Raw genomic sequence first — 72,089 nt, 5'->3', positions numbered from 1 at the left:
TTTGGTGACGTGCTCAAGATATCAGACAGCGACATTCAAGTTCAAAATATTCTAGTTTGATACGAGCTAGAAAATGCCTCGTAAGAGAAACAACTGCGAGTACGAGTGTGATGTTTGTGGTGAAATATTTTCACTGAAATCCGTGTTAAAGAGGCACAATAAAACACATGTTGAAGAAAAGCCATTTGAATGCGATATTTGCGGCAGGAAATACAAACTGCGTGCAAATTTAGATGTTCATTATCGGAAGCACACTGGAGAAAAGCCATACGAGTGTAGTGTTTGCAGCACCAAGTTCGCTTCGTATCCCGAGTTCTATTACCATAAGCGGATTCACACTGGAGAAAACCCATATGAGTGTGATGTTTGCGGTAAAAAGTTCTCGTACATTACGAAGTTAAACTCGCACAAGATAATACACACAGAAGAGAAACCACATCAATGCGGCGTGTGCGGGAATAGATTCTCGCGAAAGGAAGTCTTAGCTCATCACAATAGGATCCATACAGGTGAGAAACCATTTGAGTGTGATATCTGCGGAAAAAAGTTTACCTTTCGTCAGAATCTTAAGAGGCACAAAAGAATAATGCACACTAGAGAAAAGACACACGAATGCGTTATATGCAGCGCAAAGTTTTCGGATGCTGGTTACCTAAATTCTCATAAGATGATTCACACCGGAGAAAAGCCCTACCAGTGCGATATTTGCGAGAAAAAGTTTTCACTAAAGCACTTGCTGACGAGGCACAATAAAGTACATACTGGAGAGAAGCCATTTGAGTGTGAAGTTTGCTGCAGAAGATTCGCTCGCCGCTGCACATTATCTGTCCACAGCCGCATCCACAGTGGAGAAAAGCCGTACGAATGCTGTTTTTGCGGTAGGAAGTTTGTGCAAATGGGTGACAGGAACATTCACAGGAGAGCCCATACTGGCGAAAAACCATACGAGTGCATTTCATGCGGGAAAAAGTTTACGTCTGCGTCTTGTTTGAATATGCATCAGAAAATTCATTCAAGAGAAAAACATGAGGGAATCGACGCAGTAGAAATGTCACAGGAATGTGATGTTTGCATCGAGTGCTGTCAGTTGAACTTTCCGTTAAACGCGCACAAAATAATCCACTCCGAGAAAAAGTCTTTCGAGAAGAGTTCGCAAGAAGATACTCAAGACAACACTAACATCAATAAAAAGTGTAGGTATTGCAGTAAGAAGATTCCGAGTAAGTCTAAGATACTTAGCAAAAAAAGAGGCCGCGCTGGAGAAAAGCCGCAAGGGTGTGAACTTTGTGGTAGGAGGTTTATGCGCTCGTGTAGTTTGACACTTCATAAAAAAATCCACTCTGAAAAAAAGCAACTGGAGTGCGTGTTTTGCAATAAGAAGTTCTTGCTAAAGTCCAGTTTTAACAGTCATATGAGAGTTCATAGTGAGGAGAGACCGTATGAGTGTGAGGTTTGTGGTAAACGTTTCAAGCATAAGGAGAGTTTAATCCCCCATAAAAGGCGCCATACTGGAGAGAAGCCATATGAGTGTGAATTTTGCGGCAAAAGGTTTCCGGATGCGTCTAATTTAATTCACCACAAAGTAGTCCACACCAAAGAAAAGCCATATGGGTGCGACTTATGCGATAAGAAGTTCCGGACAAGTATTTTATTACGCTCGCACAGAAGAGTTCACACTGGAGAAAAACCACATGAATGTGATTTATGTGGCAAACGATTTGGATTTTCGTGCGAATTGAAAGTTCACAAAATAAGGCACGCGGGGGAGAAGCCGTTTGAATGTGACTTTTGTGGCAAAAGATTCTCAGACCCGTCCAATTTAATTAGCCACAAAGTAGTCCACACCAAAGAAAAACCATATGAGTGTGATTTATGTCATAAGAAGTTTTTGAGAAAGTTTGCATTGAGCTCGCACAAAAGAGTTCACACTGGAGAAAAACCATATGGCTGTGATGTGTGTGGCAAAAGATTTGGGTTTTTGTACAGTTTGAAAATTCACAAAAAGGTTCACACTGGAGAAAAGCCGTATGAGTGCGATACTTGTGATAAAATATTTTCACAAAAGATTGGTTTAGAAAATCACAAAAGAGTGCATACTGGAGAAAGACCATACGAATGTGAGTTTTGTGGTGTAAAGTTTGCAGAACAGTCTGGTTTAAAGCGTCACAAAAAAGTGCACACTCGGGAAAAACCACATGAATGTGATTCTTGTGGCAAAACTTTTGCGGAAAAACAACATCTACTCAGACACAGATTGGTCCACACTGGTGAAAAGCCATACGAGTGTGAATCTTGCGGCAAAATGTTTCGCACAAAATCTACTTTGAACGGTCATAAAAAAGTTCATACAGGAGAAAAACCACATGAGTGTGTGATTTGCTCTAAAATATTTGGGCGCGTGTCTGACCTGAACAGTCACCAAAAGGTTCATGCTCCAGTAAAGCCGTATGAGTGTGAGATTTGTCGAAAGACATTCTCAGATAGCCGTGGATTAAGAATACACAGTAGAGTCCACACCGGAGAAAAGCCGTATAGGTGCGAGTTATGCAACAAAGGGTTTTCATTTCATTGCGTTTTGAAAATTCATAAAAGAATTCACACGGGAGAACGGCCGCACGAATGTGAGGTTTGCGGTAAAGCGTTTTACGATTTGTCAGCAATAGTTAGGCATAGAAGACTCCACACTGGAGAAAAACCCTATGAGTGTGACCATTGCGGTAAGAAATTCGCATGCAAATCTGGTTTAAACAGTCACAGGAAGTTGCACACCGGAGAAAAACCACTCGAGTGCGAGTTCTGCGGCAAAAAGTTTCGTCATAGCTCCTCATTAAAATTCCACAAAACCAGTCACAGTGAAGTGAACTCATATGAATGTGAAGTTTGCGGTAAAACACTTCCTAGCAAATTTCGTTTGAGCAATCACGAAAGAATCCATACTAAAGGATATTGATATGAGTGTGATATTTTCAAAGAAAATTTTTCGGAAAGCTCCAGTTTCAAGGAGCACAAAAAACTCCACCCGAGAGAAATGCCATATGCGTGTGAAAATTGCGGGAGATCTTTTGAAGTTAGCTCCAGTTTGAAAACACACGTGATGATACATTCTTTAGGTGATGTCCATGAATGAATTGATTCTTACAATAAAAGATTCTCCGAACAACGCATTTCTACGTTAACATGTGAAACCGACAACCATTCGAGCTGAAATCGAACTTCTCGAGAATGTCCTCTTCTCACAATGAAACTTAATTTTCAGAAGCTCGTGAATGAAGTACTACTATACGTCCTTGTGAACAGCTTGCTTGTTACGTACTCTCCCTCTGGTGCCGCGGACGTCATAGCGTTGTAGGAGAATGTTCAGTATTCATACTAACTCCAAATTTGGTAGGTCGTCTTCTTTTACGTTATGGTACTAAGGAAACAGTATTCGGGGTTTCCTCCATAGTGGGAGAGCAGAGGTATGGTATACGCCAGAGGTCATCATCAAAAGAAGACCACTCTTTTTGGCAATTTCGGCGTACCGATACATGACAATTATTAACATGAATTTTTTCTACTCATGAATTATATTATGATAACTACAACTATAAATAAGAATATTAATCTCCCAAATTTGTCTTGGTGAACGTTATTTTTTATCGTGGACTTCATTTTAATCAACTGCAATTAGCAGTAATGCTTAATTTCCCGCCATTGTGATTTTTCATTAATTTCAGCAATATTTGGCAACTTTGTTCGGTTTTGGCGATGACTGGCAATGTCCCGTATTTAGAATGCCAATTTCCCGTATTTCTATCGAGGAAATATGGCCAGCCTAACTTTGTCGGAAAAAATCGGAACGAGCCGAGATAAAAAAAATTTCCCGACTGTAAAAATTATGGGAATGTCCCGTAAAATTCCGTTCAGATGGTCACCCATGTTTTGAACCAAAATTAAAATGCTCTGGGATTGAAAAAAAAAACCCTTCTAAATGACGTCATATGGTCACGTGAAGGAGAAACTGGTACGGGTTTTCTTTGTTCTGACACACCTGCCTTGGCACAAAGCTGCTTTTCACTAACACCTGTGGTTTTGTTGGGATGTCTTTCATTCCGGCCAGTGGACGGTTTGTATCTGGACAGTAGTTCTTTGTACGAGCGATATTTTCTTCTAACATGTCTACTTTTTTTAAAAGAAAAATCCATTGTTGGAAATGAACAGTTTATTTGTCGATTTAAGCGCTAATTTGCATTCAAAGGAGTAAAAAAATTCAAAATCGTCTTAAAGTAAGTGTTTTTTTTTTATTTTCCTCTTCATTGAATGGCCATCTTTCTTCCTCAGGAATATTGTAGACAGGGGTGACTCGAGCTTACCTGCCACCCGGGTGCGAAGCCTCAAATGTCTCCCTTAATGGCGACCCTGGCAAGAGGCTGACAGGGCTTCAGTGAAGGGGACCATGAGATCGGTCCGTGGTACATTTAGAGAAGATTCCCCTTAAATGGTGTGTTGTACAGTTTTAGAGCACTTTAGTGGCCCGCAGTGCAGTTCTACGTCACTCAAGTTACCCGCAGCATATTTACGGATCATCTGAGAGAAGAAAACACATTATTTAAGTGAATGAATGGATTTCTGAATAACTTTAAAGAAACAATTTGCATTTAAAAGCTAATACCTTTTGCAAGATTCGGGCAAGAGACATTTCCGACAATTCTATAATGTAGAAAAGCAATTTCCCATTGACTTAACATTGCATGAATGAGCTCGGAAAAACATCTGTCAAAAATCGAATATTCCTTCCAAATATTTCAAAAAATGTCCTGGTAATGGAGGATATTGGAGGCTTCTGCTCCACAAAACAAATAATATTTAGAGAATAATTATTCCAGTAAAGAAATCATCAATAAACAGTTGTTTTGCGTTGCTTTATCATTAGAAGATGCCACGAGATGAATCTGATGACGTCACTGAAACTTTGAAAGTGAAAATTAAAAATCCGGTTTTACGGCCCTTCTGACGAATGACGTCACTTATCTCTTCAATGATTCGTTCCTCGTTCTTTCGCCCCTCCTACAACTGATGACGTTGCACGTTCTACGTCTCTCATTCGTTCGATGATGACGTCATGAAGTCCTCACGCTGCAGCTCAAGACTCAATGCTACCCTTTTGAATCGGGGCACTTCATTGATTTGAAAACGTGTCACGGGACACATAATCAAGTAATCTGTGAAGATGCTGTAGATCAGTCAAGTGATCAGCAACTCGTCCCTTTTCAGAAATTTTAACACAGTTTGTAATTTTGCCAACATTCTCAGTGATATCCCGTATTTTTCTTTATAAAGATGATACGTTTTTAAATATGACCACTTATCGATAACGGCCATAAAGTGAGTGACCATAATTTCAGAATCAATGAGATATAATTTCAGAATCAATGAGATATAATTTCAGAATCAATGAGATATAATTTCAGAATCAATGAGATATAATTTCAGAATCAATGAGATATAATTTCAGAATCAATGAGATATAATTTCAGAATCAATGAAAGAAATAATTCCAGCATTAATAAAAGAAATAATTCCAGCATTAACAAAAAAAATAATTCCAGCATTAATAAAAAAAATAATTTCAGAATCAATGAAAGAAATAATTTCAGAATCAATGAAAGAAATAATTTCAGAATCAATGAAAGAAATAATTTCAGAATCAATGAAAGAAATAATTTCAGAATCAATGAGATATAATTTCAGAATCAATGAAAGAAATAATTTCAGCATTAATGAAAGAAACAAATCCCGAATTAATGGAAGCAATTATTCCAGAAGTAATGAAAGAAATAATAATTGATAAAGGAAATAATTTCCGGAATTAATGAAAGAAAATAATTTCAAGAATTAATGAAAGAAAATTCAAGAAATAATGAGGGAAAATTCAAGAAATAATGAGGGAAAATTCCAGAATTAATGGAGGGCAATCCAGAATTGATGAAGGAAAATTCAATTGGTAAAAGAAATGATTCCACATTAATGAAAGAAATGATTCCACATTAATGAAAGAAATGATTCCACATTAATGAAAGAAATAATTCCACATTAATGAAAGAAATGATTCCACATTAATGAAAGAAATGATTCCACATTAATGAAAGAAATGATTCCAGTATTAATGAAATAAATTATTTAATCTTTTTTCTCCTTTAGATGAGAGTTCCCTATCCTTTTTTAAATCTTTAAAACGCAATATTTAGAGACCGAACTGTACATTTCTATGGGCAAACGAGCTTTGTTTTCACCTTGTCACGTAGTTTCCTTGCATTTGATGGCGCTGCAGTCGAGGCGGCTGCATGCTTGCTCCCTTCGGTAATATATGCTCGATGCAAGCCTCAGAATCTCTGTCGTCTGCTTCTCTGCAGGTCACTTGTTTTGGAAGTCTCCTTGCGTCCTGAACAAATAACTGAACTGGAAGTTTGAACTGCCAGTTCTGTTTGTGAGCTTGGCTTGTAGGGAACCGGACAAACCGTCTGTCGTCTGCTCATTAAGAGGTTCTTTGTTTTGGGCGTCTCCTTATGCTCAAATAAAATAACCGAACTTCCAGTTTAAATTTCCAGTTCAGTTTATGAACTTTGTTTGTAAGGAACTGAGTGGAATAAGGAATATAGTTTTTTTTAACCTTAAACTTCATCATCACCACGTGAGTAACTTTTAAATTTGACATTAGATGGCAGCACATTACTATAGAGTGGAGTGTGGGGAAAATTCACTTTTTACGATCTTACCTGGCGTCTGCAGGTGTAGAGAGAGTTTTTAACTTTGTTTTGGATGTCTTCTTGGGTCTTGAAAAAATTACTGAACTGGAAGTTTGATCTTTCAGGTCAGTTCATAAGGAGCAAAGCTGAATGGAGAATTTAGTTTTTCATACCTGAGCTTCGTAAGGCACTTCTGATTTTGAAAGTACCAACAACATTTTTAAAAATGAATGTCTTAAAGTATTGTAGAGCAGTGGTTCTCAACATTTTCAAGCCCGCGGCCCGGTTTCATTCATTTTTGTGAGTCGAAGGCCCGATCAAACACACGACCAACGGAAAACGAATGAGGAGAAATGAAACTGCTAATCACTCGCGGCCCGGTATGAATGATATCAGGGCCCGGCACTCTGGGCCGCGGCCCGGCGGTTGAGAAACACTGGTGTAGAGTATTAAATTAATTTTTTAATTCCCTTAAAATTGTTAGTGCCATTGTGAATTCGCTGCAAATGCTACAAGGCAGAAAAACATACAAAAAACCTTGGGCTACCTCCTAATGATGCTACCCTTTCAAATCGGGCCGCTTCTACGATTTGAGAACATGTCGCGGGCCACTTAATCAAGTGATCTTTAAAGATGCTGTACAAGGGTGTAGCGGGGGGTGGGCGGGGTCTGCCCCCCCCCCGAAATGTGAGAAAATGACCGAAAAAAGGGAAAAAGATGGCCAAATCCATTGTTCTGTCACTTTGCCCCTCCCCCCCGAAATGAAAGTGGTTCCCCCCCCCCCGAACGAAGTTTCTGGCTACGCCCCTGATGCTGTAGATCACTTAAAGTGACCCAAGGCAAGTCTGCTGGTCACTTACTAGGAAAGGGCCGAGAAGTATTTTAGTGGTCTGGAATGTGCCTGGAGCCACTTGAGTGATTTTTAAATGTGACGTAGTTTGCTTGAGTGATCTCAAACTGTGTTGCGGACATCTTAAGTGATCTGGAACTGTGCAGGAATCTTCTTATGACCACCCTCTCAAACAGCTTTCCTAGGGAGCTGAGGAGAGATATTGGGCGCCAATTCGTTGCTATGTTTAGATTCTGGTCTGACTTTGGGATTAGAATTACAACTGCAAATTTCCAGATTCTTGGATAGTGCTTATTGCGAAGTAATTCGTTAAATAGCTCTGTCAGCATTCTGATGATGTCAGGTGGGAGCTCTTTAATGGCTCTATTGGTTATGTTGTCGAAACCTGGCGCCTTATTTTTGTGCTGCTTTTTGATGAGGCTTTCGACTTCCTGGACGTCGGTCGGGTGTAACGCCGTGCCGCCCTCGAATGAGGTCGAGGCGAAGTACCTATCGACTCCTCTATCTATTTTGTTTATGTAGTTTGCTGGAGTGTTTGTGTTCGGGCTGAACTGAAGCTCCAGTGAATCTGCGAATATCTCGGCCCTATCCTCGTCCGAGGCCGCCATCCCGTTTTGGCTCTTGAAATTGTTTCTGAATTCTATGAAATTATTTCTGAATTTTCATTAGCCCTGAAAATGTTTCTGAACTGTCATTGGTTTCTCCCGCTAATTTTGAAACTTTTTCTGAATTTTCATTGTTCCTGAAGTTTTTAATTGAATTCTGAAATTGTTTCTGAATTTTCATTGTTTCTTTCACTAATTTCGAAATTGTTTCTATATTTTCGTTTATATCGCTGATTCGGTAATTGTTTCTGAATTTTCATTGTTCGGTAATTGTTTCTGAATTTTATCGTTCCTGAAATTGTATATCTTTCATTAACTCTAAAATTGTTCCTTTATTATTTTTTCTGAAATTGTTCCTTTATTATTTTTTCTGAAATTGTTCCTTTATTCTATTTCTACTGAAATTGTTTCTTTCACTAATTCTGAATTTCTTTCTGAATTTTCGTTGCCCCTGAAATTGCGTCTTTCGTCATTTCTCAAATTATTTGTGAATTTTCATTATTTCTGACGTGATGCTGTATCAAAGACGTACATAAACTAAATAAAAGCATACTGAAAAATATCTGACATTGAAACCTTGAATGGTGGTAGGAGTGCCCTCGCTGAGTGTAGGATCAGCTGATAGCCTCCTCATCATAATGGATGCGGGACACGCAATGATTCAGAAAGTCGTTGTCGTTTGGACATCATCTGCGTTCAACCAATAATTTGCGATTCCGTCAATGATAACGGCCATAAAGTGAGTGACCATAATTTCAGAATCCATGAGTTCAGAATCAATGAGATATAATTTCAGAATCAATGAGATATAATTTCAGAATCAATGAGATATAATTTCAGAATCAATGAGATATAATTTCAGAATCAATGAGATATAATTTCAGAATCAATGAGATATAATTTCAGAATCAATGAGATATAATTCCAGCATTAATAAAAAAATAATTTCATCATTAATGAAAGAAATAATTTCCTCATTAATGAAAGAAATAATTTCAGAATCAATAAAAGAAATAATTTCAGAATCAATGAAAGAAATAATTTCAGAATCAATGAAAGAAATAATTTCAGAATCAATGAAAGAAATAATTTCAGAATCAATGAAAGAAATAATTTCAGAATCAATGAAAGAAATAATTTCAGAATCAATGAAAGAAATAATTTCAGCATTAATGAAAGAAATAATTTCAGCATTAATGAAAGAAACAAATCCAGAATTAATGAAAGAAACAAATCCAGAATTAATGGAAGCAATTATTCCAGAAGTAATGAAAGAAATAATAATTAATAAAGGAAATAATTTCCGGAATTAATGAAGGAAAATAATTTCAAGAATTAACGAAAGAAAATTCAAGAAATAATGAGGGAAAATTCCAGAATTAATGGAGGGAAATCCAGAATTGATGAAGGAAAATTCAATTGGTAAAAGAAATTATTTCACATTAATGAAAGAAATGATTCCAGTATTAATGAAATAAATTGTTTAATCTTTTTTCACCTTTAGATGAGAGTTCCCTATCCTTTTTTAAATCTTTAAAACGCAATATTTAGAGACCGAACTGTACATTTCTATGGGCAAACGAGCTTTGTTTTCACCTTGTCACGTAGTTTCCTTGCATTTGATGGCGCTGCAGTCGAGGCGGCTGCATGCTTGCTCCCTTCGGTAATATATGCTCGATGCAAGCCTCAGAATCTCTGTCGTCTGCTTCTCTGCAGGTCACTTGTTTTGGAAGTCTCCTTGCGTCCTGAACAAATAACTGAACTGGAAGTTTGAACTGCGAGTTCTGTTTGTGAGCTTGGCTTGTAGGGAACCGAACAAACCGTCTGTCGTCTGCTCATTAAGAGGCACTTTTTACTTTGAACTTCATCATCACCACGTGAGTAACTTTTAAATTTGACATTAGATGGCAGCACATTACTATAGAGTGGCGTGTGGGGAAAATTCACTTTTTAAGATCTTACCTGGCGTCTGCAGGTGTAGAGAGAGTTTTTAACTTTGTTTCGGATGTCTTCTTGGGTCTTGAAAAAATTACTGAACTGGAAGTTTGATCTTTCAGGTCAGTTCATAAGGAGCAAAGCTGAATGGAGAATTTAGTTTTTCATACCCGAGCTTCGTAAGGCACTTCTGATTTTGAAAGTACCAACAACATTTTTAAAAATGAATGTCTTAAAGTATTGTAGAGCAGTGGTTCTCAACATTTTCAAGCCCGCGGCCCGGTTTCATTCATTTTTGTGAGTCGAAGGCTCGATCAAACACACGACCAACGGAAAACGAATGAGGAGAAATGAAACGGCTAATCACTCGCGGCCCGGTATGAATGATATCAGGGCCCGGTACTCTGGGCCGCGGCCCTGCGGTTGAGAAACACTGGTGTAGAGTATTAAATTAATTTTTTAATTCCCTTAAAATTGTTAGTGCCATTGTGAATTCACTGCAAATGCTACAAGGCAAAAAAACATACAAAAAACCTTGGGCTACCTCCTAATGATGCTACCCTTTCAAATCGGGCCGCTTCTACGATTTGAGAACATGTCGCGGGCCACTTAATCAAGTGATCTTTATAGATGCTGTACAAGGGTGTAGCGGGGGGTGGGCGGGGTCTGGTTCCCCCCCCCCGAAATGTGAGAAAATGACCGATAAAAGGGAAAAAGATGGCCAAATCCATCCACTTTGGCCCCCCCCCCCGAACGAAGTTTCTGGCTACGCCCCTGATGCTGTAGATCACTTAAAGTGACCCAAGGCAAGTCTGCTGGTCACTTACTAGGAAAGGGCCGAGAAGTATTTTAGTGGTCTGGAATGTGCCTAGAGCAACTTGAGTGATTTTTAAATGTGACGTAGTTTGCTTGAGTGATCTCAAGCTGTGTTGCGGACATCTTAAGTGATCTGGAACTGTGCAGCGGGGTGGTCGGGAAATGTTGTAGGAATGTGTGATGTAGAACTGCATTTTTTGCAATCTGCATCCGTGAAGGGATCCGGAGATTTCGTCTTCGACATTTCACCCCGTTGCGTTTCGACCCCGAAAATTTCGCACCTGACATTTCGCCGGGAGTAACCGTATGAGTGAATGACCGTGTGAGTGACCATATGACTAGGTCAGTGATTATATAAGCAGGTGAGTGATCAAGTGAATGTGAAATTGACTGTATGAGTGAGTGAGTGACTGTATTTGTGAAGGTGTAATTGACTGTGTGAGTGAGTGACCATATGAATGACCAAGGAAATGATTATATTAATGTTTAAGCGAGTGGCCGTGCATATATCCAAGTGATTGACCGTATGAGTGACCAAATGAGAGACCCAGTGATTGTCGGTATAAGTGACCAAGTGGGAGGCCACACGACTAACCGAGCGCGTGAACAAGTGAGCGACTGCATGAGTATGTAAAAGTAAATGATTACTTGTGTGTGAATGAGTGAATGACCATGCGATCGATCATGTGAGTGACACTATGAGTAATCAAGTGCGTGACCAAATGAGTGAGTGATTGACCAGATGAGTGATCAAGTGAGTGAACCAGTGATTGACCATGAAAGTGAACCATGAGTGACCGAGTGATCTACCATATGAGTAACAAAGTGAACGACGATATGAGTGGCAGAGTAACTGAATGTATGAGTGACCAATGAATGATCGAGTGATTGATCGTATGAGTGTCCAAGTGAGTGACCGAATGATTGACGGTATAAGTGATAAAATAGGAAGGCCACATGAATAACCGAGTGCGTGATCGAAAAGAAAGGACCAAAAAAGGCTTAGCGTGTAAAGTTGGCCTCCCTGCAGAATTTCCCTACCATGAAGAGAGCGGCTCGGGGAAACGACCAACTCGCTCAAAAGAGCTTGGGCTCCGGGCGGGACCCCTTCTGTGGCAGCCTGGCCCTTGTATATAATCATTTTTTATCCTTCACTTGTATATTTTTGTAATCTGGATACCCGGAAATAGTCCGGGTTTTAAATTTTTTTATACCTAGAATATGCTTATTTATACAACATGCAGGACCGTTGTTTATTTAAATATACTATTATATTTTATGTTTCACATCGCTTCAAAACGATATTTTCTTAGAATTTTTTTAAAAATCGTCGGAAAAAAAAGGAAATATTCTGCATAAAAGATCGCCGTAAACCTCCGATGCTCATAAACCATAATACGATAATTACGACTATCAAATAGGAATATTCATCTCCCATATGACCCATGATACACATGCTACTAAATTCGCAATTCTAATAATTTTCACGAATTTGAATGACTAATTAATTAACTAATTATGATTTCAATTAGCATCAGGATGGTGATGATCAATAAATGACGAGAATTCAAAATGTACGAGTGACCTAAGTGATAGTGATTGAATAATTTACCGTATGAGTGACCAAGTGAGTGATTGACCATATGAGTGACAGAGTAACTGAATGTACGAGTGACCTAAGTGATAGTGATTGTATAATTTATCGTATGAGTGACCAAGTGAGTGCATGAGTGGCCGAGTGATTCACCATATGAGTGGCGAAACGATTGACCGTATGACTGACCGAGTGACTGACCATATGAGTGGATCAAGTAAATGAGTGAGTGGTTGACGGTATGAGTGACCAAGTAAGTGATCAAGCGAATGACCAAGTGATTGACCGTATGAGTGAACAAGTAAGTAACTGAGAGCGAGTGAGTGATGACATATTTACAGATCACATGAGTGACCTGGACAAAGTTCCAGAACACTTAGAATACAATTAAAAGACATATTACTCAAATTCCGTCCCGGAATATTATCAAATTTGGAATCCGATTTCACAGAGATGTTGGTATTACTCAAAATCCCCCCCCCCACCACAAACTACATTTATTTAATGCAGCCCTTCATTTCCCCACCACTCCGTAAGTTTTTGGAATTTCAGCAATGATCGGTGACTTTGCAAAGTTATGACGTAATCACCAATTTTGTGACAGTTGGCATTGGAAATCTTGTGCCGTATTTCCGACAAAATTATAATAGAAAATGGCATGCGTATTTCTTATCACTTATAACTTTCACCGTTAGGCGTCCTATCGCTTATCGCGTTTCACCAGAAATAGGGTGACCATACGTCCCGTATTTCCCGGGACAGTCCCGGTATTTTCTGTTTTTTTGGTCGTCCCGACTTTTTGGCAAAAGTGTCCCGGTTTTTCCCGTATTTTACACGAAGCCTACATGAATATTTACTCTTTATTGAAGTCAAAGACTGACATTATTTTTCAACTCATAAATTATTTTATGATAATTACAACTATAAATAAGAATATTAATCTCCCACATTCGTCTTGGTGAACGTTTTTCTTCGTAGAATTCATTTTAATCCACTTCAATTTGCAGTAATGGTTCATTTCCCACCATTTTGATTTTTCTGCAATATCAACAATATTTGGCAACTTTGTTTGATTTTGGCGTCATTTTTGGCGATAATTGGCGGTGTCCTGTATTTTCCCGTATTTGGAATCTTAATGTCCCGTATTTCTCTCGAGGAAATATGGTCAGCCTAACCAGAAAGAGTCATCTTCCCTACAGGAAATAGCCTTAGATGCTGAAAATCCTGGATAATAAAGTCAAGTCAAGTCAACCACAAAAAGGGCCGGAGCTGTCACACTGCAACTTGTTGCAGTTGCAGTGTTTCAACGTTAAAGTTTATTTATATATATTTATATTATATATATATATATATATATACATACATATATATATATATATAAAATATTTTATTCACACTTTTTTTTAATATAATGAATCACAGATGGCGCTGTATTAGGACAATATCAACATAACCAGTCGGTACTGTAGCTTGTTTCGATAATTTTACATATACATATATTTATTAATTATTTATATATATATATATATATATATATATATATATATAATATTATATATAATTACATAGATATATGTTACGGTAAAACGCCCGAAAGCGCTTGTAAACAAATACATTTCGCACTTTCACCACGCACTTTGGTAAATGCTGTGAGTTTTCTGATTTTTTATAAATTTTTAAACCTTAACATTCTTTAATCACAACGATCCCGATGCTAATTAAAATCATAATTAGTTAATTAATTAGCCATTGAAATTCGTGAAAATTAGTAAAATTGTGAATTTCCTGATACTTATAAACTTGCCATCCTGATGCTAATTGAAATCATAATGGATTAACTAATTAGTCATTCAAATTCGTGGAAATTAGCGAGGCGATTTATTCAACTTTCATAAATTCGAAAGATTGTCCCCATTAATTAATCCCATCGTTCCTAATGCTAATTACGATCCTAATTAGTTAATTAATTAGTCATTGAAGTTCGTGGAAATTAGTAGAATTGCGAATTTAGTAGCATGTGTATCATGGGCCATATGTGAGATGAATATTCCTATTTGATAGTCGTAATTATCATATTATGGTTTATGAGTTGGGAACAGATAGTTTTAATACTTGATTTCAAAATGAAGAACAAAAGTTGAATGAGATTTCGTAGGAAAAAAAGGGACATAAAGTCACAGGATGGCCAAAATGACGGGAAAATACGGGATGTTCCGAGAAATACAAGACGTATGGTCATCCTTAATATATCAGCATAGTAGTAATAATTGGAAAATTAATTTTAAAATTGCAATAAATGTATTTAAAGCCACTTATGACAACCGTGTGGAAATGCCATTGAAAATATAAATCAGCGTGTTTTTCATCTTTTCAGGAAAAGTATAATGTTTGAAACAATTCGACGGGAACCACCAAATTTCACAGCATGTTATCAGTAGGGTGACCACATGTCCCGTATTTTACGGGACATTCTCGTGCTTTCACGTAAATTTGACTGTCCCGACTTAATTTATGCAATTTTAATGTTTATTACAACGAAGCTAATTTGAATTTAAAATGTTTACTGAAATCGTAAATGAAGGTGATTTTTTCATAAATCATAAAATATTTTGATAATTACGTGACTATAATTATTAAATTCTCATCTCGCGTGTTTGCCACACGCTCAGCATTTTTTCGGTTAATTACAGTTCAATTCACCGCGATTTCAATATTTTCTAACGAAATATGGTCATCATGCCGTGATTTGAATAGGCGATGACAATAACCAACACAAACACATGTCGTGACAGTGATTAGTTAAAAAACGGGACGTCTGGTCACCTTTCATAAAACTAGCAAAAAAACTTGTGTTTTGCACTGGATGATACGTTTTTAAATATGACCACTTATCGAAAATGCTATATATTGGTACAGTGGAAACTCTCTTAACGGACACGGCACATTTACAGATCATTTATGTGGTACGCAGTGCATTTACAGGTCACTAAAATAACCCGAAGCACATTTACTGATCACTAAAACGACCCGAAGCACATATACAGATCACTGAAATGACCTGTAGCGTATTTGTGCATTTATCCCACTTCTTATTAGTTATAATTAGCGAGACTTACTTTTAGATCAAAAAGCCATTTTTGGAGATATCATGTTTTGACCAAACACCACAGAATTTTTGCCATTACTATCATAATGTCACTTAAGTGATCTGAAAATGTGCTGCGCTGCTTGAGTGATCTCGAACTGATCTTCAAATGTCCGGTGAGTCACTCGAATGATCTGAATCCACGGATCACTTGAGTGATTTTTAAATGTGACGTGTGATTAATTTTATAATCGTTACTGATTGAGCAAATACCTGTGAAAATACATAAATTTAATAAATGTGCATTTTTTCACAAATAAATTGCCCTATCTATCCTGATGTCAACAAAAATAATCCATGTTTCTAAGCGGAATATTCACAGAGATTTGCAAATTCAAGAAAAACTGAGGTAATTTGGGAAAGAACAGCCTTAAAAAGGACTCGGTGAGTTTGTAAAGTTGCTTCGGGAGTGGGGGTTTGTCACGTGGCTTAAGCAATTCAGATTGTTCTAGTGCCCGTCATTCTCAGGAACAAGTCCAAACAGTTTCATACGAGGCTTTCATTGTTGATGGAATTTCGTTGTTCGCCAACAGAAAGAAATAAAATCGTGAAATTCTGTCGAAAAACCATTGTTGTTCTCTATTATTAGTTATAATTGTTGTCGGTGATTTAACATCACTATATAAACAGTGCGAATCATCGTATCATTAAAGAAAAAAAAAGGAAGAGAGATTCGACCACGAAAATCTCAAATGAAGCTTTTTGGTTATTTTCTTAACCGGGATTCAGCAACGCCATGATGAGATGTCTCTGGTATGGTGTTGTTGTAGGAGGATGAGGGTAATTTGATTGGTAAAGTACAGGAGCGGGTCGGCGTGGAGCGATATAAGAGCTGTGATACTGCCTCAATACAGTCTGAGTAAATTGACCCTGGAATAGCAACAGGGTCGCTTGCTAAGCTACAAAAAAAGTATATTTACTGGGGAAGAGATATGTGCCTGCAGTATTTTTTTCTGTGTTCTCGCAGCAAAACACAGATTAAGACGCGGGACGCCGTGTTACAGTGTTTATCTTAGCTACGGATCCTGGTGTAGATGTTTTTTCTGTTCAGTGACGGCCTTTTTCAAAATTAGCGTTTGAATGAAAGAACAGTACATTTCTTTCTGAGTCGTGAGACTAGCCTTAAAATAGAATTTTTATGGTTCTGGGATGAGGCGGTGGGTCAGAACCGGTAAAGCGCACTGGTGAAACCAAGGCATGACCTCGTCCGGTTTTTACTAATTGCCTCAGAATGGGGTAAAGGCGAAAGAACTATGGACCGATTTCTGGATAGATTTAGATGAATTTGCGGGACGCCGCGATCATCGAATTGGATTTCAGAAAGGAGCTTGATGAATGGCATGACGATGCAATCATCAAGGGTCAAAACCTTCGCTCGGTTCTCTTACGGAATCCTAGGTTGTTCGCCAAGTGTGTATAGGCCTGAAAAGTTTGAGTGCACACTTGGCGGACACTACATTATAAGAAAGGATCCTCCATTAGATATTATTCTTGAATTTTATCAACATTATAGAACAACAGATAAGCTTTCGGCAAATGTAGAATTCCAAAATTGTGGATGTGTGGGATGGGATTTTCGTTTTCAGTGGCGCAATAATGAGGTCGAAATGAGATTTCGTGCTTTCCAGTGGTGATGGTTCCGATACGGAAAACAAAAATGACGATCATGAGCTGCGTTTTTACGAATGAGTCTCAAGAGCTTACGTCAGTTCTTCGCAACTCACTTGCGCTATTTGTAATTCATCCTTGATCAAGAAAGCAGCGGATGTACTATCTGCTCATGCTTCTTCTCGTCCCATCCGTATTTTAAGCATGGGTTCATAAGCATGACATTAAGGAGACGTTCATTTTCTCAGAGCAAATTTTCAACCAATTTTAACCCCCCCCCCCCCCTTGTCACAAAATTTCGTCAGCATTGCTCCCTATCTCCTAACGCATATTGGTGGGACCAGAAACGTATGCAGGAGGGGGGCATAGGTGGTCATGCTTTTCGTCAGAGAAGGAAATAGTGCATAATTATAGTGACTCATGATAATTCTCTTTCAGTTGTGGATATGGCATTTTGCCTGAAGTAATCTGTTAAACGAGCTTAGAGTCCCGATTTTGACTTAAATTTCTACACATATAGCTACACACACTATTCATCACACACACTTTTACACAACAAAATAGGCCAAGTACTTCTTGTGCCCACTGCTAAGACCGGTAGAACGGCCATCAAAAATTGTGCCGCGGGACCGGCGAATCAAGTTCCATTCAGCTCAGCTGTGCATTGACGAGCTCCCGAATGTGGGAATTAACAACCATGTGGATTTCTGTCAGTTCACGTGGAAGACAGGTGATAAGAGGTAGCGCACGATGCATTTTCTCAGGGATTCCTTTCAAGGTGTCATGAAGATTTTCTTTCGATTCTGAATTGAGACATATAAAACACTTTATATGTTGAAATTATAAAAGTTACTGAATTAATTCTCTGTCCTAAGCAATAACGATTGGAAACTGACTAATATTCCTTTCATATACAGTCGGCCTCGCTTAACCAGTTATCAACATTCCTGCACACAATATCCGATTAATTTATACAAAAATTGACACGTTTTTAAGACAAATAAAATTTAATTGGTCGAATGGTCGACGCGTTTGTATAAATTAAAACCAGGTAAAGTTCTAATTTTTGTGATAAAATATCCGATTAAGTGAGGTATCTGAATTGTCATTTTACAACGTGAGTATAGTTTACAAGGGATGAAGTATCAATATTAATGAAGGTTCTCTAATAAATCCGACATTAAAAATGAAATGAAAATTATATATATTCAATTACAATGATCACACCAGGATCCCGATGTCGTTGACCTAAAAAAGCCGTAAAAAATAACCCGAAAAAATGCCTTCAAAACTAGGAGCAAATGCGACAAAAAATGGTATTAAAATAATAAAACACATTTCTTTAGAAACTAAACCAGCCATTATATTGTGTGCAGGTGAAAAAAATAATCTTCCAGTTCCGATTGAAAATCCCATTCATTCATACAAACAATTCGTAATTTACGAGTAGATTATGAAATCTAAAAACAAAATAGAAATTTCTGAGAAGACAAGATAAAATTCTCTCAACATCAACAGATGTTATTGGGGATATTTAGAGTAGGGGTGAATCTGGTCTACGAACAGTATTGATTTCTCTTCGATTTCGAAACTTCTAGACGTTCCCTTAAAAACATAAAAAAAAATCTGCTAACAAAAAGTCCGCTTTTTTTCTCCCATCATTTTTTCGAATTTTATGATCGCAAATTGGTCTATTCCAGTTTTAGCACACGGACTTGGCTGCATCGATAGCGTCAATGAATATAATGCAAATTCCTCTCCCTCAACATCCCATACAGGGCCGTAACTAGGCCCCCACAACTTCAAAAAAAATTCGATAATAATTTTATTACTATCAGAATCAAAAATCCCATACATAAGAATTACTTGAATTCACTTATATTTATTGTTTGGTTAATTGCGGCGTAATTTTTACTAAATTTATCCGAAGTTGACTCCAAACTTTGTTTGTCATCCATAAAGGAGTTTAAGCGATGAAAAAGCTTTTTTTGCTTAAAAAAACTTTAACCTACTTTTATAATTGCGAAAGAAATTTAAAAGCGAAAAAAATCTTTAAAATGCCTTAAAATTGAAAAATGCAAATGTGTCATCAACATCCGGACTCTGGTGATCACAATACTTTAGATTTTTACTTTTCTATAGGAAAGTTAGCTCTCTGTATTGACTCGAAAGAGAACAGAAATTAAATAATTAACCTCTTTACGATCTTGGGCGTAATATTATGTCTAAAAACAGCAGTATAATAAATTCAAACAAGTTCTTTGCGTTTTCTTTCCTCTCACCATTTTCAACACCACCTCTCTTCATCATTGCGAAGCTTTATAGTAACCCTATCTCTACGGTATAGTTATTCTTTCTTAACCTAGTTTCTTTCAATACTCTTGTTAACGATTTCTTTCGACACATAATCTATCTTTCTACTATACATATAAGATCGAAAGAGAACACGTAAGGCGAGAGTCACAGAGAACTTTTAAAAAACACTCTGGTGTACCTTATCTATTATACTTTTTTTTTAATAAATATATTTTTCCCCCCTTCTTTCTTTTTCTAACGTTTGATTGGTTTAGCACAAGGTTATCAGACGTCGATTCGTCAAATAGAGATAACCCTAATTTCAAGCCCAAAGCTTGTACGTGAAGCGGTTAAATGCTCGTATTTAACTTGAATACTTGTGGAGACCAATGCCTACTTTCCAATTTTTTGCTTTTTAATCTTGACTTTGTAACATTTTCCAAAATAATTACCAATTACTTTAATTAAGTAAAGTTAATTATTTTATACTGATTAAAAATATAATTAATTTGACATTTACACTAACCACAAAGAAAAAGCTAAATTATCATCAAAATTTTTTTAAACTTCCCAAATATACTACCAGTTATCATAAATAAAAATTGCGTAATTTTGTCATGAATTGGAGGAACTGTCAGAAATGCGTTAAATTTTTCATTTGTACACGATACATGTTGACCTGGGAGGCAGTAACCTGACAGCAAATAAAATGTTGTTTGAGCGAAACCATTCCTGTGCGCCTGATGTTGCCAAGATGCAAGTCCAGAAATATGTCGCTGCATGCAAGAAGAGGGCTTGCGAAGAACTCACTCCAATGCAGGAAATGTATAAAAAAAAAAACTTTTTCATCGGCAAGAGATTTTGGAATGGATTTTGTAACATGTTCTAAAATAACTCTATAATGGCCGAGTTGGTGAATGCCCGTAACCGTCTCAAGTTGGCCCAGCTAGGGGGTATGGGCAATACCTTCTAAAGCAGAAGGTGCTTGCTCTAGAAGGTGTTGGTATGGGTATGTTTTGGTGGGCTTTTGTCACCAACTGAGAAGATGAAAGCTCTTGTCAGAGACGGGAACGGAAAAGACAACTGCAACGCCCTATCAATGGGATTTTAAAAGCTGATGTACTAGAATGTTCCTTGAGAATGGACTGATTATATCCAAGTAAAGTTATTGTCTTCCTTACTGACACAGTAGACCTTCTCACACAATAGACCTGCATGGATCACACCTCCTTGCACTCACAATGATGTATACCAGTCTTTTTATTTATAGAAAGATAAGGGTACTCAATGCATTTTACAAAGAGATAATACTGTGAGGAAATGGGTGTGTTTTCAGTAGACAAATTATCTCCCGAAAATCCATTGAAATGAAAGGGTGAACGTCAATGCAAAGGGTGGAATGGATAGAAACTAATAGAGAAAAGGTGGGGAGAGGGAAAGTGGCCGAAATTTGGACGAGTTCACTTCGAACACAAAAAACTTGGTATTTTCACGAACCTCCCAGGTTTTCTATCTAGGCATTAAAGAGTTAAAACTCTCAAATCTTCCATATATGTACTGGCATATACTATTCTGTTCTAATGATTCCCCCCACCGTCATCAGAACAGAATACTACAATTCTTTCTAAGGAACCATCGTCTGAGATAGTTTTCCTTGTACTTTTCGGGTAAAATAATATTTTCCCGGTTTTTTGAAGCTGCAAATCCTAATTCATCATGCCGTTGCCAGTACATGAAAAATTTGAGTTTTTTAAGTTTTGGAACACGTCTGTTACGAAATCTCTCGCCATTATGAAAGTTTCTTTATAAATTTCCTGCAGTACTTTGCGAGCCCTCTTTTTGCATGCAGCGACATATTTCTGGACTTGCGTCTTGGCAACATCAGGCATAAAGGAATGGTTTCGTTCAAACACTTTATCTTCCGGAGTCGTGAATAAAATACCATTGCAGTTAGCATCTCGACAAATCCAGTGTTTGCAGTTGTCATTCAATATAATTTTCAATGTATATGATCGTCCTTCATAAATCAATGCTGGAGGACCACGTTTGGTTTTTATAAACTCTACGTCATTCATAACTTTCAAAATTAAATATATTATTTCCGAGTTATGCAAGATTCACCAATACGGTATATCTCGCTTATGGAGTCACTGTGTACTGTAATGCAATCACTCTGGTACCATAATTTTTTTTTCACTTTGGTTTGGTAGCCAATGGGCATACAATACTACAAAGTACAATAGCTATAACGAACAACGGGTACTTGGTATGTTATCGCAAAGAGAAAAACCCCCCTACCCCCGTCAAGGTATAATCACGATGACAAAGAGGGGATAAGAGCGGATAAAATTACGTTATCAACTCGGATGAAACGGCACTATTTTGCAAAAAGGATCAAACGGGAAAGGACGAATCGGGACATCACCTGCGGCAAAAATAATGCTCAAGAAGAATAACTGTTGTAAATTTGTAAATTTTTCAAAAATTTGTCTTCACAAGTTATAGCAAAAGAACCAGGAGTTTTGTGAGGAGGATGGAGGGAGGGCAAACATTATTTTTCCGACTCGACTGTGTGCTACCAGATTCAATGATTTCATAACAGTATTTTTGTACTTTTTCAAAAATTTTCGTCCATGGCCTTTGCCCTCCCACTTCCATTTCCGGCTATAGTTTTAATACGTCTTTGTGAGCCTATGATTAATATTAAAAAAAATTAATAATCGTATTTCGGAATGAGATTTCTATCGACGACTTCAGAATTATGATAAATATTTTTATTGTTGTGTCACAATCGAATATTTCCCACTTTTGAAACTGTTTTTCATTAGATCACGTTAATTGCATCCTTCCATATATGATTCCTTGCATGATAACTTTGGTAATCGGATCATATATATATGAATACGTTTTGTACATCAATTTAGAAGAAACGAAAATATATATTTACATAATTCATTTTTTATGAAAGCCTAATCTCTCGATTCCAAAACAGACCTTGTTTTGTATACGCTTTAAACCAAAGTTACGCCCACTTTAGTGTTGCGGTTTTACATTAGGAAATCTACTATTGGGTGCAATTAAACTCTTTTAATCGACACTACAACAATTCTTTCCTTTTTATACCAATAAAAACTAAGTACTTTTTATGAAGGATGGTCTTTTTGACAATTTATTTGAGTTTTGAACATGATTTCTAAAAATCTGTTTATTTTTCCATTAGGAAATTGTAATATAATATCCTATTTATTCATTCATTCATCATCCAACAACAGAAAATATCCAGTGTTGGAGAGGGTAAAAAAAATTCATTGAACAAAAAAGTAATAAAATAAAGCTTAAAAAAAATTCATAAAGTACACGAATAAAAATATACAGTAGCTTACGCCCACAGGTGGACTGAAAAAATAAAACATTTAATCGACGAATAAAGTTGATATATAGGCCTATATACAGTATATAGTAAAATTGAATATAAAATCGAAAATTAAATATATAAGATGGAATATAAAATACATAAAATTAATAATAAAAATACAAAAATCCCATAGCTTAAAAATGTGATTTCTAAAACTTCAATGGCGAATAATTTCATAAATTTTGAATTCTCGTCATTTATTGATCATCACCATCCTGATGCTAATTGAAAACTTTAGACAATAAACAAAAATTTCTCGGGAATTCCAAGCAATCAAGACCTCAATTAACAAACGCACTTTAATGGTCTCTACTATTGGACCCCGATATAACGAAGTTAAATTTAATGAATTTTTAAGAGACACGTGTGCGAAAATGTTATTCGCAAACTCAGATGAAATCGGGGAAGTACTTACGGGATTAAGTCAAACATACTAGATTCGTTTGGGAATTTTTTTTCATATTCATCAAATTCATCAATTGCACCAGGGTATTTTGCATAATGACCGATTTTTATCACGTTTACCGGAACATCATTTTGAAACTCTTGCCTCTCTATGCAGTTTTTCTGAAAATTCTTCAATTTTATGTATTTATATAAATTATTATCAGAACAGTCCGAAATAGGTAAATACAAATGCACGTATGCGTAAAATCCCGAGCTCTTATTATAACGGAGGAGTTATATATCTCAAGTCAGTTCCCAAAAACGACATTCCTAATAATTCAGTTTTCGTATTAATAGTGAGAAATGTAATATTTCCCTTTAGATCAGATTGCGTGTATGATCTCGGAAAAAAACGTTGTCAAAAACAAACTAGTATTGTGTTTAAAGATTTACAAGAAATATAAATGGCAATAGACGATATCAGAGGTTTTTGCTCAGAAAAATTCATAATGTTGACGGAAAAATTACTCTGGTGAACAATTCACGAAAAAAACATTAATTTTTACATTACTTTCTCATCAGAAGAGGTCATATGAAGCATCTGGTGACGTCGCCTAACATCTCGAAATCACACATCAGATCAGATCAGAATGAAATTTTTCTCCCCGCCCCGTAGAGATCACGTATGAAGATACAGACAAGGGAGTTTATGTTTAATTTGTTTGTATATTTGTGAATGCATGTCTGCATAGAGAGATAAAATTTTGTGAAATTCAGGTAACTGTCTGATACTGATCTTTTCAACACGATTTTGCAGGTAAAATGCTCCACAACCTTCACAGTTAGTATTTTTAACAGTTTTAGGGATAAATTGCCAACATCGCCAGCTCTGCAAAATTTCTCAGCACCTCCTAGAGATAGAAGGCATCTGCACTGTTTGCCATGAACGTCATTCAGACTACCTAGAAAGTTTGCCACGTTTTGAAAGACACAGCATTCTATTTCGTTTCTTCTTATTTTGGCGTAGAATCTTCCTGATTCGCTCACAAATACCACATAGTGCTTGCATGTGGGGCATAGAAATCGCCAATTCTGAGCCCGATCATTTCCTTTCCTCACGATGATGATACTGGCACGAGCAGGGAATTCTTATTCCCTGAATATTCTGAGAGAAAATGAATTACTTACTGACGTCACAAGCAGACTGCGGAGGCCTTTCGACCCGGTTTCTTGTTGGATTGATTTTGTCGCCATTTAGCAGGTTGGGGAAACTAATGGGAAATACAGCGCCAACATTGAGAGCGCGGTAAAATATGTCCAATTTCGACCCGCTACCAAAAAAAAAAAAGATGAGATAATCTCACATCCGACGCTTAAGGCCCCTTTACACGTACAATCTTCCCCGCACGCCCGGAGCGGGCGTTCTTGCGCGTAGGGGTACGTCCATAGTGCACCGCTTCTCGCTTTATTGCTTAAACCGCGGCAGTTGTAGAAGGCGAGATGATCCCGCGCGATTCTAGCTGGTGGTGGTTATAGTGCACCGCTCGCGGGAGCGTCTGCCTGCATGGGCAGTTGGCATCATGGAGCTATCACGTGGGGATCTATTGTGTGTGTTTTTGTTGACAACAAAAAATATTTATCATGCAATTTAAATATGAAAGAATGACGAATGTACATGAAATGAATAGGACTCGCCTTGAAGTTGCAATGGGTTTAGTGTAATCGCTAATTATAGTAAATTAATTAATTGATGATAAATCTGCGATTTCGCTTTTAGTGCCACAACAAATTTTCGATTAGAAAAACGAAAATTAATCGTTCCAAAATTCCGTTTGATTTAGTTTTATCGTTAATTAGTTTATTAACGATAAAACTAAATCATGATCGATAATTAGTAACGAGAAAACGAAATCCAACGGTATTTTGATTAATTAACGATATCGTTTTCATTATGTCAACTAATTAACGATTAGTATTAACAATAATTAGGCGTCTTAAAAACTCCGTTGGATTTAGTATGATAATTAATGATCGTTAATTAATTAACGATTAATTAACGATTTCGCTTATTATTATGTCATAACTAATTAACGATTAGTATTAGCAACAATTATCCATCACAAAAACTCCTTTGGATTCAGTATAATCGTTAATTAACCTTAATTAATGATTAACCAACGATATTGCTTTTATTATGTCATCTAGTTAACGATTAGTATTAACAATAATTAATCGTCACAAAAACTCCAATTGGATTCACTATAATTGGTAATTTTCTTTAATTACTTAATGATTAACGATTTCACTTTTATTATGTCATAATTAATCAACGATTAGTAATAACGATAATTGATCGTTACAAAAACTCCGTCGATTTACTATTCCATTATAAAACGAACACTTAGAGGAAAGTATCCGTTTAAAACTGCAAGCGGTGAGCCGGTCAAGCGAGAAAAAGAAATAATAATTCATTCTGGTTAAAGCGGGTAAAAGCAGTTTGAGCCGGTAAAAGCAGGTAGGCGGGCGCACTATGGCCGACCCAATGAGTTTTCACGATCTTTTTTCAGCCGCGATAAAGCGAGAAGCGGTTCACTATGGACGTACCCTAGGATTGGAAGGTGGTTAAAGCCCCTTCACTCATGCAATCTTCCCCGCAAGCCCGGAGCGGGCGTTCTTGCGCGCAGGATTGGAAGGTGGTTAAAGCCCCTTCACTCATGCAATCTTCCCCGCACGCCCGGAGCGGGACGTTCTTGCGAGCAGGATTGGAAGGTGGTTAGGAACGCGGCGTTCAAGAGCGTGCTGTTAAAAAGAGACACATTCTTGCGCGCGCTCTTTCTTGCACGAAAGAAGACCCCGTTCAGAACTGTGAGTGTAAAGGGCAGCAGGACCAAATCGCGTGTCCCCCCGCCTACCATTCTGTACCATGATTTCTTCATATTCCAATTAGTGACTGCAAACGGATGTTTTTCTTGATTGACCAGCTTCATCCCATTTCGGTTCCCAAACAAGTTTAAAAAAATCGTATTGTAATCGAATTCATCCGTTCGTTTATATCCACTTAACACTGTTTTTATCTCCCCAGATGGTCAACCATAGCCCAAAGACTCTCACCTAAGCCCCGACCGGCGCCAATAAATGTATTTTTGTTGCAGAAGATTCCTTCTCATATATATATATATATATCACTCTTATGTCATGTTCTATCAGGGTCGTAGACAGAATTCTGTGCCGGGAGGTCACAACTGTTCATCAAGAACAAGGGAACCAAAGCGATAGCACAATAGAATTGACCGTTATCCTGTATATATCAGTCGCTTCGTCCTGAAACGTTCCTGACACAGGGGTAAAGCACAAACGGCGACATGACCACAAAAAATGATTGCTACCGCAGCAGGGAGTACAAACCGATGTGTTAGCGCACCAACCCCTCTGTGAGTATAAAAAATCCGCCGTTCGGAATCGATAAACTGTAGGTACGGTCTAATTAGCTCTCGTGTGCAGAAAATGTCCGTGGTGCGATAAAAATGATCAAATATATTACTCAGGAAAAAGTGTATCCCCCAAGTTCCCACTAGGGTTTCTCTCCTCGGTTCCCGTGCCTGAAATTCGACCGGGAATATCCTGGAATCGCGAAAGAAAAATTAGATTGAAGCAGATCACATTTCTAAGCTGAATTCGACACAGCCTACTTAAACGATTGAGGTTTATTTTTCCCAAGCAACCAAAAACAAAACCAGCGAAAACTCATTTCAATAAAAGAAAACTTGACGTTTCAGTGAAGTAGAATCCATAGTTCTTCATTCAATGTGTCACTATGAAATTCTTTGAGGAAATATATCTTAAGCAATAGTCCTTTTTTTTTTCTTCTCAGCATAGGAGAGTTTCATGTATGCCCCCCCCCCCACATCCTTTAGCCGGGCCCCTATGCTGCCATCTTTGTTGGGCCCCAGCTAAATATTTTACAAGCTCCAGTATAGTGAATTTATAGTGTGAAAAAACAAATACATTAAAATATTTCCTGGGCCCCTCTCAACCCTACTCCTGTGGAGAGACCTTGTTTTCATCATTCCAATAGTGCAACTTTGTGATTATTATCTATGAGACAAAAAAATAGTTGCAATCGTGTACGGCAATAAAAAATCCCATTCTATATGCAGCTGGATTACGGACAAAGTTGAGTTGAAAGAAAATTGCAACACACCATAGTTTCATGGTAAGTATTGATATGCCCCCCCCCCTCCTGGAGCAGGGCCGGGATCTTTCGTTCCATCCCCCCCCCCCGCAACCAGACTTTTCAAGGTCTCCTTCTATGGTGAATTTCTAGTATGAAAACAAAAAAAATTGTTAATCGTTTCGGGCCCCAGGGCTGGGGTTTCGGCCATACTTTTGTGTGGGGGGGGCATTGGTGATGCTGTACCATAGAAACGAGTTTTTTTCCCTCGAGTGGGAAATATAAGAATATATAGATCCTATATTCTTCAACAAAACAACCAGGGATCTTTGATTACACGCATTCATTCACTGTATGCTTATCAGCAGTTCGCTTTTCACTAAAATTGCACGTGTTCTGGGTGTACAGTGTACAATTTTTTTTTTCGTATATAAATGTTTGGTTTCAATGCTGGCGGGAGTTACTAACACAATATTCGTTTGCAATTTACATCTCGAGTTCCATGGTGCCCCGCGGACTTCTCATTGAACACTGCTGTTTTTTTTTTTTCCACACTTTCAAAGGGGCGCAAATCACTGGGAGGATGAATAGTGAATACAAGAAATGGCGAAAAATAATATGACAACGGCATTCGGCTGTGGATGTCTTGTTAGCCAAATCCTGTTTTGTCATCCCCAGGGTTAATGTGCTATCGCCAGATGTTTTTGGATGTGTGTGCAAGCGCTTTTCATCAATTGATGGGTTCCGGGGAAGGGAGTCAAAATTTAAATAATCGATTAATATTGATATCGATGACATTTGTAGGGTGAAAGTGTTACATGATGATGTTGTGCGGTTACAAATACAACGCTTCAACAGTCGAAATGCCCAACGAGGTGGCTGAGAAAAAGATGCCCGTATCCAATATGCATGGAAATAAAAAGTGTTTATTCTCAGCCTATTGTGTCGACGAGGAGTTGTTGTTGCAAATATTCATCACGGCGTGGTATTGCAACATTCGGTTCGGGTAAAGAAAAAAAAATTGTGATTTTTCAGACCCACAACAGTGTACATGTTGTTACTTTCTTTGCAATTACGTTTGTTCTATCTCTCCTCAATACACACCTCATCGACCTGATTTTGGTACATTTGCGTGCGTCAATCGATTGAATTCAATGAATAGGTAATAAAGATTTCCGAATGATAATGGTGCTTTGTTTCGGAAAGAATTAAGAAATTTTGCTGTTTTTTGGTGAAAATTGCCGAGTGGAGAAATCGTTTAGGCACCTGTTGAAAATGAATATAATCGTCACAGAAACGATTGTCATTAGTCTATAAATTGCGTTACTGAACATTGATTCTTCAGTAATTCGCCAACCGTGTCGCTCTTCCATCAATTCATAGTCTCTTGCTTTAAAGTCATTACTTTCTAAGAGAAAAAGTCTTACTTACTTCACTTAAGAATCAAGGCGTATTCCACCGCAGAAATGGCATCAGGACACTTAAAGCTCGCAGTTTTATTGCAAGTTTTGCTGCGCTTTATTTCCACATCACAAGCGAAAAATGTAAATTTTTATTTATTTTTCTCTTTTGTTTCTTGTATTTTATATATTTATTTTTGCTCACTAACTTGCTCATTCACTGCTTCTGTGCTCACTTACGCACTTATTTCCTTTATCGCTTCTCCTATTTTCCCTTGCTCATTTATTTGTTCCATCGCCATTCCTAATCTCTCTAGCTGATTTATTTACTCAATCGCCATTTCTACGCTCACTTGCTCACTGATTTGTCATTGAATCATGCCTATGCTCACTAACTTGCTGATTCAGTGTTGGTCACTTGCTCATTGATTTGCTCATTCAAATGAGACATCAAGTGGCCAAAGCAAAGAGCAGGTGAGCACATTGAGGAAAAAATTGCAGGAGTAGTGAATGAGCAAGTGAGCATAGGAATGAGTGAATGAGAAAATTGGTGAGTAAGTGAGCATAATAGTGCCAATTGAGTAAGTAAGTGCGAATGGGAGTGAGTAATTGAGGAAATCAGTTTGCAGGGAGTGCTCACTGACTCACTCATGATCTAGCTATAGTCGTTGAATTGCATGTTGGTAAATTGCGTGGAGGTGAGAGACTGGAACCTGAACTGATGGGTGTAAATATAGCCCATACTATTACGGGTCGGATGCACCGGCGTGCGTCGGAAGAAATACACACACACACAGTTCCGTTTAAATAATATCATTCATCTGTAGTATAATGGTTCGTGCACTCGCAAGGGCAGGCTAAGAGACGGTGGTTCGATTCCCTGCAGAGGTAAATGAAGAAATTTACCTCGAAAATTCATCTCCGGTAGGTATACAATTATTGATTAATACCTTGTATGAGAAATGACGTCGTTTCTCTGAGTAGAATATGTTTGTGCTCGTTGTCTATTCTCGTCAAGTGTTATGTTGATGGTAAATCCGTTAATTTTCTTAGATTCAAGAAGCTCCGCAGGTACCTTCGCTGGGTTTATCAATTAGGGAACCACGCATCTCGAGATACGAACACGTTCAGGAACTACGTAAGATCATGATTTCTTATGTAACACTTTTAATAGAGTGATATTGAGGGGAGTCATTCAAGTATTACGTTATCATCGAGGGCGAGGGGTTTTTCGGATTTGCTGACTTTTGATAATGGGGGGGGGAGGTAGGGGGGTTTTGAGGTTGCTTACGTCATCAACCACCACTTTTTGAAGATATGAAATATTCTAAGCTGCTAACGAAATTTTTCTGACGGGGGAGGGTCTGTGGTTTGCTGACTTTTGCTGACAAGTGGGGTGGGGGGTCAAAAATGGCTGAAAATCTGCTTACGTAATATTTGAATGGCCCCTAATCAAATTTTTGTGTTAAGTGATATTCCAGTTTTGGTTTTCGTTCACTCACATGTGAACGCGTCTTTATGAAACACTGCATGAATTCATTTCGTTGCTATTGCAGGACCATTTTGCCATTGTTCCCTCGCAGAACCACAACAAATCGTCGGTGGAAAAGTCGCTCCTCAAGGGATGTTCCCTTTTGCTGTGAGTTTGTACTGTATTCTAAGTTTCTTTAACAATAATCCAGGAATCAAAATATCTGTCAGTTATTATTCATTCAATTGATATTTTGGGTCATGTGTGACATGAAAAATCTAAAAGGTGACGTATTTCATCGTCGATATCAGTGCAAGCTATAAATTGTCGAGCTATAACTTCCATATAATTTGACGAGCATTATTTTGAATTTTGTAACTGCGATAAAATTTATCAGAGTGAATAACTACGCAAATTTCATTATCACAAGGTCTACGTTCAATCGGATACAGTCGAAGGGACAGCATCGAAAAATCACGCTGGAGGTAATGATTGTACTGGGACATTACTCACGGACAGACACGTGTTGACGGCTGCTCACTGTGTATTTTCGTAAGTATATAAATTAAATACAAGCGTGATTCAATATCAGACATGTGAGCTGAAAGTTCTGAACCTCCACCCTTGATCAAATCGAATAAATCAGCATTTCTGGAACCATGGACTATCTCAAGGTCCGTGACGATCGCAGACAGTAGTCAATACTAGACTATGTCACTACAGTAGACTATGACAGTAGTCATACTCTTTGACTCTTTTGTCGCAGGTATTACAATAGCTAATAACAATGATCTTCAATCTATGACCCGTGGGTTAAATGTGGCTCTCGGGACTTTTTGAAGTGGCCCGCAGACAATTTTCAGAAAATAGTTACTTCACAGAGAAAAACGAATAAATTAAAACTAAAAAATACTTTAAATAGCACTGGCCAATGAAATCTGTACTGCTGTATATAGAACTGTGAGATGCTTACCAGGTTCAGTACTAACGGTGTGCGCATCGAAAGGGTCGTCGTAATGAATTCGTGAGACCCGAGGCCACACTTAGGACTATGATTTCCTAATATTTCAATAGGCAAAATTCAGCATCCTGAATTCTGGCATGATTAGAGAAAACTGAAATGCTGAAAAACACCCTGATGAATGAAATAATTTTACAATAATTAAGTAAAATAATTTCATAATTGATGATGAAAAATGTAAATTAACGAAAAGAAGTTACAGAATGGCTGTAAGATACGTATAATTGCAGAACTACTGAGATGAATGATTGCAGTATTTGTGAAAAAATAATAATTTCATACTCTTGATGAAAATTTAAAATTGATTCGAAAATAATTTCAGAATTATCCGAACAAATTCCAGAATTAAGAAAAGAAACGATTAATAAAACATGTAGAAATGGTGAAAGAAGCTGTTCCAAAATAAATAAAAGTCAAAATTTAGTGAAAGAAATAATTTGAGTGAATAAAAGTGTTCAATAACTTGGAGAAGTCTGTTTAATAAACGGTAAAATCCCGGTATCACTTGGTAGCCCGCGGACAGCGTTGAAAACTTTAATTGGCCCGCTTTGTCCGTAAGAATGAATTGTGCTTGAAATGAACTCTTTGTGCTTATCGGTTGCTAATAAAAAAAATTGACTTTCATATACGAAGGTTCACCGTATCCCATCGAGTGCTGCAATAAATGTTGCAAATTACGATCCCAAATACCAATTGCAGCGGGAAAATGTTTTTTTTTTGGAAAAAAAAATTATGCCAAAAGTGCTAAAGCGCAGGGAAAAAAGGGCTAAAAAACGCATTTTAAGGAATAAAAAAGTTCGTCATCACGAGGCGGCCATGTTTCATTGAAAGAAATTGTGAAAACAGATAGGGGATCTTTAAAAAAACATTGCCAACTGTCACCAAATTGGTGATTACGTCATAACTTGGAAAAGTCACCAATCATTGCTAAAATTGCAAAAATTACGAAGCGATGGGGGAAATGAAGGACTACATTAAATTGCCGTTAATCGAAATGTAGTTCAGGGGGAAAATGTTGAACAATGCCAATATGTGCGATGAGTATGTACTCTTTTAAATTATAACCATAACTATATCATAAAAAATGTATAAGTTATGAAAATCATCTGCATTCACTATTTTAGTAAAGACTACAAATTCCAACGCGGTTCGTTGAAGAACTGGGGAATAATATAAAGAAAGCCAAAAGCGGCCCAATATAAGTGAAAATGTCACTTATAGTCACTATACTCATGTTGTAAATCATTGATCCGTCGAATTTTTTAGACCGCTTTGGCACAGAAATTTCGAGAAACGCTGGAAGAAATAGTGAAACCTCTGTGCGGCGGCTAGTGATTTATGACTGAAAAGTGTGATGCGTCCAAAAACGCGCGTGCACCTACAAAAAAGAATGTGTGATCGGAGGAAGAAAAAGAAAGTGTTTTCGCGTCCAGTTAACACGTGAGTTACGATGATGTCTCATTTCTCATCTTAAGTTAATTTCCAATTCTAATAATTGACTACAGGTGGATAATAGTAATTTATAATTTAGTATAATTCTGTGAGTTGACACATAAAAGAAAATATGTTTTTCAACCACCATTTCTGTTATCTTTAAAACGCTTGAGTTAGGTAACCAAAGGTGACCGCCACGTTTTTACGAGCCTTAAGGCTGAAACACAATACACTGACGTGACGTGACTCGGCGTAATTTCAGAGATGTTGTAAATTCTGATTCGTGCAAATTTTGTGACGTGGGAATTTCACGTCATATAAATTCAACGTCACAGAATTTTCGCGAATTAGCGTTCACAACTTTTCTGACGTGACGTGATAATAGCGTCACGTCAGTGTAGTGTGTTTCAGCTTTTAAGGTAGTGCCTACAGACTACTCTGTCGTGACGTGGGACTACGTCTCATTAGAGTAGTGTGTGTAGCCACCTTTACATTTTACATCTACTATACGTAATGCTGAGCTTAGATATTTTGCAGCTCACAAGAAAATGGTTCATGGGTTAAGTCTTAAAAAAGTTTTGAAAAAATTATCACTGATCCAACTCATATAGATATGCATAAAAATATTCGAAGGAATTGTAATGGGTCACTTGAAAAATAATCTAAATATTTGAGAACGCCTATACATCCAGGCCCAGAATGAACTTTGAAATCCCGCAACCCTAGAGCAACGTCAATCAAACAAACATTACGGGATCAAGTAAAGCACAGAAAGAGGCAAAAAAGTAATAACTACCTCCTATATATATATAATTTATGTTTTTCTATAATTTTTTGGGGCCCCGTGGGTCCCATGTACACCATGCACCCTTTCCTCCCCGCCAGTGCAAAAAGTATTTGTTTTCTGCACATTCATTTTCCTATTACACAGATTATAAAAGTCAGCCTCATATTATAAGCACCGGCATTTTTCCTTTCGAGTATCGAAGCATTTTTAAAGCGCACAGGGCAGTTAGTTAACCATGGCATACAGTAATAGTGCATATGGTCATTTCGTGAGCGCGATCATGTAAGCGCGCAGCTTACGATGAGCATTGCATGTCTTTATATGTGGAATGTCCGCAGCGTCTGATTTCTGCAGCTTCAGATTCGATCACCGAGACGAACGTTTTGACCCAGGTCACATGATGGCAGTCTGAATGTCGTCGTAGTCTCATCGCGTCCGAACAAAAACTTAATGAAAATGTACAAAAAATTCAGAAAGAAACAAAGAAATAGAATTGAATGTTGTGTATGATGAAAATGTTCAATACACAACTAATCTTCCAAATTACTTCCTATTCAAAGAAATTACAATACAACCAGACTTGAAATTATACGATGACGCTATATTCGAGACTCTCATCCTGATGGTCTTAATGAGACTGCAAACGTCAGACAATGTGTACCTCTATCAGTGCGTTCAATTCTTATATAAAATTCTGCACCTCTATCTCAGTATATATATGATCTAATTGTACAATTTCATTCAAACGCAATGTCAGTGACGAAGGAGAACATTGTATCACTTTGACTATCGGCGAAGTAAATATATTGGACGAAGTCAAGAGGCTAACAAGTTGTCCAGCAAAATACGTTATCCATCCGGATTTTAATAGAACAACAGCTAATAACGACCTCGCACTGATCGAGCTTGACACACCCGTCGACTTTGGATACTATCGGTCCCGTGCAATCCCCGTCACAACGGCCAAGTTACCAACAAAAAACTTTGCGCTGCAACCTGGAACATGGCTAACTGCAGTTGGTTGGGGTCGCCGATTCACAAACGGTAAAACTTTTTCTTTAATGACCGTAATTTCAGATGCTTTCATAATGTATCCAAATATATATTAATGAGATTTATAGTTTAATGAGATAAATACTCTCATCGAAATTCATATGAATTAATTTTGGCTGAAATTTATCAAGATACTTTTGTTTGCGACTGATTTCTTTTTCAATTGATTGATTTAAAAACACACTTTTTATTTTATGTGGCTTTCTTTGAGTTTAATCCTTTTTTCGGGATGTCTGGCATTTATTTTTTCAGATTCAAAACCGCTAGACATTTTACGATACGTTCACCTTCCAGTGATTCCACCCGAACGGTGCGATGAATTGTTTGGGGCAGAGGAAAACAGAACGATAAGATTTTGCGCCGGAGAAATCCTGAACTATGGTACTTGCTCTGTGAGTATTTATGATTTTCATATGACTACATTAATTGTGTTTTTGAAAATGACAAATACCTCTCGACTTGACGACACGCGTTTTCAAGAATCGGCAGTGTACTTTCAGTATGTGTGTGTGAATTCTTGAAACTACTACTTTAAACGCTGAGAGGGAAACCCTCATCTCTTACCCACAATGCTTTTCGTGTGATTTATTTAGCGACGTCATTATAATCCATGTTTCCACTGGTAAGTTGTATCAGTGTTTACCGCACGAGAACTGTATGAGAGGGTTTCCCGATACGACGGCGATGCGAGTCCGCTTCAATTTTGGAATTTATCATTATTTTCTCATCACGCGGGGTGATAACGATGTTTCGTTTCAAATCATTTTTTACCCCATAAATTGTCGAAAGTAATTTTTTACCCCGTATAAATTGAGAGAAAAATTATATGCGCACATAGTTTTTCTGTTTCTCGTCAACAGTATTCGGTATTACGTCAAATTACTGTATGTGCCCCGGCGCGAATGCTCTTTGCGTGATTATCAAGTAAAATTATGTTATAGCCGCATCACAAGCGATGGGGAAATGCTTCAGACAAACTTGTATATTGTTACGGACTATCGACGATAGATGGCGCAATTTCTTCTGATGGCTCTGAAAATGTCGAATTCAGTTGGTACCGGTTTCCGTCTAGCACATAGGCATGCGATTGGCGGAGAATTGGCGGGAACATTCTAGAAAGCCCCGCCTCTCCAGACAGTGGTCCAACCCCTCCGTACCGTAGTGTTAACTAGCTTGTGCTAGTTAAAATAGAAATATAGAATAGAGGGAATATTTAAAATTATTATTTTCAGATATATTTAAATTGATAGTTTGGAGTATTTTAAATTTGATTTTTGGATTTAACTATTTAGAACTGTAGGTCAGGCACCGATAGCAGGCGACAGTAACCGATCTACTATAAGTACAGCAAACAAATAATTGAACAATAGGAACGTAAATAAGAATGGTTGTTTATGGATGGTAGACATGTTTCTTGAGGGTTCAAAGTAAGCGGCGTCATGCCGATGGAAGAAGCTTTGTCCAAGCGGTGGGAACATAGTCCCAATTAAATGAAATACAATCACAGGCCGATGTAAGTAGATGGGGCAATCGCCATTCATTAGGGAATCTTTTAGTTACCGTCACAAAGCATCTGGTCGGTTGTACTTCAGGGGTGCCCTAGGCAAAAGGGATCGTCCGAGGAGTGTTTTCTTGGAGAGAAAGCGGGGAATCGAAGAAAATAAAGGGGACCAACGCGAATGAATAGACAAATTTCAAGATTGAGAATAGATGACGGCCATTTAAGTAGAAGTAGAATCCCTTTATTTAGGGGGTGCAATTAAAGTATAACATAACTAAAATGCCGGGTGTTAGTCATGGGAAGCTTCGATGTAGGTTAAAGGTTAGGCCATGGCCGTTGGGGTTCTCGGGGTCCTGAAGGGAGAGTTGCTTGGACAAAGAAATTAGGGATGGATCGGCAGTGGCCAATCTTATGAATAAACCTTCAAGAAACGAATAGAAACTTAGAGATGATGGGTAAAATATCAAATCAAATTAAATGGGTGGAGTTTTCCAAGGGACGGGGGACGTCCGAAATGAAATCTTAAAGGGATGAGAAAATCTGGATACGGGGGAATTGAGAATTGGAGAGTTAGAAATGCAGTAACGAAACTAGACTGAAAAAGAGATGACTTGTGAAGACGAGAGTTGTAATCAGAGGAATCGTTTCTTGGCTGCGATGAGTGTCTAAGGGGCTAAAGCGAAAGACTGGAGAAGGGTCTCACCTGGTGAGTGATGCATGGATTATATTCTCTCTCCCATATGTGACATATAGTGTAGGTACTAGTAATTAATTGTTTTGGGGGCGAACTGAGGTGTAATGGAAAATCACGGGTCATATAATGTTCAGGGCCAAGAGCTTAATTGTTTTGGGGGCCAACCGAAGATTTTGTTAAGTATTTTTGAATGAAGTTGTATTAATATTTTTAATAATGATGGTAATATGACAATACAATTTGCATTAATTCAATTACTATAGTGTAAATAAACTAATTAACTTCCAGCATCTCGTGTATGACTACTTTGTGTAAACTTTGCCTGGGTTATATACTTTTTAAACAATACACAACGCAATTTGAAATCAGGGAACGGTATTCGCTTACGTACTTACGAGAACGGCCTCAAACCCGAACGGGCTAACATTTGGTGCCTTTAAGACCAGGATTCGATACAAATTACGAATCTTTAGATATTAACTTCAAAATTGGGAATTTTTTTGGTGTAAAAATATTCTGTATCAAAATGGATCATCAAGTAAACATGGTAGGAGAAGGCCATCCTGTAAGGTTGAATACAATAGCAGGGTATTTAGGGTTGCTGAATTCATTTTCGGGTTCTGAGCCATCGTATCCGGCAGAGTTTTTTTTATCTCAATTGGAAGAAATTTCAAAATTAGCAGATTGGAATGATGCGGAGAAATTGATTGTTCTAAAATCGAAATTGAAGGGTAAAGCTGCAGAATTCTTGGCCAACAGTCCGGAGTTGAGGAGCCAAGCTAATTATAAAGAATTTAAAGAAGAATTCATAAATTATTTCAGAAATGAATATCCATTAACGTATCACCTCCAACAGTTTACAAACTGTAAACAAAAGTTGAATGAGTCCGTAAAAGAATTTGCGAGTAGATTAAAAAATGTAGCTTTCGGATTCCTCCAAGGTGCAAATTTTGAGAGCCCCGATGTTGAAAATTTGGCCGATAGGACGCGTTTGTCCCAATTTTTGGCAGGGTTAAAGCCCAACATTCAAAAACATGTCCTAAATCAGAACCCGCAAGACTTGGCTACTGCTATTAAAATAGCATCTTTGATTGAGAGTAATGAAAATGTAACAAAGTTTTCAGCAGTTAGTGCAGCATTGGTCGCAGATGAAAGAATTGAATCTAGAAACACAGAAATTAAAATATTAGAGACTTTGGTTACTCAACTAATGACAGAAGCCAGACAACAACGGGCTTCATTCGAAGAACTAGCTCGGGAGGTACAAGGTTTGAAACTTAGCTCCGCTAATCCGGCAGGTAATAATAATAATAACAATACTCAAGTTAAGTTCACGGGATATAATGCCTGTCCGCAGCAACAATTACAGGGTGCTTCTCAGTCCCAACAAAGCACCTTCCCGCAGTGGAGAACGTCTGAAAACCACAAGAATTCTTTTGTTTGTTATGGGTGTGGGGAAAAAGGCCATATTCGGCGGTGGTGCCCACAGAAAAGATCAGGGAATGGATTCAGGCAAGAGGGAAACGAAAGGCGAACTCAAGAGGTGACAACAGCTCCAGGGGTCCCAACCCAACAGACGGGGAATTGACAATCAAAAGGTGGGGGAAATCTTGTAAATAAGGAAAAGAACATATGTATATTGCAACAGAGGGAAGCCAATGGATTTCTCCTACCGATTGTAAAGATTAAGATAGCTAATTTACAGTTTCGTGCTCTTATAGACTCAGGTGCGTGCATTAGTGTGATTGATTCAGTTTCAATGCAAGACATCATGAAACAAATTTCTTGTACTAGAGCCGATGATGACAACATCCAAATTCGAGGGGTGACCGGGAAAATTTTGAGCCACTCCGCTGTGTACTTCGTGCCAATACATTTGGGTTTTAGAGAGGCATTGCAAAAGGTATATGTTGCGGAACAGCAGCTGAGTCCTGAGTATGATATTATATTGGGATATGATTTTATTAAGGCTGGTAATTTTGTATTGGATGCTGAGAGTGGTTGTCTAAGGAATAAGGATATGTCAGTGCCATTGGTCAGGCGGGAAGACAACCGTGGGAATGATCAGCAGTGTATGGTGAATTTGGTGTTACCAGGTAAATTGAGAATTCCTCCAAGAACGCAAAAGTTATTGACAGTAGAAGTACCGTATATTGAACGTGGGAGTGAGGTTCTAATTACTCCTAAAGAAGGGAATCGAAATAGTGTTGTATGGTTGGCTCATTCAGTGGGGAAGATCGACGAACAAGGGAAGGTTAAAGTTTTAATAGCTAATATGTCTGAGTCTAATAGATATTTAGCAAAGGGTACGAAATTGGGCACAGTCACAGTTTCAGATGACTCAGAATTGAGGGAGGAACCGATACCTCTTGAAAAGAAAAATTTGGAGCCGTTGCAAGCAGATGATTTTGATCTTCAAGGTATGCCTGCACATTTGAAAAGGAGATTATTATCTCTTTTGATGCGATATGCTCATGTTTTTGCTCGAGACATATCTGAAATTGGTCGGACGAACGTAGCAAAACATAAAATACCTTGGAATGGGAAGGAAATACGAAGGTCGCCTAGATATCGCACCCCGTACCATTTAAGAACTGAGTTAAAGAAACAAGTGGCAGACATGGTAGAGAGTGGAATCATATCTCCTAGTATGAGCAGTAATCCGGCACCTACATTAATGGTTCGTAAGAAAAATGGAGGGTATAGGATGTGTGTTGATCTTAGAAAGACTAATGACACCATTCAATCTGATTCATATGCATTGCCTTTGATCCAAGATATTCTAGCACAATTGGATGGTGCGAAATATTTTAGTAGTTTAGATTTATGTAGTGCCTACTATCAGTTAGAAGTGGCAGAAGAGGACCGCACTAAATTATCCTTTGTGAATGAAGAAGGGTGTTTCTCTTATAATGTAGTACCGATGGGGTTGAAGACTGCTCCGGCAGCGTTTCAACGGTTGGCCGATACCTTATTATCGGAGTTGCATGATGACAAAATACATTGTTTTATTGATGACATACTCATTGCTAGCCCTGACATAGACACGCACTTGCGTAAATTGGAAAAGGTTTTCATTTTGTTAGAAAAGTACAATTTGAAATTGGCACCCAAGAAATGTGCCTTTTTGAGGAAAGAAATAAAATACCTAGGACACATAATTGGGGAAAAGGGAGTGCGTCCGCATCCGGACAATGTTAGAGCTATACAAACTTTTCCCCAGCCGAAATCCTTAAAGGATTGCCGCCGATTCTTGGGGATGTGTAATTTCTTCAAGAGATTTATACATTTCTATTCAGACTACGCAAAACCCATAACAGACCTGACTAGAAAAGATGTTATATTCAATTGGGGTCCAGAGCAAGAACAAGCATTTCAATATCTTAAAAATGCTTTAATTAACCCCCCTGTGTTGGTTTATCCAAGGTTTGATAGGGATTTTATTATGTCCGCAGATGCGAGTAAGGTCGGACTGGGCTGTTGTTTGTATCAGAAAAACGACGATGGAAATCAACCTATAGGATACATGTCCCGTAAATTTAAGCCAACAGAGCAACGGTACCCAGCCATTGAGCAAGAGCTACTGGCTATCATGGAGGGTATAAGTTATTTTCGACCATATCTTGTAGGACGGCGATTTACTGTTGAGAGCGATCATAAGCCTCTAAAATATCTAATTTCATTAAAAACTCAGAATCCGAGATTAACTCGGTGGCTTCTGAATCTATCTGAATACGATTTCGAAGTGGTTCATAAACCAGGGAAGGATAATGTGGTAGCGGATTGTCTTAGCCGACAGATAAGCTCAATAGATATAGAGACCAATGATCTTGAAGAATCCATGAGAGAATTTCAAAGGAAAGATCCTCAGTTAAAGCTGATAATTGATCTATTAACTCTGGATCAACCAGAACCAACTAGGAAGGTAGCAGATGCGTATTTTATGAAAAATGAGTTATTATGCCACTACGCTTCCAAGGATATCCGCCCCTCTAGAGATGATTACATTGAACAAGTGGTAGTACCATCAGTATTGAGAGGGAAAATTTTGGAATTAGTCCACGACACCCTCAGCAGTCATATGGGCTTTGATAAAACGTTCGAGAGATTGCGTACCAAATATTTCTGGCCTGGATATTATCGGGATTGCCAAATACATGTCCAATCATGCAAGGTGTGTCTCGAACGCAGAAGTCATAACCCGAAGAGTAAGGCCCCATTGCAACGGAATTTTATTCCCGTTAGACCGTTTCAGTTAGTTAGTGTGGACATTATGGGACCCTTAAATATCACTGTAAATGGAAACAGGTATATATTCGTATTAATGGACAACTTTTCAAAATTTATAGAGGCAGTAGCATTACCAGACGTAAAATCCGAAACACTAGCGAAGACATTCTTTAGAGAAATTATAGCGAGATATGGACTTCCCGAATTTTGTTTATCGGATAGAGGGTCAAACTTGCATAAATCAGTATTTAGGGCTATGGTGGACAAATTAAAGATAAAAGCCCTGGCGACATCAGCACTTCATCCTCAAACCAACAGCATGAACGAGCGTAGCCATGCGACTATTACGCACACCTTATCGTGTATGGTCACTGACTCAGATGAGTGGGATGAAATGCTACCGCATGTCTTGATGTCGTACCGAAGTGCCATTCATGCGGTCTTGAAAGAAACTCCTCATTTCATTTTATTCGGTAGAGACATGTCAACAGCGGGTGATCTTTTAAAAGAACCCCTTGTATTTAATTACTATACCCATGAGAATTACGTTGAATCGTTGTTACCCAAGTTGGAGAAAGCCCATGAGTATGTGAAACGTAGTATGGTAGAGGCAGCGGAGAAACAAGAGAAATATAGGGAGAAAACAGCTACGGATAAGAACATATTGCTAGGCGATTTGGTATACCTATACAACCCCGGAAGGCAAAAGAGAGGTCAGAGTGCGAAGTTGAATAGGCCTTCCACAGGTCCGTACAGGGTAATTGAAAGAAAATCTCCGGTTTTGTTTCGCATACGGAATGTAGCGAATCCAAAGGATTCACAGTTAGTTCATTCAGATAGGTTAGCAAAAGTTTCTCTTGAAAGACCGTACGAGCCTTTCCCACCACAAAGGGGAGGAGGTGAAAATTCGAGGGAAAAAGAAACCCCGGAGGGTGCACAAATAGACGTTGAAAGTGAGGGAGAAGAAGTCGTAGCCGACAGTTTCGGAGCAGAGGAGGAGGAAGAAGAAGAAAGTTTTGTGTTGCCACCCTACCTTCTATGTCCCTTTGTCCAGCAGAATAATAGCAATAGCCAAGAGACAAGTACAGAAGATACCGATGTCGTAAATACATCGTTGCCCCAGGATAATGCTCAGTCAGAACCTAATGACATTGCTACTGATAAGGATGAATCCGAAAGTGAAAATAGGGAAGGTCAAAATTTACCTCAATCTCGATATAATTTAAGAACCCGAAATGAACGAGGGCAAGTACAGAAATTAAATACTGTAGATGGGACCGCCGAAAATTCAAGTGTTCCGGTGCGGCAAAATTTACCAGAGAGTAGTCATGCAGAGACCACTGACGATAGAACAGAGCAGAATTTAGCTGACAGAATATATTCATGGATGATTAAACCAGTAAACATACCTGAATCTGAGAAAACGTTATTTGATCGATTAGCAGATAGGTTAGCTGAGAAATTAGTTAATGTGATTAGCTAAGTATAAATTTAAACACTCAAGGCGAGAGTTCGAAGAAAGATGTAAATATGGAAAATATGAGATATATCACTTGTATATAGATTAAAAAAAAAAAAAAAAAAAAAGAGTAATTGTATAAACTAATGTGTAATTGTGTACCTAGTATAAGTGACATATTAACAATTGGGAGAGAGATATATCATGTTAATCACTTTGTCTATAAGTTACATGCAGTACTGTAAACAGTGTAACAGTGCCGAAAGGTGTTAACAGTGTCGACCAGAGCACTGATGCTATTCCACGAGGGACCGGAAGAGACCGAAGCATCTCCACCTATATTCACCTGGTGCCACATTTGGGTGTGCATCACACGTGACAATGAACAGTAGCCGAAAATAAGAGCGTAGTTCGATGAATAAACTCTCATTATCATTACAACTTCATCAGCAGATGGGCAGCTACTCGTCATGATGTGAAGCGCAAAGATTCCAGATCATCCAAGCCTTCCATTGGTCAGCGGTGGTTCATTCGGTGTTGATGCCTAACGTCTAAAGGATCACGATGCACGGGTTTAGAAGGTATGCAGTGGATAACCTGTGTACACGGTGCCTAGTGTCACTGCTAGGTAAAACCTAATAGCAGGGACATGCATCAGATGGGAGTGAATTCCATCACGAATTCGCATGGAGTCCTACGTTTTACGCGGCCAATATGAACTGTATTCGATGAATGCGACCAGACTAGCAGCTGGGAGATTATTGGGAGCGCCCAGCCTAAAATGGGTTCCGAACTATTATAATCGAATCCAGTGAGCAGTGAATCTTCATATACCTTAGAAATCTGCGATTATCGTGGGTTGTAGTGGATGAAGCCAACAGGTGTGTTCAAAGTTCACCTCGGAGAAAAGACAAACTGTAACGTGTAGTTTCCAATAACAGTGGTGCACTGGGAAAAGCAGCATCTCAATTTTCAATTGGGTTTTCAGCTGGAGCCATGCCGGCTGACAGTTGTTCTCTAATTGGAGTGTTGTCCAATTGGTACATTTCATCATGAAAGAAATTAACGAACTATTTCGCGTGTGACTGTGTGACGCTAAGAGACACTGAACGTCGAAATAGTGACATTCTAGTGCTTCGTTCAGGACGATTTTCAGATTGAGAATCATAAGAAGATAAATACTCTTGCGATTAGATAATTCAGCAAGAATTTCCGAATAACATATCAGGTGTTCTTCAAGTGCCTGTATACGATATACTGTATAAGCTACATCTTTCTGATAGCAAACAGTGAATAATATACTAAGAAGTAGCATAGGTTGAAATATGTGTGTTTATATGTCTTACTGTGTTATATACTATGTTTCATTTATTTCTCTCTTATAGGTTTGGTGCATTTATTTGTTTTATTGGTGCATTTATTGCATAGTGTATTTCAATTGAAGTATCATGATATTTCTTTATATTTTGGTGGGAATGTACAACATGCGTTATTAACGTATGCAATAGAAAGAAGTTGAGTTGACATGAAGAAAATATTAGATTGTTTGAATGTTCATTTCCAGCAACATGAATGGTAGTTCGCTAATATGCTGACACATTGTAAGGGAAGGAGAGTATCATCATCATCATCGCTCACCATGGAAAGGGGAAAAAAAAATGGATTTTTTTTTTTAGAAAAAGGGGAGGAATGTTAACTAGCTTGTGCTAGTTAAAATAGAAATATAGAATAGAGGGAATATTTAAAATTATTATTTTCAGATATATTTAAATTGATAGTTTGGAGTATTTTAAATTTGATTTTTGGATTTAACTATTTAGAACTGTAGGTCAGGCACCGATAGCAGGCGACAGTAACCGATCTACTATAAGTACAGCAAACAAATAATTGAACAATAGGAACGTAAATAAGAATGGTTGTTTATGGATGGTAGACATGTTTCTTGAGGGTTCAAAGTAAGCGGCGTCATGCCGATGGAAGAAGCTTTGTCCAAGCGGTGGGAACATAGTCCCAATTAAATGAAATACAATCACAGGCCGATGTAAGTAGATGGGGCAATCGCCATTCATTAGGGAATCTTTTAGTTACCGTCACAAAGCATCTGGTCGGTTGTACTTCAGGGGTGCCCTAGGCAAAAGGGATCGTCCGAGGAGTGTTTTCTTGGAGAGAAAGCGGGGAATCGAAGAAAATAAAGGGGACCAACGCGAATGAATAGACAAATTTCAAGATTGAGAATAGATGACGGCCATTTAAGTAGAAGTAGAATCCCTTTATTTAGGGGGTGCAATTAAACTAATAACATAACTAAAATGCCGGGTGTTAGTCATGGGAAGCTTCGATGTAGGTTAAAGGTTAGGCCATGGCCGTTGGGGTTCTCGGGGTCCTGAAGGGAGAGTTGCTTGGACAAAGAAATTAGGGATGGATCGGCAGTGGCCAATCTTATGAATAAACCTTCAAGAAACGAATAGAAACTTAGAGATGATGGGTAAAATATCAAATCAAATTAAATGGGTGGAGTTTTCCAAGGGACGGGGGACGTCCGAAATGAAATCTTAAAGGGATGAGAAAATCTGGATACGGGGGAATTGAGAATTGGAGAGTTAGAAATGCAGTAACGAAACTAGACTGAAAAAGAGATGACTTGTGAAGACGAGAGTTGTAATCAGAGGAATCGTTTCTTGGCTGCGATGAGTGTCTAAGGGGCTAAAGCGAAAGACTGGAGAAGGGTCTCACCTGGTGAGTGATGCATGGATTATATTCTCTCTCCCATATGTGACATATAGTGTAGGTACTAGTAATTAATTGTTTTGGGGGCGAACTGAGGTGTAATGGAAAATCACGGGTCATATAATGTTCAGGGCCAAGAGCTTAATTGTTTTGGGGGCCAACCGAAGATTTTGTTAAGTATTTTTGAATGAAGTTGTATTAATATTTTTAATAATGATGGTAATATGACAATACAATTTGCATTAATTCAATTACTATAGTGTAAATAAACTAATTAACTTCCAGCATCTCGTGTATGACTACTTTGTGTAAACTTTGCCTGGGTTATATACTTTTTAAACAATACACAACGCAATTTGAAATCAGGGAACGGTATTCGCTTACGTACTTACGAGAACGGCCTCAAACCCGAACGGGCTAACAGTAGCGCCGCCGACTAGGAAACTGTAAGATAGAATTTTGTTTAATGTAAGTTTCTGTCGGGGTTATAAATAGTGCGGCGCTCACAAGATAGCAGGCTAGACAGGCACAAGGAGATTCAGTCAGTTGTGTTTAAACTTTGCGAGAAAGTTGTTAGCTCTCTGAATAATCTGTAAATACGTGTAAGTTGCTGTTCTGTAAATAAATTTGTGTTTGTCCGTCGAACCGCTTCTTGTTTTGCAATCCCGAAGTCTTGTGGAAAATTATCCGCGACAATAGGATTGCAGCCAGTGCCGTAACTAGGCAGGTGCAACAGGTGCACCCACACAAGGCCCACTTGGAAAGGGGGTCCAGAATGGGGCTGAATGGGCCTTCTGTGCCCAAGAAAGGAACAGAAGGGACCTAAATGCAAATTCTTGCACAGGAATGGCTAGTTACGGCACTGATTGCAGCATGGTCTACTCGGGGCCGTCTTAAGAGCATCAGGGGCCCCCGGGCCAAGTGGTTTTTTCGAGGCCCTACTGGTAACTTCTAGAAAATGTCAACCAGATATATATTTTGTGAGGCCCTTTTTCTCTCGAGGCCCCCGGGCCGTGCCCGGGTGGGCCCATGCGTTAAGACGGCGCTGGGTCTACTGAATGGATCATGACTCTTAGTATTGATAAGTGGTGTAGTCACTCATTTTGGTTCGAACAATCTAGGCTTCACTTACCAGTGTAATGGGATTGCTATCCCACATGGAACTAGTCACCGAATTGGGAATTCTCATTGACGAATGGCTTAGGTTTACTGAACACAAAAAATCGGATAGAATGCTCTGTTTCATTCTTAACAGTTCTCTTAGCGTTCGCCTAAAGTAGGGAGGAGGGAGCTTCTCAACACATGGCCCGCGGACCACATTTGGTCCTCGAATTTCTTTTGAAGAGCCGCCAATCATTTTCAAAAAACAATTGAAAATATTGAAAAACGATTAATTCCAGAAAAAAAGAAAGAAATAATTTCAGATTTAATGAAAAAAATAATTTCGGAATTATACTGAAAAAAAATAATTCTAGAATAAATGAAAGAAATAATTTTCGAAAAAATTGATGAAAACTCAAAAGTTATAAATGAAATAATTTCAGAATTAATGAATATTCAGAATAACTGAAAGAAATCATTTTTACATTTTTTAAACAAATAATTTCAGAGAGAATTATTGAAAATATAACATATACTGTGTATATAAATCAACGAGAGAGAAATTTTCTCAAATACTGCTGATGGAAATTATTTCACAATCAATTAAACCACGCTTTGCACGACGTGTAATAAAAATACTCCGGGATGAACAATTGAATTAAATAACAGTCTAAAGGCCGAAACACTCTGCACTGATGAAATTTTCGAGTTTTTAACCACTCAGAAACAAGGCGAGAATCGCAAACATGCGTGCACTATGCGCATACCCTAAGACTGGGAGCAAACCGGTTGGACACGACTAGACAAAACAGCTTTAGATAAGCTTTCTCATTGTTTTGCTCGCGTTGATTTATACGGTACAACGCACACCGATAAGCTAGATAAATTTAAACGTTTCGTCACATACATCAATGTGAAAAAATATGCCGGGATAACACTATATTCCCCAGCACGACCCAACCCACACGGGTAAAAGGCTTATATCCCGGGAGGGACAGAGCATGGGTCGCGTCTGGTCTGACGGGATAACACTATAAAATATTTAGAAAATTTCTTTCATAAAACTTGAAAAATGCAAGTAGTAAACGTATCGGTTTCATTCGCTGGAATGTAACCAATACGATTATTGGTGGTTGAAAGGACACCTCACATTAAGTGACAACACACCGAGGTCACAAATATCAAGCTCCCATCACTGAAAACATGGACGATTCGTTTTCCAACGGGATATTTCGGCCATTGCCTTTTCGGACATTTTGTCTAGAAGATATTTTGATTTCAATTCCTATATGTCATGACGCTCAAAAATCAATCATGAATGCCAAAAAAAAATAAAATTGGCGTTAAAAATGCCCATCGCTTTCACGTGGGTTATTTCCCAGTTGTCTTTGCCTCAAATCTCGAAAAAATTCACAATTTTCATCCAATCTGTGCCAATTTTTGCATAAATGGTCGCACTTGAAATAAATGGGTTACATTAAGATCTTTTCAGAGCAAAAGCCTCGATGCAAAGAATATTAAAAATTGTCAAAAATAGAGAATTAGAATAGATTGACTGTGGCTAACATATGGCAAAGGGTACGCAGAATGCCGTTCGATCAAATTATAATGTATTTTCTCACTCCATGATTCAGTTTCGATCGCTTGTAAAAGCATTCTAGGAGCATGAAATTCTCACCTTACTTTTCCTTCCCAATCGTTTTTTTTACCTGCAAATATCTCGCCGCAAGACACACGAATAGTTGCTTTGATGATGTTACATACTTTTTTAGTTCCGTTTGGAACGCATCCTAATTACATAACTAATTATTGTAAGAGGGAATGATTATACAGTTGTCTTGAATATTTCCCGAAATATCGTTCGATTCTCACTTTATCTTTTGTCTTAAAAGAAAATTATAAAAAAAATCCATTTATTTTTTCAGGGAGATTCAGGAGGTCCCATTCTTTTACGTCATCCTGTGACCAAGGAATACATTCAAGTAGGTGTCACTTCATTCCATTTAGGAAAGCCTTGTGGAGAAAGAACTGCAGTGTACGTCAATGTGGCAGCATATTCGGATTGGATCTACTCCCATACCGAGAGTGCCTCCTGCACACCTTGTTTTATGGATGCAAATTGAAAGTGTCTGTCTGTGTGTGTGTGTGTTCTCTATACAAATGTACAAATTTAGATCGATCGTCACCAAATTTTGCATATATACCAAATGGGATCCGACTTGAACGATAGGCTAATTTAAATTTTGTCAGAGCAGGGCAGATGTCCCAAATGGGCAAAAAAACTGTCGGGCAACAATGACTTTGGGCCTCAACAATCACTTTCCGACCGTTTACTTTGGTTACCGTGGTTCCCTAGCAATTGCGTTTCAGACGTGTTTTATGCCTTTAAGCCGGGTTTTCCCTAGGAGCAGGTTTCCTGTGCCGCGCGCGACGTGATTCGTCTAGCGCGACAAGCCGTCCACTCACCAGTAAGAAAAGCAGCAGCGCAATACGCCTGACGACAGCGCTTTACGTCGGGCGTAATTGGCCGACTGCTGCTGGAGGAGTCAAATGCGTCGTGCGCCGCGGTTTTGCCGATATTCTCTTCACTCTTGTGTGTTTTCTTTTCCCTCCCTTCAAACCGGAGCATGCAGACGACAGAGTAGCTGATGCCAAAGCCATATACTATAATATAGCCGCCCTGATCTGATGCGCCTCGCTAGGAAAACACAAACACGTAGCGTGATTATGTAACACGTTTCTGTCGGCGTGAAATAGTCTAATTTGGTTCACGCTGCGCAAAAAACCTATTCCTAGGAAAACCCGGCTTTACAATGGTTTGTCACTTCTCTAACCCCGTTACCATATGTATAATAGTTTATGCCTTTATAATGGTTGGCCACATTTCCAATACTCCCAGTAATGCGGCTTTTTGAATATACGTCATAATCATCATCAGCATCGCTTTGAGGGTAAGGAAAAGGGTGATCCTCATAGAAATCAGTGTTAAAATTGCCGATTTTACTGTAGAAATGCGGAAATTTGGCGGGGTTTTCCGCCGCACACCAATAATTTTAAAAAAATTTATTGAATTCTAGATTTTTGAAATATTGAGTTCGCTTAGAGATATGCGAAGCCCAGGAGATTAAATATGAAGTGATTAGCCAGACCTTTAACCAACATGGCGCCTTCCTGCGCGACTCATGAAATAAAGCAAGTCTAGATTTAAAGAAATTAAATTTTTAGACAAGTATCGTTGAAAAAACGGGATAAATATATTTAAAAAAAAAAAGTCGGAACAATGAAAATTACAGGAATGCCCCGAAATACGGGACACAAGTGGTCTGTAATTTTTTTTCAGACATTTTACCGGTCCATGTTTATAGAAAGGTTGAAAAACACCGTCATAGATACGCACACAACTAATATGGATCAATTGCATTATCCTCTCAGAAAAGCAATGACTAATTGATCTTTGAAATAACGTATGTAGGAGCCTGTTGGTACACGTGCGTAATTTTGCAAAGACATATGAAATTGTAGATTCGTATAAAGAACATACACACACGCAGGATCTATTTTGTTTATATATAGATGTCGAGTTTTCGTTTTACAACGCCATCTATGAGAAAATTTAAACTTTATTTTATTTATAAAAAAAACAACGCTAGGCGTAGTTATGTAAGTTCAAATCGCACCTTTTTATGCCAATTGGTTGATTTGTTATGAATATTAATTTGATGCGTTCGCTTGATATTTATTTTTTGGTGACGCGGTCTTTTTGCGTGCCGTCAGTTTTTACTCGATAAGATAATGGAAATCTTAGAATAGAAGAAGTTTTTTTTCAAAAGACAAAATTTCCCTACTTTTTCACGATCTGCCCTGTAGTTCCGTATTTTAAGGTAGAAATCCGTAGGAAATACGGATATTACGTATTAGTTGGCAAGTATGGCCCAGTGACCCATAAACCACAGTTTCTATTAAGAAATGTTGGAAAGACTTCAGGAACAAGGACGATGATGAAGTAGGCATGTTGAATTGGGAGAGAGAGTTTTGAGGGTGCTCGTCCTCTGTAGTGGAAAATATTCCGGGATTCGTGGGAGCTCGTCTTCATCGGTAAGGGGCCGTTCAAGTATCACGTAAGCAAATTTTTTACCCATTTTTGACCCCCTCGCCCCCTCTTGTCAACAAAATTTCGTCATCAGCTCTGCCCCTCTGAATCCTAACGCATATTGGTGGGATCAGAGACGTACACGGGGGCAGCCAAAGCGGGGCTCGTCCCCCTCTCCCACGATCAAAAAAGTACTTTCTCAATGCCAAAAAAATATTTTTTTTAATTGAAATTTTCGAAGAAAATAGCTTTATATGTTATAATCAATTTCTGTTAATTTCAATGTTACTTGAAGACTATGAACGCAAAACTTACCTTTAATAAATTCATTGCGACCCACCCTCTAAGCCATATAATGATAAATCGCATAAAGGCCCTTGGTCCTCGGACGAAATATGGCCCTGGGAGTTATCTGATGCGGACTGACCTCTTCAAACCTACTCTTGTAGAAATGAACTAAGCGGCACATTCACAGATCGCTTAAGTGTCCCGTGGTACAATTCCATAACAATTATGTTATAACCACATTATATAACCATATAACCATATATAACCATAACCGTGCCATATTTTCAGATCACTTAAATGACCCGGGACACAGTTCCAGAACACTTAAGCGATCCGTGACATATTTAGAGACCCCTTGAGTGATGTGTGACGTAGTTTTAAAGTACTTAGGTGGAACCCCAGTGCGGTTCTACATCACTCAAGTTACCCGCGGCACATTCTCAGATTATTTAAGTGATGTGTGGCACAATTCCAGAGCACTTAAGCGGCCCGAACACATTTCCAGAGCACTTAAGCTACCCGGATACGTTTCCAGATCACTTGGATTCGCGAAACATTTAGAGATCACTAACGTGGCTCTGTAGGGCACTTATCAATGTCACTTCAAGTGCCCACAAACTATCGAAAGGCTTTTCTCGTTTTTGGCGCACCGAATAAGATGCCATTAAAAATGTTTCATGTTTTCATAAAGGATGGTTGATGACGTAAGCATTATCCAAACCCTCCCTCCCTCTTGTCATCAAAAGTCAGCAAATCGGAAACCCCCTCCCCCCCCCCCCATCGATGATGAGGTTATACTTGAACGGCCCCTAACGTAGGAGATGGCTGCTGTGGGTGTCCAGTCTCACACACACACACACACACACACACAACAGAAGCTATTGGAAACAAAAAAAAGTTTTCACGAGTGTGAACCAAAAAGGATTGAATAGTCAGAATTTAAATAATCGATTTTTGACATTGATATAGATTACATTTGTAGGGTAAAATGCTACACGATGTTGTTGTGTGATTCATATTATACCAGAAATGATGGTTAACTCAGCCTGTGATGTGTCGATAAAAAATGATGTTCCAAGTATTCACCATTCGTCGAGGGTTACCAAAGTTGCGGTTTTTCCGACCCAAATAGTGTACATGTTATTTTCTTTGCAATTGCTTTTTTTCTGCCACCTCTAAATTCCGTGCCGAAACTAGAGGGTAGGGGCAGGGAGGAACAACTGCCCCGGGCGTCAAGATGTAGAAGCCGGCAATTTTAGGTAAGAACAAAGAACACCATATTTTAAAATGATCGAGTTTTAAAGTTGCGGGGAGGCAATATGATGTTTGAGGGTGTTGGGTGCTCGTCCTCTGCGGTAAAAATATAGCAACTGAATCATGTTTGCCCAAGGTGACAAAAATTCTAGTTACGGCCCTGCCTCCACTGACCTTGTCACATTTGTGTGCGTCGATCAATTCAATGAATAGGTAATTACGATTTTCATCTGACAATGACGCTTTGTTTCCGAATGAGTAAAGAAATTTTGCTGTTTTTCGGAGAAAATTACAGAGGAAAAAATCGTTTAGGGGCACCTGTTGAAGTGATGACGATCATTGTCGGGGACATCATTGTCACGAGCATATAAATTGCGTTACATTGATTCTTCAGTCATTCATTTACAGTGTTTATTCTCACATCCATCAGTCTCTGGAATTCTTTTACTCTCCAAGGAACTTCTCTTAAGTACGTTCAAAAATGGTGCTTACGTCGGCTCATTTCGTACTTGGGGCTCTGTTCCAAGCCTTGACATACACTTTTTGCTAGCGATGCGGAAACAAAGCATGTTTTTAAATAATATTATTAATCGTTATTTCTCTTTGTTTCGTTTCGTACATTTACTTTTGGCGTTACGTTATCTATCTATGTATTTATATTATTTCATTTTTCAACGTCAAGTTAAGAACGTTGTTTCCCAAATAAAGTTGGCAGATTTTCATTTTTTTCGTTACCGTTTATGCATTTCAAAGGCTTGTTAAATGCTTGTTTTTATTTAGAAAAATGCTGTTTTTAAAAAATGCTTGTTTCTGTTGTTTTCGGAGTATTTTTAAATATACAGGGTGTCCCATCGAAACCTCCCAAACTCTGCACAGACAGATTCCCCACTTGGAATACTTAAAAAAATGCCCAAAGGACTGTACGAACCATAGTTTTCGGCACCTTGGCCCCCCCAGACTTCCAAGTCAATCTTCGCCTATGGAACAATCATTTCACATGTTTGGCAACAGCCAATTGTATGTAAACACGTACGTGCTACCGGCTTGCGAATATTTTTGATTTCTAGGTATCTGAAAGGATATTCATCAGAAGTAGGTGATAATACTTGATGTAAGCTCATGGGTCATTAGTATGTTAATGTGAAAAATGAAACTAATGATTAGATATGTGAAAAATAGTACATTTAAAATTCGTTAATGTAACGTGCGATGAAAAATCTAAGACAACGTGAAACGATAGTGCCGCCATCTATACGAAATATTTCCCACTAAATACTCTTTATGCAAGAAAAATTAAGGTGTACTTGAAGATTTAATATAAAAAATATTGAAGAATGAATAAATTCGAGTGTGTTAGCTGCCGGGGCAAATCTAATGACGAGACCGAATTTCTGCAGTGCAAAAGGTGTAGACGACACATACATCATGTATGTGAGGGGATAGAGGAAGCGACTTTCAGAAAAATGGCAAGAAATAAGAAGGATGAATACAGATGTAAACAATGTCCAAATAAACAAACAGGTCAAGAAACAACAACTGAGGGAACTTCCAGGTTAGCTGATCATAACATCACGCTGGGAGAGATGGGAAGCATCATCAGAAAATTTAAAAAATGAGATGGAAGAGGTCTTTCAAGTAGCCATAAATAATGTAATCCAAAAGCAGACTCACCTTACAACAGAAATTCAAGAAGTAGTAAGGACAATAGAATTTAATTCTAAACAGATGGAAGACTTTGGGAGAAAACTAGAAAATGTGAAGGAACTAGTGGAACAGGTGAATAAAGAAAATGAAGAAATAAAGATCGAGAATATGCATCTAAAGGAGGAGATATCAGATCTGAAATACAGAATGAACGATTTAGAAACAATATAAAAATCAGTGGAATCCCAGAAATGAGGAATGAAAATATTTTTGAAATAATAGAAACAGTACGGGGCCATCTGAAGATTCAAGAAACATAATACACGGGTTTTCTTTTCAATTACTAAACAGGATTGCAACATGGGCAAATGAATGGAGCATGACGTTTAGCGTTGACAAGTGCATGGTTGCTCAGTTTGGTTCGAACAACCCACGGTTCTCTTACGAATTGAATGGTTGAATCCCGGATGCAACTAGGGTCACCGATTTGGGAATTCTCATTGACGAGGAATAAACTGCTATACATAATAATACTGGCGGCATCAAAGATGTGATAAACCATTGTAAAGGCATATGCATGTCTGAAACACATTGTTTGAGAACCGCTGTAACCAAAGTAAACATTCCGAGAGTGCTTGTTGGGGCTCAGAAACCATTGTTGTCCGAACATTTTCCCAGCTCTGAGAAACTTTTAAAGTAGCTTATATCGTTCAATTCCGGTCTTGCACTGAAAGCGCTTTTTTTTAAAATTAAAATTTTTGAAAATACCCTTTCCTTGTGAGGAGTTGCATAGCTGTAGCTCTTTTTGTTTGCGAGTCATTTCAGGTTCAAGAGACTTTCCCATACACCCTGTATATTCATTAAACATGGGAATAAAATGAGCATAATAGAATCTGAATACCACAACGGTAGTCAAAGCAATAGACTTGAGACAGTACGTTTCATCGCTGATTTCAGACGAATCTCAACCCGTTGAGTGGCATCGACAAGATATCTAACCTTCTTATTTTAACATTAGCAAGCCCAAATATTTTGTGAAGTTAATCCCTCTCAGTGGAACACTTTTCCCTATACCAATATGGTACACAAACTTTTGTCAACCACGACTCCCTTGATTAATTCATGATTCGTCAGCGGCTCTTCAGGATATATTAATAGCTATTTTCCCGTATAAAAGAACTTCTTCGAAGCATAAATAGGCGCACAAATCAATACCGCAAGTTCACCGAGACACCCCACATAAAGGTAGGCGATGCTTCTAGAAACAGCGATGCATTGCTTTTTCATTACTTTATATTCATTTACTGCTGAAAATCATAAGGAAGCTTATTGCTATTATGCCGTGTAAAAAAATTAAAAACATCAATGAATAGTCTCATCGATGTACTTAAAAAGTGCAAAAAAAAAGTCGCTGAGAGAAAATAAAACTTGTAAAATAGAATAAACAGAATAATAATAAATGCAATAATGAGAGACAGCTTTGTTACCTGAAGTTTATAGCGCAAAAAAAAAAAAAAAATCAGACTACAGAATCGTTTATTCCAGCGCTATTACCAAAACTAAAATTCAAAGGGTCAACATTAATATAAACAAACACACAGAGACACAGAAACATGTATTTAAAAAAAAAACATCCTAGTAAAATGAGATGCTGTATATTGAGATTCAAAGGGAAAGGTAAAATGGTTCGACGTTTGTTTTTCAATTTTTCACGACTTATGTGAGGGAGAATTTGTAAAAAAAATTCATAAATGACTTTTAATGAAAAAGAAAAGGTACACAACGTTGTAATTATCACTAGGAAGTTATCGTCGAAAACACCAGGAAACCTCTCCGCTACTACTTCCAGAACGCACGTGAATAATCATTTCAGCATTCTATATTTACAGAAGACTAATCTCAATGATGATTCTTGTGCATGAAAGAAAATATGATTCGATAAATGACAATAATTATGACAACATAAATAATCTTACCATGGCCCACTTAAATATACGTAGTTTAGGTGCAAATTTTGACATGTTTTTAGCATATTTAGATGAGCTTGATATAAAACCCTCAGTAACAATACTCGGTGATATCTGGATCTCTGAATGCGAAACTTCGTTGATACATTGGTACAGAAGTTTATTTAAATGTGGAAACATAAATCGCTCTGGTGGTATGGCACTATTTTTTTCTGAAAGTATAATTTTTAATAAGTTGCATTTAAATGAGATGACGTGTGTTGATTCGCAGTTGGTCGATTGCACTTACGGGAAATACAAATTTATTTTATTAAGTATTTACAGGTATCACGTGTATTCTATTGATACATTCATAAACGAAATTAATTATTTGCTTGATTATAAACGAGATAAAGATATATATGTATTTGATCGGTGACTTAAACATTGTTATTTTAAGATCGATTTGAAGACTTAAATATTTTTTCTTATGTGAATTTGATGCCAAGATCTGGATTTGAATCGTTAATTAATTCTCCAACTAGAGAAACCGATGAAACGTCAACTTGCATAGATCGTATTTTTTGTAGATCCAGAAATTTAAATTCAAAAACAGCTGTACTTCTAGATTTGTGCGTAACTGATCATAAAATGGCTTTATTTTATTTAGAAACAGATCATGACAGCAATGACTCGAATTATGAAACAAGGTGCTTTACCTATCTTGATAAAAATCAATTGATTGATCTTGTAAAAATTATTACGTGGGATACTGTTTACAGTTGGGAATCTGCAAACACGGCAATGAATACTTTCTTGGATTTAATTAAGAATTGTGTTGATGCTTCTACTAGAGTAAAGTATAATAAAAGGATAAGAGAAAACCCTGGATTACGAAAAAAATTTATGAAAATAAAAGGTGACCAGACATCCCGGTTTTTAACTAATCACTGTCACGACATCTGTTTGTGTCGGTTCTTTTCATCGCCTATTCAAATCAAGGCATGATGACCATATTTCGTTAGAAAAATATGAAAAACTAGAATTTTATGAATAAAAATACGGGATATCACTGAGAATGTTGGCAAAATTACAAACTGTGTTAAAATTTCTGAAAAAGGGGCGAGAAATGACGGGACAGTGGAAATCGCGGTGAATTGAACTGTAATTAACCGAAAAAATGCTGAGCATGGGGCAAACACGCGAGATGAGAATTTAATAATTATTATAGTCGTAATTATCAAACTATTTTTTACGATTTATAAAAATCACCTTCATTTACGGTTTCAGTAAAATTTTCAAATTCGAATTAGCTTCGTTGTAATGAACATGAAAATTGCATAAATGAAGTCAGGACAATAAAATTTACGTGAAAGCACGAGAATTTCCCGTAAAATACGGGATATGTGGTTACCCTACTGATAACATGCTGTGAAATTTGGTGGTTCCCGTCGAATTGTTTCAAACATTTTACTTTTCCTGAAAAGATGAAAAACACGCTGATTTATATTTTCAATGGCATTTCCACACGGTTGTCATAAGTGGCTTTAAATACATTTATTGCAATTTTAAAATTAATTTTCCAATTAATACTACTATGCTGATATATTAAGGATGACCATACGTCTTGTATTTCTCGGAACATCCCGTATTTTCACGTCATTTTGGCCATCCTGCGACTTTTTGGAAGATGTCCCTTTTTTTTCTACGAAATCTCAATCAACTTATATTCTTCATTTTGAAATCAAATATTACAACTATCTCTTCCCAACTCATAAACCATAATTACGACTATCAAATAGGAATATTCATCTCGCATATGGCCCATGATACACATGCTACTAAATTCGCAATTCTACTAATTTTCACGAATTCGAATGACTAATTAGTTAATCGATTATGATTTCAATTAGCAACAGGATCGTTGTCATTGATAAATGACAATCTCTCAAATTTACGAAAATTAGAAAAATCGCAATTTTACTAATTTTAATGACTAATTAGGATCGTAGTTAGCATCAGGAACGATGGGATTAATTAATGACAATCTTTCGAATTTATGGAAGTTGGATAAATCGCATCACTAATTTTCACGAGTTGGAATAAGTAATTAGTTAATTGTGATATTAAATAGCATCAGGATCACTGCGTAGGACTTTTTATTTTCCTTATTCATTGGTGTCTTCTCAAGACTTACATATCACTCGAAAATTTTATAAAATCAATTTCCAATGGAGCACAAACACACACGTGTTGATGGTGCCAATGACTCGACTGAAGTGACGAGTGAAGGAAGTGCGATTGTGAAAGTATTTGATGAAATATTATTCATACCATCTTGCCTATTGAAAAATCAAACGGTATGCATCCGGCGTAAATTATGAACTTGAATACAGTTAATATTGAAATATATATTTTTTCATTCATTATCTCTGTTTAAACAATACTTATCAAGTTATTACATTGAACATGTTGTAGTATAAATATTCCTGTCTATACATTGGAAGGTTATAAAATTGATCAAGAGATGGCAGCAGCAACACATATCACTTTCTCCTTCGATTCAATGTCTCGCCATCTGTTGACATAAATACTAGGAAATAAAGACGTGTTCTGCAGCAGACCCAAAAACAGCAACCAATCAAAGAGCAGCGTTTATGTGGTCACCAAAAGTGCAACTCCCCCCTCCCTTCACGGCAAAGCTGCAAAGTAAGAGTTGCTTAAGCAATAAAAGCTGCATTAAGAAGCGCTTAACGGCAAAGTGGCTTTGCTTATCAAGGTTAGTAGAATATATAAAGAACTTGGATGTCATAATGGCGAGAGAAATTTGTGGCGTCTGTAAAAAGGATTTCAAAAGTAAATCCCAATTTATTAAGGAAACACGTGAGAAATGTCCACAAAATTTTATGTGAAGGTTCCATTTCCTGCGTTAAAAAGTGAACTGTTCTGCAAAGTTTAGAACATTTTGTGATTACAGAGAACATTTGAAAGAAGTGCATTCTGTCTCAGTGAGGATATAATACATCAAGAACAAATGAGTTTTCCTTCAAAAAAATTATAAACATGGATTTTTTTATAATTCAAATAAAATCTATGAAACAGAAAAAAATAAATTTTATAAATCATTTCATATCAGCTATTGAAGCGAAATCTGCGTTAGAACCCTTACTTTTTTTAGTTTATCAATCACCTTTGCAATTTAAATATTTAAAACAATTAAGTTTTATGTTTATTCTATTTGTATTTTTTCTGCTTCAACAGAGGGGTTTGATCCTTAAAATTTCTTGGGCTGTGTACTATTGACAATAACTTAATATGATTAAAAAAAACAAGCAAGATTCATCCTGTTTTGATTCTATCATGTGTCAGACATAATATAAATAGAACATTTATTTATAAAAGCATGTTTATTTTGCTTGGATACTAATGATATGAATGAATCACATTTAATCATACATTGAAAAAACGAAGATAGTAATGATAAAAACAAAAAAACCTCAGTCGAGTTAGTGGGATTCGAACCCACAACCTTCGCAATGCGTGTCTTAGGCCGGTATTACACTATAAAAGTTTTTTATCAAAGATCATTTATAAAATAAGTTTGACAAAAAATTTCATAATGTAATAGGCAACTTCGATAAAAGTCGCTCTTTTTCAAGTTTTATTTTATCAAAGTTAGCCTCCTCGTCCTATATTTGAAAAAAAAGATTAATGCTGATGCTTTCTATACTGCAATTTCAATTGCTGAAGTTTGCGTATAGGGTATACTTCATGATTTCATAAAGAAATTAGAAAATGAGTTGTAGGTAGTCAGTGGGAGTTACAAATATCTTAATACCTTATATGAACATCAGACTACAAAAACAGAAACAAACAATTTGATGCTTATCGGTTATAACGAATTCAATTCCGTCCTAGTGGATCACTTGTTTGATCGACACAGAAATATTTACAGATCAGTAACGTCAAGAGTGCTCAATCATTAGGGGACTGCGGGCCACTTAATGGATTTCAAAAAGTGCAGCTGGCCACTTATGCGATCTCGAACATTGCCGCGAGTCACTTAAGTGATCTTTGAATGCGTCGTGGGCCACTTAAATGATCTGGGACTATGCTGAGGGCCACTCAAGTGATGTGAAACTGCACTGCGGGTCACTTAAGTGATCTGTAAATGTGCTTCGGGTCATTTAACTGATTTGTAAATGTGCTTCGGTCATTTTAGTGATCTGTAAATGTACTGCATACCTCTTAAATGATCTGTAAATGTGCCGTGGGCCGTTAAGAGAGGTTCCACTGTACCAATATATAGCATTTTCGATAAGTGGTCATATTTAAAAACATTCCAATAAATATTTTGACATTTGCGACAGCAGCAAAACCATCGGATAAATATGAAAGTCGTATAAACGAGGTTCTACTGTAAGTCGTACCTCCCGAATAGCGGACACAACACAGCTTTATCGATAGGACGCACTCAAAAATAATGGAAAAATACGGATTACAGATTGTGTGGAACTGGCAACTTACTTCACTGGTTGTTTGGACGCAATATTACGTCCGCGATCGTAAAGGGCTTTAAAAAACGTCACCGCATTAAATGACAAATGATTTTAAATCTATTCATTAAATGACACAAGAGTTGGTTTTTATGCGCGTTTACAAGTTAAAAATCACTGATCGCATTCTATAGGAAGAGAAAGCTTTTCCGACTCCTTCGTCCCTTTATATTTAACCGGGAATGGGGGCGATGGGGAAGATCACCCCAATTACCAAGTAACTGACCGCATGAGTGACCAAGTGAGTAATAGAATAGTTGACAGTATGAGTGACCACGTGAGTGATTGACCGTATGAGTGACCACGTGAGTGACTGACTATATGAGTCACCAAGTGATTGTATGTAAGAGTGACCACATGATTTACTAAGAGAGTTATCATATGGTTAATAGAGTTATTACATCCGGGAGCTCTTACTAATTTGTTCATGCTCCTGGGAGAGACAAACAGAATGACCAAAAAAAAAGTCGTCTGCTCTCTCTGGTGGCGGGAAATTTCAAGCCCTTTGATTGGTGTTGCGTCTAATCCGGGGATTTTGAAACTTTGTGTATACCAAAGAGCGAAAGGAGGGAGGGAAGAGACGGAGAAAGTCGGGGGGGGGGGGAGAAGAGGCTCAACACAGAAACATTTCATGAAACATTGAAATCATTTGAGATTCTTTTTTAAATTTCTGCAAATTAATTGCACAGAGAAAATTTAAAACCTATTTTTTGTAAAACCTATGCATTTGCATGTCTTTCTTCATGTTAATGTTATTTAAATATGGGGGGGGGGGGGGTTTACGGAAAAGATATTCCATCCATTGCATTTCGTTTGAAATTAAATTTTTTTGTCACTCTTTTCACAAATTTGTTCGTGGGGCCCCTTTTGCAAGATTTTCATCCGTGGCCCCCTGGAATATCCTAAGGCCCTTCCCTCCCCCGCCTCCGGTTGAGAACCACTGCTATACAGGACGCATAGCAAACAGGAGGTATGGTATTTTCCTGGCGAACCGTTGATCGTAGAGGTATGCTTCCAGTTAGAAAATGTTTCCAAATAACGTGTATTGCACTCACATAGAACCGCCCACAACCACGGACGGATGCAGAGAGCAACTTACTTCCGTTACTTCAAAAGAGGCAGGCCGCCGGGCCGCTTACATGATGATGTTGTGCGGTTACAAATACAACGCTTCAACAGTCGAAATGCCCAACGAGGTGGCTGAGAAAAAGATGCCCGTATCCAATATGCATGGAAATAAAAAGTGTTTATTCTCAGCCTATTGTGTCGATGAGGAGTTGTCGTTGCGAATATTCATCACGGCGTGGTATTGCAACATTCGGTTCGGGTAAAAAAAAAAAAAAAGTGATTTTTCAGACCCACAACAGTGTACATGTTGTTACTTTCTTTGCATTTACGTTTGTTCTATCTCTCCTCCATACACCTCATCGACCTGATTGGTACATTTGTGTGCGTCAATTCAATTCAATGAATAGGTAATAATAGATTTCCGAATGACAAAGGTGCTTTGTTTCGGAAAGAATTAAGAAATATCGATGTTTTTTGGTGAAAATTGCAGAGTGGAGAAATCGTTTATAATGGCGTCTTCTTGGTGCACCGAAAACGAAAAAAACCTTTCGATAGTTATTAGGCACCTGAACTAACATTCTCCCTATTGATATGTCCCCTACAAAGCCACCTTTTTGATCCTCGGTACATTCACAGATCACTTGTTTTTGACCGGCACAGGAATATTTACAGATCACTTGTTTTTGACCGGCACAGGAATATTTACAGATCACTTTAGACAAGAGTGCTCAATACTTAGGAGACTGGAGGCCACTTATAGGATTTGAAAAAGTACAGCTGGGCACTTATGTGATTACGAACAGTGCCGCGAGTCACTTTTCACTCAAACAGTGAATCACTCTGTAACTCACTTGGTAACTCATAGGCTAGGTCACTAAGGGCCGTATTCACCGACATGGTTTAAACTGTAGTCACAATTTTTGGGTAAGAGATCAATATAGATTGGTTATAAAACTGAATATAACCAATCCGTGTCGATCTCTTATCAAAACATCGTGACTATAGTTTAAACCATGTCGGTGAATACGGACCTTAGACGTCTCAGTGTTCATTTGGTCATCACAATCGCTCGGTCACTCATATGCGCATACACTCAGTCTCTAATATAGTCGGATAACAAAAGAAAAAAAAAAAAAGATTCAAATAGCACAGTGCCAATTATCAATTAACTTAATAAAGCCCTATCCCTATGTATAGCACTGAGTTTATGAAAATTGCGATTATGAAATTAACTATGTTTGCAATAATATTACAGAATATTCATCAATGCATTTCATGTAATAGTAAAAAATGAACTAACCTGTGTGATTTTATATGCAGCTGTACAGATAGGCCTATACTTCCTTCCACGAAGCTCGCGGGTGGCCGGATTAGCTGTTGTTTTCTCCAACTTATTCTTTTTAAAGGACTTGTGCAACAGTATTGTTTATTACCTTGCCCATAAATTAATAAAATAAATGTTTAAAATAGAAATTTATCACTAAAAAACTGCGTGCACGTGATCTGCTTACTGTTGTCAATATGGCGATCAGGGAAGAAAAGCTATCGACGGGGAAAAAACAGGCCGGAGTTTTGAGACGGAGTGTGATGACGTCACAGCATCGAAAAATCGCGGACGAAGGCTTCTTGCTCTAGAAGGTGTTGGTTAGGCCCTCGCCTGCTCAATATATGTTGTATATAATATCATATTTACTCAAGATAAATCATATTATACTCGGTTCTTCTCACTGATGTATCATAGTGGTTGTACATATATACTTGCATACCTTAATTTGCCCTAAGGGCCGAAATTTCTCAATAAATGGCAGGTTTCGATTCAAATTTTATCGGCAATCAAGAGCAAGAGAATATCACTTGTTGTTGTTACTTGTTCAGTGTATTTTATGTCTTCCCCCCCCCCCCCACCCCCCAACAATTACTAACAATTATGCTGCCCCCCCCACTTTGCTCCTCCACTTCTCTTTTTCCAAATTGTATTACAACTTCTCGCATTGTATCGACGGAAACAAAATATCATCTCAGAAAAAAAAAAAAATTCTTCACAGCTTCTTTCTCTGTCCTCTTCAACTTTTAACAGGAGGTTGTGGCGCATTTTACCTGCAGGCGTATTACCAGACCAGTCGTTAACTTTAAATGACCATAATCCGATTTTGACAAAACTCCCCTCTTCTACACATGCACCAAATTACACATGCTCTCTTCTCTTTCCTTTCACACGTTGTCCCCGAGGCTACAATTTGTATGCCCGCAGATGGCCCGGGAAGATAAATTTAATTCTGGTCTGGACTTCATTGATTTGAAAACGTATCGCGGGCCACATAATCAAGTCATCTGTGAAAATGCTGTAGATATGACACGAGTCAATCAAGTGATCTGGCGATGAGTCTCGATTATCTATAGATACGTGACGAGTCACTTTATTGATCTGGGAAGAGGGCGAGGAATATTTTAGTCGTTGGGATTAGGATCACTCAAGTAATCTGAAAATATAGTGCTCCGCCTGAGTGATCTTGAACTGCGCGCGGTGATCTTCAAATGTGTAGCGGGTCACTTAAGTGATCTGAGAATCTGCTTCCGTAATACTTGAATGGCCCCTAAATCGCAAACGCAGTGTAATTTGGAAAGACAATCTAGATTTTGTTTGGGGGTAAACCACCAAGAGTTTACAAAAATCCTCGCTACATGGAGCTTCTATTCATCTCTGATTTCAACTACGTAAACACGCCATAATATAGGCGTATCTATTTTTCAATAAAATTTCAATTTTAAATATTAAACTTGCACAAAGCCAAAGCTTGCACAATTTACTATGAAATATTACTCATACAGTCCTACCTTACGCAAAAATCAAACCATATGCATCGTACGTAGATGATGAACTTAAATATATTTAATATTAAAGTACCAACTTTTTTCACTTTATATCTCTGTTTAAACACTATTTATTATATCGTTATGATGAACGTATAGTAGCATTAAGATCTGTGTTCATACCTTGGAAGGTTATAAAATTAACCGACAGATGACAGCAACAAATGTTTTTTTCTTCTTCAATGAATTGAGTCGCCATCTGTTGACACTAATACTAGCCAATAGAGGCTATTCGGGGTGGATCGAATAGTATAGGAAACATTTTTTTTCGAAATTACTTTTAGCTTGGGGTGGGAAGTTCTGTCTTGGGCATATTAGTTTGCATAATTTTTTTTATTAAAATCCATTCATATCTTCTGGAGGCCAAGTGCCCCAAAAATAATTTTTTCAAATTCGGAATTTAAAATTTCTATTTTTTTTCTTAAATTTTAGACATTTTTATAATTTTTCTTAAATTTAAAAATTTTCAATGAATCTCAAAAATTCTATCTATATCCCTATAATAGCTTAGTAAGTGTGAAAAATTGCATAACAATGTCAAATCATTCGCCAGTAATCAATTTGAGAAAAACGCACTTAAGTATTGGGAAGCAGAAATGTTGAAATTTTTTTCTCAGACCCAACACCATACGGACACATGAAAATAACTTCAATGTTCAATAACGTACTGTTTTTTTATATTGCTATCTTACTTTTATTTATCCCTTTAATGCTTTGAAAAGCCTGTCGCTTCAAACACTTGATGCTCAGCAAATTAAAAAAAGCCATAGATTAAAAAACTGATGAGGTAAAAATTCAATTGAATTTATTTCGCAGTCTGTTATCTATTTAATATGTTCTGAGAGTAATATTTGAGGCAAATTAGGAATTACTGTGAGAAAGATAAAAAAATAGAAATTGACATTATAACCGTCAAAACGCATTATAAATGTTAATATTTTTTTACATTGACATTGGCATGAACAAATTTTCAGGTAAGTTGATACAAAAGACGCGTAACAATTACTTTTTTAAATGAGTATTAAGCTCAACAATGTGTGCATAATTTTCAGTAGACGAAGTTTCGTCAACTGTCACCACCATATCTCATTGCATAGATATGCATAGATTGCACATATATTTTTGGATCGGTGTTGTGAGAAACATGTGAAAACGTCTTTCTTCTGCCATGAGGAACAAGAAGAAAGGTTTGATCGTAAGTCAACTGGGACAAAAGTAAACAAAATACAAATTCCTTGATTGGAACATCTAACGACTTTCTTTTGCGAATGCTACTCGTGCTCTAGCAAAGCGGAGACAAATTAGAAAACTGTCATCTCCCATAAAATTGACAAAGAAAAAAAGATTAAGGACAAAAGAAATGAAAATGCAATGGATAAAAAAATTATTCAGCGTATGTGCTTGTCCAAATTGGAAATTGAATACCAAAGTACATATATGGGACATGTTACGAGTGTGAAGCATAAATAGCAAGTTAATTGCTGAAACAGGTAAAATGCCTTGTTGGATTTCCCTGTCCCTCAACATGGTTAAATTAGATTTTTTTCCATCATGAATTTTTAACAAACCTCATTGCTGACTATATTTCATTTATTAGCCAAGAAGGAGGTGTTCCTTAGAATTCGTTTTTGGATTGTTTGATAGACTTATATATGGATAACTTCTTTTTTTTTAAATATTTTTGTCATATTTTGTTGATATGACCAATATATAATGAAAGACAGATTCTTAATTATTGGGTCTAGGGAACTATCTTAAGAAATATAATACCTGCTATATAGTAACTAAGCTATATATATATATATATATATATACTCAATCTAGGTACTGAAGTTGTAAAATAGGCTCCCCCACTTCAGTGAGTGCGCAGGTGTAACTATTTATCACTCTGCCAACATCATTTCACACATTCATTCCTCTGAATACGAGGAATTTGAAAGATTCTAAAACTAAGTGAAATTTATCTGAATATCTTTACATAAATATGTCTTTCTCGTATTTTTTTTTTTTTTTTTGGTATCTTAAATATTTGTCTTTTTCATCTTTTAGTCACCTGCAATTTCTATATTATTCTTTCAAATTATTGGATGAGTAATGGTAAAATTCTGAAAATAGTTTGCTATACGTATCGGCATCTATCTATTGTACACAATGAATTACTGTGTGGTGTCAGAAAAAATTACATTATGCACTTACACTAATAATGTTATAGAGCCTCAGTGTCTTTACATTTTTAAGAAAAGTTTGTGTTTCATTTTTACTCGCCATTGCTTATTTGTTTACTTTTTAGATGAGGAGAGAAAGCTTGGTTCGGAGGATACTAGCTACAGACAAATATATTTATTAAAAGGAATCAATGTGTGTATTTTATTGGTGATTATCTATCCTAATGTCATGTTTTTATACATTTATTAGGATTTTAAGATTAGCTTATTATTGGCCCATGGCTGCAACCGGGGGGGGGGGGGCATGTGGGTCTGGTGCCCCAGGCGCTGGACCAGAAGGGGTGCAGAATTCATCCTTTAACTGTTTCTACATGCAAGGGGATACCAAAATTCTGGCTTGCCCGGGGGACAAAGTATTTTGTTGCGCCCCTGTATTGACCTATTACTAGGGTCACAGATAACGAAATATGGGTATTTACCATGTACGCGTAGACTATTTTTTGCCATAATTGTAATTTTCAATTTGCAGTTGTTGAGTTTTTATCTTGGCTCTCTTAAAGTATTGCTTTTGAATATATATATTTGTTTTTTTTTCTTCTCCAGATTAATTGCTGTTGGGTCACGCAGTTTCAAGAAAAGAACTATATTTCTATTATTTAAGCATATTTTTTTTGTAATTCCCAAAGTTTACTGGTACTCTAAAGCAGCGTAATAATTGATTACATAGTGTAGAAAAATATGTGAAATTGTGAATGATATTTGTAAAATCTTGCTTTCATCAGTTATGTACATTATGTTTGAATATTTTTTTAATAAATAAATTTATTCACTCATTGAGCTCGTCAATTTACATTATTGAACCTGTGTGTGCTATTCAGAATTTGTAATTTACTGAAGAAAATTCTGATAAAATAAATACTCCTAAAATCTTTAAGAATTTTTTTACTAAATTTCAAATATCTAGAGGTAGTAGTTTATCAAATCCTTAACTTCACACAATCATTTAATATCCAGAAGAAATTTTCTTAATGTAATCTAAATTGACTATATATATTTTTGTATGCCACTTTTATCCTGAAATTAAGGATCGGGGTAAGGGATATATAGGAATATTTTATTTTCACTAAAAACCTGAAAAAAAAGTGAAGAATTTTTTTTTTTGCTATATACTTTTGTGTTTAAGATTAATTACTTGATCGTCATCACACGAACTGTTACGAATTCACCCTGTTGTTTACCAATAATTTCGTGAAACGTGGTTTATTTCCCATAGTAAATCCGTTCCTTGAAATTCCTCGTTTCTCCCACAAATTGAATTTTTCACACGCATTTGCCAAGCATTTTTAGCGCGCGGGGAATTCTGTTAGGTTGCTATGCCAGATTTACCGACGCGATTTTTTTCCCCCTCTGTTTGGCGGTCATTTCCGAAGCGACGATTTCGTGCAGCAACCCTTCGGCGAGGACCAGGATGCCTGATGGTTCCGCTCGTATATGAAGGCGTCTTAGCCTGGCTGTATTGTGATTCGTTCCCTGGCTGGGTGACGTCACGAGTCTGTTGCCTTGCAGCTCTCTTCCACGGCCGACTAGACATTGTTTAGTGGGCTATGTCTCTTCCCTCACGGCGACGGGGGGGGGGGGGGGGAAGGAGGAGTTCTCTCTTTCGTGCTCGCAGGGGGGGCACGCTGTTATCAGTTATTTCTTCTTCCTCCTCTAATCCTTCCTCTCTCCTCTCCCCGAGCTCCTTTTCTTTCCCTTTCGCCCAGCGTGGCCACTACTTTATACATATACCTATATACATATATAGGAGGTAGTGGCGTGGCTCGGTTCCTTTTCTCCTCTCGCTAGAAGGGGCGTTTCCTTTTCTCGCTGGCGCGGTTACGCTACTGTTTTCTTCTTGTTGGCGTTGGTCAGGGTCGCCTATAAATATTTTAGTCATAAGGGTGTCAAGCATCAAAAGTTTGGGTACATGGCAATAGATGGCGAGTTTGCTCCGAAAATAGAGAAATATAGAATTACTGCCATCTGTTGGAGGACTTTATAGCCTACTGTTATATCATGATGATGTGTTATGATTCATGGGCACTGTTATGGAAGATTTGATCAACATTGCCCAAGAATATTAGGAAGACACCAACGAATAAGGAAAATACACGGAAATACAATTTTCTAAAATTTTAAAATACATTTTTTTTTGTATTTCGTTTATTTGCCTTATTCGCTGGTGTCTTTTTTATTAATATTGTTGGTTGATGTTTCAATAAGGTAAGCGTGTATGAGTAATATTTCGATCAGGGCAATGAATGACTTTTTATTGCAGATTTGTTTCAATCTGTCCCTACTTACAGGTGGGACGGATATTTTCATTCGATTCAGAATGATAGAAAGTTACAGGAAACTGTAATTTTTTTTTTCTTTAATTTTAACAGCAACGTGTCGTAAACTGGTTAGATGAAAAAAACAGAGATGCTTTTTTTTTTTAAATATATTTAATCAAATTAACCGACTTAAATTTGGATTATGGAAAATCACCAGTGAAAGTGAAAACATTCACTCATTGAATTTACCGAGGCAATCGGTGATTATGCATAATCACTGATTAACCAACTTTCCTGTAACATTTATGGGTAAAAAATTATTTAGAATGAAATATTCTAGAGACATTCAACTTCCTAGTAATAAAAAAAAAAGAGAAGTTGAATTTTAACAATGTGAATGCATCCCCTGTACAGTTTTGATTCACTTATAGGAGGGAATAAAGAAAGTAGAAATATGAGGGACATGGTTGTACGTATAAATGTCCACAAAATTGCACTGCTGAGGAAATCAGGTTTTGCGTATCGGTTGCCAAACCATGTTGATGAGCGACGTACTTTAAAAATTATCACTTTAGATATATATAAGTAGTTTCGCACTACTACGCGAAATTTTTTGCGCTCTCAAGATTTTGGATTGCTGACATGTTTTTGACTTTTTCTTGTTTCTACTTCCGATGCCATGATGATCGATTTTTTTTCTCATGAAATATATATATATATATATATACAGTCAAACCTCGTTGATGAGTCACTCTTGGGAGAGCGAAAATATGACTTGGTAAGCGGAGTGACTCGTCAAGTGGAGTAAGCCATAGCTGTGCCAATTCCTGCATGAGGACAATTGGGACTTATAAAAAGTGACCCGGTAAGTGGAGTGACGTGTTAACCGGGTGACGCACTAACAAGGTTTGACTGTATATATATATATATATATATATACAATCACAGTAATATATATATATATATTACTATATTTAATGAAATACGATGAATATCGTGATGGAAAAAAATGAGTACGTGATGAAAAAACCAAGACAACACATGCTCGAAAGCATTTTCCCGTGGCAGTACATTAGTAAATTAAAAACCGGGACGTCTGATCATTCTTCATGGATCTATAAGAAAAACTTATTTTGCTCTGGATGATATGAGTGTTTAAGATGCGGCAAATTGAGTCTCACACACAGTTATTCGATATTTCAGACTTATTTACTCCGAAAATTAAATTCACTTGGCACTCTGCGAATGTATTCGGCATTGTTCGCGGGCTTCCACAAAACTGAAATGTAGGAATAGGGAAAAAGAATTTCTTTTTTCAAATTAAAATTTCTTCCTTGAAATTAAAAAAAAAGTCAATAACGACGCTCACACGGAAAAATTTAATTTAATTAAAATTTTAAATTAAATTTCAATTGATTCAAAAATTTAATAAATAAACATAAGAAACACTGGATGTGCGAAAGTGAACACATGCAAGATATAAACATAATTGAATGAATTCCGAAATAAATAATTATAAAGATCTGTATAAAACTCATAGCATGACATTAATAATGTACATAAATACACAGAGAGTATAAAAAAATTTAATAACCTAATGAAACAATTATCAAATTCGTCAAAGAAAGATATTTTCATAATAACGTCTAGATCACTTACAAGGAAAGGGTACGAAGGTGTCATCCACAAAAAAGTTTCAAAAACATTACCACTAATTCCACTCATTTAAGCATGCCCAAAAATATCCATCGGAATTAATGTGTGGATTATCAAAATAAAATGGAAATATTTATATTTTTAACGCCAAATAGAAGCTAAAAATGACAAAAAAAAGTCCCCCAGCACTAGAGTGTTGGTGATGTCATTCAAACAACACATGGTCAGGTCCTGCATAAACAAAGAAAGAGGGGGAAAGAAGACAGAAATAACTGGTTTCTGGAAGAGAGAAGAAGAAAGGATAATAAAAGAAACGCAGAAAGCGCTTAAAGATTATTTGTCTCCCATCGCTTTCTTTTTATATATCTTCTTCACTCTCTCTCTCTTCCGTTATTTTCTTCTCATTTAGTATTAGTATATTCAACAGAGAGCCGAAAGGGGGGGGGGGGGCTATAGAGTGAATCCAGTTGAATCCTGTTTTAACGAATACCGTTGTAGCGAAAATCTCGTTTTAACAAACACTTTCCTAATCCACCAGGAAAGTTTACATAAGAACAATGCAAAAACTGGAATTCCTTTATAACGAAATTTCCTTATAACGAAGTGATTTCTCCGGTCTCTTGGAGTTCGTTATAAGGGGATTCGACTGTATCACAAACAAGTGCGAGAGGCGATGAGTAGCCAATTGCCAACTGCTGTAATTTTTAATAAGTTTTTGCAGCTTTAATAACTGAACTCCACAGCTAATTTTTTTTCTTTTTATGTTTTCTTGGTAAGATGAAATGTACTTTAATGCTTTCAATTTTTGTTTGAGGATGACACCTTTGGACCCTTTACTTGTAAGTGAAAGCATGTTGTCCTCGTCAGATGAGTTTGGATTGAGTCCTTTGATTACAAATTTTTCAGGAGTATCACTTTCCAGCCAGATAGATTTTTTGTGACTCACTAAACTTAGAACTGTTTCGGTGGTCGTCAGAGGTTGAGTAATTTTGACATTTCGATTAGTGATCTCGAGGGAGAAGCATGATTTTCTATTGGGCAGAATCATTTCTTGTGATTGGTTGACTTTTTCTCCTTCCTTTCAGGTGCATTGCTTTCCGGAGACGAGTGATTACTTTCCCGGATTTGGTTCTGTGGGAATCCGGTTTCAGCCGTCTTTTCCACAGTGGACCTTTCTCCCCGCCGTATTTTTTGGCTATGGGTTTTCTGAGTTCGAAGGAGACACTTATGCCAAACTTAACTAGCTCGTAGAAGGTTACCTCTCGTGCTTTTCATGGCGATATCTATAGAAAAACTTCTTTTTATTCTTTTCTAAGAAGTAGAATAAGACTATATCCTCCTGTTCTTTCTCTCTCTTCCATCTTTTCCCCTACAAAATTTTTCTCTAATTATTTCCTTTTTTTCTTTCTTTCACTGTCTGTGCTGTACTTAATCATGTGTTTTTTGAATGACGTCACTCTAAAACGTATCGTAAAACGTATCTAAAACGTAACGGTTTTGAAATTTTAAAATTCATTTTTGCCCTCTATTAGCGTTTAAAAATATTAATATTTATAAAAAGAATTTTGAGTGAGTCATAATAATTGCTCGGGGTATTTTTGTGCATATTTCAATGAGTAGAATTAGTGGTAATTTTTTCGAAACTTATCGAGTGGGCACCTTTGGGCTCTTCTTAGTATGAATAGTAATTTCTTTCGAGATAATGGCGCTGTTTTCGATTGCGCCTAAAGCTATACGTCAGCGTTGAATTTCTGTTTACGATAATCCGATGGCGGAGCACAATTGAAATTGCGTGTCCGCACATTCTACGAT

General features: G+C 37.4%; 2 protein-coding genes across 7 annotated transcripts in view; both read left to right on the top strand.

The window, feature by feature from the left end:
- The window catches only part of LOC149065225 (uncharacterized), a 19,020-nt gene extending 14,808 nt beyond the window's left edge, over positions 1-4,212 (top strand). For all 6 annotated transcript variants that reach the window (XM_089254400.1, XM_089254396.1, XM_089254397.1 and 3 more), the window contains one exon: positions 1-4,212. This exon is cut by the window's left edge and continues 413 nt beyond it. In XM_089254400.1, the coding sequence (XP_089110526.1) occupies positions 74-2,950 (2,877 nt within the window). In that variant the 5' untranslated portion in view covers positions 1-73 and the 3' untranslated portion in view covers positions 2,951-4,212.
- Positions 4,213-29,658: 25,446 nt separating this feature from the next.
- LOC149065224 (serine protease 48-like) lies at positions 29,659-50,022 on the top strand. Its single transcript, XM_089254369.1, has 7 exons — positions 29,659-29,870; positions 30,000-30,084; positions 30,503-30,585; positions 30,848-30,969; positions 34,417-34,703; positions 34,965-35,104; positions 48,350-50,022. Exons 3-7 carry the CDS (start codon positions 30,571-30,573, stop codon positions 48,545-48,547), a joined length of 762 nt encoding a protein of 253 aa, XP_089110495.1. The 5' UTR covers positions 29,659-29,870; positions 30,000-30,084; positions 30,503-30,570; the 3' UTR covers positions 48,548-50,022.
- Positions 50,023-72,089: the final 22,067 nt, after the last annotated feature.

This window comes from Pholcus phalangioides, unplaced genomic scaffold (assembly GCF_987345545.1).
Source record: "Pholcus phalangioides strain wild (caught in Gottingen) unplaced genomic scaffold, Ppha-v1.0 ptg000041l_1, whole genome shotgun sequence".
Classification (NCBI taxonomy): Eukaryota; Metazoa; Arthropoda; class Arachnida; order Araneae; family Pholcidae; genus Pholcus; species Pholcus phalangioides.
This window is presented reverse-complemented; position numbering and strand designations above follow the sequence as displayed.

Coding starts and splice junctions, on each gene's coding strand:
- LOC149065224 (XM_089254369.1), top strand. Junction 34,704..34,964: donor GGGTCGCCGATTCACAAACG/GTAAAACTTTTT, acceptor TTATTTTTTCAG/ATTCAAAACCGCTAGACATT. Junction 35,105..48,349: donor TGAACTATGGTACTTGCTCT/GTGAGTATTTAT, acceptor TTATTTTTTCAG/GGAGATTCAGGAGGTCCCAT.